Consider the following 72,089-nt stretch of genomic DNA (forward strand, 5'->3'; position numbering starts at 1 on the left):
AGTCAGCTCCAATGATGTTTTGTACCATTATAGTACAGTCCGACAACTCAGCCGGTGGGGGTCCTCCACCTGTTGGTCAGTTTTGTAATCGTTAGGTCTTAACACTGTACAGCAATAAAGCGCTCTCTTCACCAGGGTGCGGTGCTTACAATCTTAAAAGCGTAGCGCTAGTCTTGCTCAATCTTACCTGTTTTGTTGGCTTCTTTCTTATAAGCGCTCAACTCTTTTTTTGCGACCACAGTGATGTTTTCATATTTTTTAAGGACTTCCTGAACCGTCCTCTTCACATCAAGATTCCTTGCGTTGATTTTTTCCGTTATTTCTTCCCACTGTTTTTGTTTTTTTGCAGCAGTTACATGGGGATTTAGTTTGCTTTTCAAAATTGTTTTTCTTTTATCATATTCGTCAAGAAGAATGCATTTCTCCTCCTCTGTCCAATTAGGCTTTCTTTTTTTGTTTTCTTTATCCATTCCGATATCCTAGCCTACTTTATTAGCCTACTTTATTTGATGAAAACGCGTAATTGCTAGTGTTAGTGTTTTGCGTATCTATGGCAACAACAGAGATTAAGAGATTATATGCAACACCCTTAAGTTATTCTCTTAGGTAAGGGGAAATCGCCCCTTAAGTATCACACTTAAAGGAAAAACATAAGGTGCTTTATGCAACCGGGCACTGAACTCTTACTCATTTAAACTTATAAACTCTAAACTCATAAAATTTGACACTTATGAACTCATGAATTCATACACTTATGAACTCAGAGCTCATAAACTCGTACACTTATAAACTCATGAATTCATACACTTATGAACTCTTAAACTCATAAATTAATAAACTCTGAACTCTTACTCATTGAAACTTATAAACTCTAAACTCATAAACTTTGACACTTATGAACTCATGAAATCATACACTTATAAACTCATAAACTTATAAACTCATGAATACATACACTTATGAACTTTTAAACTCATAAATAGTTCACCATAGCAACCACCCAGAACACCCTAGCAACCACCCAAAAAACCTTGGAACACCCTAGCAACACCATAGCAACCACCCAGAACACCCTAGCAACTGCCTAACAACCCCGCAGAACACCCTATCAACCACTCAAAATACCTTAAAAAAGCCTAGCAACACCATAGCAACCATCCAAAATACCCTAGAATACCCTAGCAACATCATAGCAACCACCCAGAACACCCTAGCAACTGCCTAGCAACCACCCAAAATAACTTAAAACACCCTAGCAACAACATAGCAACCACCCAAAATACCCTAGCAACACCATAGCAACCACCCAGAACACCCTAGCAACTGCCTAGCAACCACCCATAACACCCTAGCAACCACCCATAACACCATAGCAACCACCCAAAATACCTTAAAACACCCTAGCAACACCATAGCAACCACCCAGAACACCCAAGCAACCGCCTAGCAACCACCCAGAACACCCTAGCAACCACCCAAAATACCTTTAAACACCCTAGCAACACCATAGCAACCACCCAAAATAGCCTAGAACAACCTAGCAACACCATAGCAACTACCCAGAACACCCTAGCAACTGCCTAGCAACCACCCAGAAAACCCTAACAACCACCCAGAATACCTTAAAACACCCTAGCAACACCTTAGCAACCAACCGAAATACCCTAGAACACCCTAGCAACTGCCTAGCAACCCCCAGAACAACCTAGCAACTGCCTAGCAACCACCCAGAACACCCTAGCAACCACCCAAAATACCTTAAATCACCCTAGCAACACCATAGCAACCACCCAAAATACCCTAGAACACCCTAGCAACACCCTAGCAAACTCTTACTCATTTAAACTTATAAACTCTAAACTCATACAATTATAAAATCATACTTATAAACTCATAAACTCGTAAACTTATAAACTCATGAATTCATAAACTTATTTTGTACACTTATAAACTCATGAATTCATACACTTATGAACTCTTAAACTCATAAAATCTGAGTGTGTGTGTGTAAACTCATCTACCTACTTCAAAATACTTTACACTTCAAACTAATTTAAAATTCAAACTACTTTAAAATTCAAACTAATTTAAACTTCAAACTACTTTAAAGTTGTTCAAACTTTCTGGTCCAAACTTTCACAAGCCAACTTAAAGTTTGTCTCGACGAACTTTTTCTAGTTAAGTTGGCTTGTGAAAGCCAACTTACTGAAATCCTATTTAAACTTATTATTAAGTTGGCTTGTGAAAGCCAACTTACTGAAATCCTATTTAAACTTATTATTAAGTTGGCTTGTGAAAGCCAACTTACTGAAATCCTATTTAAACTTATTATTAGTGGTGCTTGCCTATGGCAAAGCAACACTAGTGTTATTGTGCATACTTATTATTCTTATTAGTGGTGCTTGCCTATGGCAAAGCAACACTAGTGTTATTGTGGATACTTATTATTCTTATTCTTATTAGTGGTGCTTGCCTATGGCAAAGCAACACTAGTGTTATTGTGCATACTTATTATTCTTATTCTTCTTATTCTTCTTATTCTTCTTATTCTTCTTATTCTTCTGGCCACTTTTTGACGCGCTACTCCTCCCGCAGTTTTTGTCACAGACCCATGAATGAGGTGTCAAAACGTGCGGCCTGTTCGGGAATGGTGTGCTATGACTTTTATAAGCGATCGGGGGTACGATGTTTGCCCCAGGGGCGAAAAACCGGCCGAAAAATCCCATAGACTTAACATTGCGTCAAACTTTGACGAGTCGTAGCTCGGAACGAGGATGTCGCAGAAACGTGTAATTTACCACATTTGAAGAGGCTGACAGGCTCTGTAAGAACATACCACACAATGGGGTAAAAGTTGCACCCCTGGGGGGCAGGAGCTGCCCAAAATTTCCCCATTGACTTACTATGGTGTAGGACGGCCCATGAAATGGGCCGTCCTACACCATAGAAACCGCTTTTATATTGAACATAACTCTGGATCACAGTGTCGTAGAGACAAAGGGGCGGGCTCATTTTACTCAGACAACCAATCAGTCTCTCAGGATCATTGTGAAGCTATCAAGCCACGCCCTAGCAACCATTTAGAGCACCTTAGCAACAACTCCCATAGACTTCCATTGAAAGAGATCGAAGGGATATCTCTGGACTGAATTGTCATAGAAACATGAGGGTGGTCTCGTTTGACTCGGGGCAGCAAACAGCCAATCATGAATCACCTCAACACTTCCTAGCCACGCCCTAGCAACCATTGTCGAGCACCTTAGCAACCAAAATCCAAAGAGGAATATCGTCCATTCTGAATGTCACAGAGGCATGGGAGTTGGTTTATATCATTCATACTGACAAGCAGCCTTTGGAGTTTCATCATTGGCAGCTGCCAAGCCACTCCCTAGCAACCAAACAGAGTACTCTAGCAACCATTTTGCAAGACCTACATCTCTATATCAGAACATCGTATAGAGATGGGGGTTGGTTTATATAATTCATACTGACAAGCAGCCTTTGGAGTTTCTTCATTGGCAGCTGCCAAGCCACTCCCTAGCAACCAAACAGAGTACCCTAGCAACCATTTTGCAAGACCTACATCTCTGCATCAGAACATCGTATAGAGATGGGGTTTGGGTCTTTTGACTCATGCTAGCACACAGGACTTTCAACATGCTAAACATGCTAGCTGTGAATAGCTACATGCTAATATTGATTTGCTAAGTGCTAAATCATGCCATTAACATTATAAAAACTCTATAGTAACCAAATGTGAACACTACCAACCACCTAGTAACACCATAGCAACCATCCAGAATACCATAGCAACCACCTAAAACACCCTAGCAACCACCCAAAACACCCTAGCAACACCATAGCAACCACCCAGAATACCCTAGCAACCGCCTAGCAACACCCTAGCAACCACCCAGAACACCCTAGCAACCGCCTAGCAACCACCCAGAATACCCTAGCAACCACCTAGCAACACCCTAGCAACCACTCAGAACACCCTAGCAACCACCTAGCAACACCCTAGCAACCACCCAGAACACCCTAGCAACCGCCTAGCAACCACCCAAAACACCTTAGCAACCACCCAGAATACCCTAGCAACCGCATAGCAACACCATAGCAACCACCCAGAACACCCTAGCAACCGCCTAGCAACACCCTAGCAACCACCCAGAACACCCTAGCAACCGCCTAGCAACACCCTAGCAACCAACCAGAACACCCTAGCAACCCCCTAGCAACCACCCAGAACACCCTAGCAACCACCCAAAACACCTTAGCAACCACCCAGAATACCCTAGCAACCGCATAGCAACACCATAGCAACCACCCTGAATACCCTTGCAACCGCCTAACAACCAACCAGAACACCCTAGCAACCGCCTAGCAACACCATAGCAACCACCCATAACACCCTAGCAACACCCTAGCAACCACCCAGAATACCTTAGCAACCACTCAGAATACCCTAGCAACACCATAGCAACCACCAATAAACCCCCAGCAACGCCCTAACAACCACCCAGAATACCCTAGCAACCGCCTAGCAACCACCAAGAACACCCTAGCAACCACCTAGCATCACCCTAGCAACTGCCTAGCAACACCATAGCAACCACCCTGAATACCCGAGCAACTGCCTAGCAACACCATAGCAACCACCCAGAACACCCTAGCAACCACCTAGTAATGCCCTAACCACCCAGAATACCCTAGCAACCGCCTAGCAACCACCAAGAACACCCTAGCAACCACGTAGCAACCACCCATAACACCCTAGCAACGCCCGAGCAACCACCCACAACACCCTAGCAACCGCCTAGCAACACCATAGCAACCACCCTGAATACCCTAGCAACTGCCTAGCAACGCCCTAGCAACCAACCAGAATACCTTAGCAACCGCCTAGCAAAGCCCTAGCAACCACACAGAATACCCTAGCAACTGCCTAGCAATACCATAGCAACCACCCAGAACACCATAGCAAGTGCCTAGCAACACCCAGAACACCCTAGCAACCACCTAGCAACGCCCTAGCAACCACCCATAATACCCTAGCAACCACCTAGCAACACCATAGCAACCACCCAGAATAACCTAGCAACCGCCTAGCAACACCCTAGCAACCACCCATAATATCCTAGCAACCCCCTAGTAACGCCCTAGCAACCATCCAGAATACCCTAGCAACCGCCTAGCAACACCATAGCAACTACCAAGCACACCCTAGCAACTGCCTAGCAACCACCTGAACACATGAATAAGCCATATCTCAGCATCAGAACTTCGTACAGACATGTTTGTTGGCTCGTATGCAATCATGTACCACACCCTAACAACCGAGTGGTGCGTTTTGCCACTGCAAGCACCACTTTACATTTTCTTCTGGAAATGTACATTCTAGTTCTTCTTATTATTATTCTGGACAAAGTTTGGCGCGTAACTCGTCCCGCAAATTTTGTCACAGACCCCCGAGTGAGGCGTCAAATCATGCGGCTCATTGAGGAGAGGTGTGCTATGACTTTTATAAGCGATCGGGTGTACGATGTTCGCACAGCGGACGAAAAAGCGGCCAAAAAAATCCCATTGACTTAACATTGCGGAATGTTCAGAATTTCAAATCCCAACCGACTTTTTCACACACACAGACACAAAGGGCCTGACACCCCTGCATTTCTCTCCCTCTCTCTCTCCCTCAGAGGATTTATATTATCAAGCAGCCAATAAGTAATGGTCTAAAATCTTCATAGCCTCAATCTAGCAACCAATTACAGCACCCTAGCAACCGTAGGCCATAGGCACGAGGCATACCAAAGGCACTTTTTAATAAAGATTTTAAGAACTCTATAATAACTCTATAGTAACTATCTTTTACTATGTTATAAAAAATACATGCTGACATCACAGACCCCTGAGAAAGGCGTCAAATCGTGCGGCTTATTTTGTATTGAACATAGCTCTGGATCATAGTGTCATAGAGACAAGGGGGCGGGCTCATTTTACTCAGACGGCCAATAAATGTCTCAGGATCATTGTGAAGCTATTAAGCCACGCCCTAGCAACCATTTAGAGCACCTTAGCAACAAGTCCCATAGACTTCCATTGAAAGAGGTCAAAAGAATATCTCCGGATAGAAGTGTCATAGAAACACAAGGGTGGTCTCGTTTGACTCGGGGCAGCAAACAGCCAATCATGAATCACCTCAACACTATGTAGCCCCTCCCTAGCAACCATTGTCGAGCACCTTAGCAACCAAAATCCATAGAGGGATATCTTCCATTCTGAATGTCACAGAGGCATGGGAGTTGGTTTATATCATTCACACGGACAATCAGCCTTTTGAGATTCATGACTGGCAGCTGCCAAGCCACTCCCTAGCAGCCAAACAGAGTACCCTAGCAACCATTTTGCAATACCTATATCTCTGTATCAGAACATCATATCGAGATGGGGTTAACACAAGTTTGACTCTGGGTAGCAAACAACCAATCATGAATCATGTCAACACTTCCTAGCCCCTCCCTAGCAACCATTGTTGAGCACCTTAGCAACCAAAATCCATGAAGGGATATCTTCCATTCTAAATGTCACAGAGGCATGGGAGTTGGTTTATATCATTCATACTGACAAGCAGCCTTTGGACTTTCATGACTGGCAGCTGCAAACCTACTCCCTAGCAACCAAAAAGAGTACCCTAGCAACCATTTTGCAAGACCTATATCTCTGCATCAGAACATTGTATAGAGATGGGGGTTAACTCTTTTGACTCATGCTAGCAAACAGGACTTCTAACATGCTACATATGCTAGCTGTGAATAGCTACATGCTAATAATGATTAGGTTAGTGCTAAATAATGCCAAAGAAAATGTTTAGAACTCCAACAGTAACCATCTGTGACAACTACCAACTACCACCTAGTAACACCATAGCAACCACCCAGAATACCTTAGCAACCACCTAGCAACGCCCTAGCAACCACCCAGAATACCCTAGCAACTGCCTAGCAATGCCCTAGCAACCACCCAGAATACCCTAGCAACCGCCTAGCAACCACCTAGCAACGCCCTAGCAACCACCCAGAATACCCTAGCAATGCCCTAGCAACCATCAAGAATACCCCAGCAACCGCCTAGCAACCATCCAGAATATCCTAGCAACCACCTAGCAACATCATAACAACCACCCAGAACACCCTAGCAACCGCCTAGCAACCACCCAGATCACCCTAGCAACCACCAAGCAACCTCATCGCAACCACCTAGCAACCTCATAGTAACCACCCAGAACACCCTAGCAACCACCCAGAATACCCTAGCAACCGCTTAGCAACACCATAGCAACCACTCAAAACACCCTAGCAACCACCCAAAACACCTTACCAACCGCATAGCAACCACCTGAACAGATGAATAAGCCATATCTCAGCATGAGAACATCATATAGACATGTATTTTGGCTCATATGCAATCATGTACCACACCCTAGCAACCGAGTGGTGAGTTTTGCCACTGCAAGCACCACTTCACATTTTCTTCTGGAAATGTACGTTCTAGTTAATAATTATTATTATTATTATTATTTGTATTTATATAGTGTCTTTCCAAAACCCAAGGTCGCTTTACAAAGATATGTAAAGGCAGTAGTTCTCAAACTGTTGTACGTAACGTTACATATGTGAGGTGACAGAAGGGGGTAGAGCAACAAAATGCTGAATTTTGCCGTTCATTTAAGTCGACCTCATCTTAAAATAAGATTTAAACTTAGCATGTTTTTCTATCAGGTAAAATTCTGTAAATACACCCTCGTGCAGATTGCTGCCTTGGCAAATCGCACTATACTACCGTTCTAGACAATGTAACGTTACCTTTGTAAAATAAGAGATTTAGCACTTACTAGCATGCAGAACAAATGTAGACACAGGCTGTGCATGGAGATCGATATAAGATTCAAACTCTCTTCGATACAGACACATTCCCTGTGTGAGTTCCTGTGTTTAATGTTGATCACATTATATGAAGGTCCACACGATTGCAAATGTGACATTGATTTTATACAACAGTTCAACAAACGAAATATTAATATTAAGTGATGGTAATTTAGGCTACAACAGTTGTCAGTATTTTTTACAACAAAATAATCGCTCCAACGAAAGCCGCAGCTGAACTGCAGCACACAGCAGTGTATGTGAACAAATCTGCAGCTTTGAACGAATCATTAGAGTCAATGATTCAATTATTAATTCATAGATACATCCACTTGCTTCGTTACTGAATGAATGACTCGATGACTCACCACCTATTTGCAGTTTTAATTTAACATTTAAAAGCATCACTTTGTTTTTACCATCATTGCGCATTTCTCTATTGATTTTTTAATTTATTTAAATGGATTTAAGGGGGCAAATATTGTCCCTTACTGAAAAAGGTGTGACTGAAGAGTGGGGGTATGAAGTAAGATGTTAAAAGCCTCATGGGGTACAACTCTAAAAAGATTGAGAACCACTGGGACTGGGTTAAGGAATCGAACAATCAACATCAAAGCACAATACACATACCAAGGGCAGAACGTAGGCCTAATATACAGAGGTCACTTACAAAGTTAGGTTAAAGATACAAACATAGAGGGATTCAAACAAATAGCATATCAATAATAATGTTTAATTTACAGACTGTGAGCTGAAGAGTAATGTACAGAATCAGATAAAATATGTGTTTTTGAAGGAGAAAAGGATGGATGTTGGACGGATGTTGTGAGGAAGAGCATTCCACAACCTCGAAGCCACTACACTAAAAGACTCCCATGTTACCAGACTATTGAAACCGACAGAATATGACAGCCCCACCTCAGATATTTTTTACCAGCCGCCACTGACCGGAACAATTACAATAGGTGCCCGCACCTTTGGTGCTTGGCCCCTAATAATAATAAGAACCGGAACAGATACAATAGGTGCCTGCACCTTCGGTGCTTGGCCCCTAATAAGAACCGGAACAATTACAATAGGTGAAAAAATTACACTTCACATATTTTTTTTCCAAAGATAGTTTCTGTCATTTACTGTAGCTTTTATCACACTGATGTAATTTCAAGAGTTTGTTTTTAAAAGAAGTTAGTTATTTGATGCTATAAAAACTGCTGTGACGTCATGATTGACAGCAGTGATTGACAGGTTCTCTAAGCGAAGTAGTCACTGAAGCCCCAACGGACTTTTTTTCGGGATGTTCGGAGGACTCCGGAGATTGGAGCTTTAAATTTAATATCTAAATTTCAATAATTAATTATTTCACACCAACATAATGGGTTGTTCTGCAATAGAATGTGCTAACCGATCTGGCTTTTTGCTTTCTTTTTGAGACCGGCTTAAGCTTTGTACTAAAGAACATACACTTGCTGGCTAAAATAAGACATGTTATGTTACATTGTGATGTAATGGTGTTTTCTGGAAGGGACTAAAGAACAAAGTTTTTTTATCAGCTGAAAGGCAGAATACATATGTTTTTATTAAGTTAGATAAACATTATATAACAGTTTCAGGTTATAATTTAGTGTTGGTTACATGTCCCACGTTGTCCCACACAAACTTATGATCGTCCCACATTTGGTTTGTTTGATGGTGGTCACCCTACCGCCAGCCCGTGACAACATGGAGGACTCACCAAATGTGTAGTTGTCATCCATATTGTTTATGTGATTCTTTGCCTTAATATCAGAGCATCTGTTTGTAAATGAAAAACTGAAATAAATCAGATTCTAAAAGGCCACGCAATGTATTGTCATTTAAACCTGCAATAGGTGTCACGAACGGTAGAGAAGAGATTCCAAAAGGCTTAAAGCAGGTAATATAGTCTTTTAATGGAAATAAGGCAAAGCCGCCAAGACCGTTTAACAAAGGATAGTTCACAAAATATTCTTGGTAGGCAGAATGATGCTCAAGCGGAAGATCCGGAAGGCTCGTGTGAGAATAGAACAGGATTGCCGATGAGGCGTCGAGCCCTCTGCAACTCTCCATGGCACGACACTGGACACAGCACAAATCAGGTCACGTACTGCACAAAATAATTACCAGCACCGGACAGGACAAGACAAAACTGGACTAATCATCTGTAGATGAAACAGAGAACGGAGACAAGCGGGAACTCAGGAACATCCACAACGAACTGACAAAGACAAGATGAAAAAAGAGCAATTAGCAACTTCGGATTCCAGACTGGGAAAAATTGGTGGCTGGTACCCTAGACTACACTCAAACGGAGAGAGGCCCGTAGATGACACTGGTAACGAGTTGTGAGCATACTCAACCATAGACAGTTGTTGGCTCCAGGAAGAAGGATTCTTGGACACCAAACATCGCAACACTCTCTCCAGATCAGGGTTGACTCGCTCGGTTTGACCATTGCTCTGGGGATGATAACCCGAAGACAGACTGACCGTAGCGCCCAGTAATCTACAAAACTCCTGCCAAAATTTGGACACAAATTGGGGACCCCTGTCGGAAACCACGTCCATCGGGAGGCCATGTAAACGAAAGACGTGATCTACGACAGTCACCGCTGTCTCCTTGGCAGAGGGTAATTTGGGCAAGGGAATGAAATGTGTCGCCTTCGAGAATCGGTCCACTACAGTTAGAACAACTGTCATGCCATTAGAAGGCGGGAGGGCGCTGACAAAATCTAGCGCTATGTGGGACCAGGGTCTCGAAGCGACAGACAGCGGTTGGAGCAGCCCATCCGGAGGAGGGTTGGACATCTTACCAACGGCACAAACCGAACAAGCCAGCACCACCAGAATCATTCTGGCCACCAGAATCGTTGCTTGACTAAACAGCTGCTGCGGTTTACTCCTGGATGACAAGCCACATTGGAGCAATGACCCCATCGAATAACGTCGGACCGTAACCCCTCCGGCACAAATAAACGACTCGGTGGGCACCCGGGCAGAGGCGTTACCCCTTCTAAGGCCGTCTTGACCTTCGTTTCGATCTCCCATGTGAGCGTAGAGATAACTATCTTCTCGGGTAAAATAAACTCGGGAGTAGCTGGGCGTTCGGATAGATCAAAAATACGAGATAAGGAATCGGGCTTGATGTTCTTGGAGCCCGGGCGGTACGAGAGAGAAAAGTCAAAACGTCCGAAAAAAAGTGCCCATCGAGCCTGCCTGGAGTTGAGTCTTTTAGCAGATCTAATATATTCAAGGTTTTTGTGATCGGTCCAAACGATAAAAGGTACCCCCGAACCTGAACCTCTGGGAGAGGTCAAGGCAGTCAGCGGTGCGGCTAGTTGGCTGAAGTTGCGAATGAAACGCCGATAGAAGTTGGCGAACCCCAGAAACCTCTGTAGGGCCTTACGGGAATCTGGACTTGATCAATCCATCACAGCCTTAACCCTGTCAGGATCCATACGCACTCCCTCAGGTGAGACGATGTGCCCTAGGAAGGAAACAGACTGTGCATGAAACGCGCATTTCTCCGCCTTGACAAAAATCCCATTCTCTAGCAACCTCTGAAGCACTTGTCTGACGTGTTGAACATGTTCCTAGAGAGATGATGAAAAAAATCAATCTGTCATCCAGGTAAACATATATGAATTGGTCTACCATGCCTCTCAACACATCATTGACAAGTGCCTAGAAAACCGCTGGGGAGTTGGACAGCCCGAACGGCATAACCAAATATTCAAAGTGACCCCTGGGGGTGTTGAAAGCGGTTTTCCATTCATCCCCCTCCCTGATGCGAACCAAATGATATGCATTACGTTAATCCAGTTTTGTGAATATAGATGCTCCCTGCAACCGCTCGAAGGCTGAAGACATCAGCGGCAAAGGATAAGTATTCTTTACCGTGATGTTGTTCAACCCTCGGTAATCAATACCCGGTCGCAGAGAACCATCTTTCTTACCCACAAAAAAGAACCCCGCCCCCGCTGGAGAAGAGGAAGGGCGGATGAATTTGGAATCTAGAGAATCAGAAATATATTTCTCCATGGCCTCCCTTTCTGGGACAGAAAGTGAGTAGAGTCTGCCCTTAGGCGGAGACTTACCTGGAAGTAAATCTATGGCACAGTCATAGGGACGATGCGGAGGGAGAGAAGCAGCACAGGACTTACTAAACACCTCCTGCAGGTCGTGATAATCCGCGGGCACGTTCGACAAATTCGCCGCTTCCTCCTGAAAGACAGAACTAGACACAGACGAACAGGCAGACACAAGACAGGACTTATGACATGAAGTGCTCCAGGCTGAAATAGAGTTGTGTCCCCAGTCAACCCTCGGGCTATGCTGTATAAGCCAGGGGTGACCGAGGACAATGGGTGCCATGGGTGAGTCAAGAAGGAGAAATGAAATCTGTTCAGTGTGATTGCCGGATGTGATAAGTGTCAGGGGGTGGGTTCAGTGAGTTATGGCTGGTAGTTCTTGACCATTGAGTGCACTGACAATGATGGTGTTCTTGATAGTAGTGAAGGGTAATCCAAGTGTCCGATGGCGTAATCGGATACGGAGTGGTTCCCCTGGCGAAGATCGGTGAGCTGACGAGCTGCCTCCCGTCCGGTAGTAGCCCGATCAAAGACCCGTCTCATCTCTTCCGAAAGTGTCTGGAACGAGGAACAGCATTGATCTTGATTTTCCCACACCGCCGTTCCCCACCGTGCTGCACAGTGTCAGGACGAAAGCCACCCTCGCCTTCTCTGTACTAAAAGTCTGGGGCTGTAAGGAAAAAAACATAGAGCACTTAGTTAAAAATGCTCTACAAAAGTTTGGTTCCCCAGCATACATCTCGGGGGCAGGTAGCCGTGGTTCAGGCTGACGAATGGGTGCTGATGGAGGTGGGGGAATCGGCGGTGGGCTGGGCGCGGTGGGACCAGCCAGGTATTGGAGCTGTTGGGTGAGCTCGGACACCTGTGCTACCAAGGCTTGAACGGCACGTCCGGTGACCGCCAGATTCTCCTCCTGTTTATCCATTCTGGCAATGCTAAGAGACAGGAACTCGTTTAACTCGGGCGTGCTACTTGCTGAATCCATGTTGGTCAGTTCGTTCTGTTACGCGATAAAGATAAAGGATTCAAATACAATTAAAAAGGTTGTTTACTGAAAACACAGATGAATGATCAGAATGTCCAGGTTAAGGCACTCGGTAGCACAGGGACGCTAAGGGTAATTCCAGTCAAAACCGGCAGATTAGGTGAACGAGGAAATGGTCCGTAATCCTAATGAATGGAATCAGAGGGAATCACGAGACGAACCGAGGTTCCAGGACAAACGAGAACCAACAGAACAGGAGACAGGCGGGAGCACGGAGACAAGCGGGAACTCAGGAACATTCACAACGAACTGACAAAGACAAGATGAAAACAGAGGAATTAAATAGACCGCGCTGATCGACTGCAGCTGGCGTGCTGATGAGCCGCAGCTGGTAAAGATCAGAGGTGGTGATCAGCGCTGCCGCCCACACACATAATACACACACACAACATACACACGAGACAAGAAGGAAACAGCGATTTCATAAACCGTGACATTAGATGTCCACCAAATTGTGATAGTTGTTTAATTGTAGTAATATGAGTAGGCTACTCGTATTTTACAGAAAGTTATAGGATATATTAAAGTGTTAATTTTTAAATATGACTATGTGGTTAGTAGTTGTATTTACCTTATTTTAACGAGGCACTGCAATCAGCAGACATCAATATTGCAGCAGAACGGAGCAGACAGGCCACTTTAAAAAAAAGTGCAGGGGTGTGTGCTTGCGATTGATTCAGGGAGAGTGAGGGCGTGGTGTTGATTTGGCGGCTTTAATTCCTGCTCACTACTGCGCATGTCTGGTCCCGAAATCGCAACTGCGCAGTGTTAAGTCCCAAGATGTCAGCGCCATATCAGGACAATGGCGGCTTCACTTCTCGTCAATGGAAGAGAGCAAGGGGGAGTCGTCCATCTTTTTTTACAGTCTATGATTAAGACCAGTGTCATTACAATAGGCACAATTATTCAAAAGTTAATAGTTTTTTGTTGAAATTTAATTCCAACAGGTGGCACTGTCTCACTGTCTCAAAATCAATGAAGTTCAGGGGATGGTGCTGGTGGCAAATTCTGAGTTTCATAATGTTAAAGCAAAGCATTTGTTAAGTATAGCATTTTACATCACAAAACTTTATTGAAGTCAATGGGAATTTCATGTTTTGTTCTATTATAGCGCCACCAAGAGGCAAAATCCCACAATTTTTTCATTTGTCCTCATGATTGAGCCCATACATGTGTGTGACAAATTTGGTGAAAATATCTCAATTTGCTTCGGAGTTATAGACATTTATAAGAAAAAACACGTCAAAAATGACAATCAAATGACTTTGATTGGATTTCACTACCCCTTACTATCAATATTTTGACATTTGGACATTGGTGTATGGCCAGCGACCTTTGTTTCCAAACTTCTGACGGTGGTTTCGTCTCGATCGGACTAGCGGTTTCAAAGATATTAGCAAATGTTTTTTAAGCGCTAAATCTCAACGCTACACAAACCGTAAGGCGAAACCTAGCATGGGTGGTGACTCCTGTGAAAATAAGTCAACCACATCCAGAGTTATAAGCATTTGAAAAATAAATTTTACCACTGGGTGGCGCTGTTTCGAAACTTGTCAGGCTTCTTCAGGGCATCGTACTGATGAGCCATAAAGAGTTTCGTAACAATTCGTTCATGCGTTCTGAAAAGACAGCATTTTAGTAGATAATTCAAAATGGCCGACAGCCAAAATGGCCGATCTGGGAAAATTGGATATCGCTCGACTCGTCGTGACGCCCTGAATCTAACGAGACCACTTTTATGATTTTTGGACAAACCGTTCAGAAGTTATAAGCAAAATTAGCCATTTTCTGTATCTCCAGACCAGTAGGTGGCGCTGCGCCGAAACACAGCATGTAGCCTCAGGTCATGCTTGTGATGACATGGACCAAGTTAGTTTGGTCTGAATACGATAAAGCGTTGTGGAGATACAGCCTTATGTCTGTTTTTGCAAGCACTACGCAAAATTTATTTGTGCGGTATTCGAGAACAGTTTGACGAATCAACTTGAATTCCATAACTTTTTGTCAGCACTGCCTTGAGATGATCTGGTTCCATTTTGGTGCAAATCGGACAAACCGTCTAGGACGAGTTCGCAAAAGTAGGTTTGTTAGACAATTCAAAATGGCGGACATATTTGTATGACATAAAATGACGTAATGGAATGCAATCGAATCGGCAAGAGCTCAGGAATCAGAGGGAAAAGAATTTTGTTTCTACCCATTATGGTTCAAAAGTTATTAGACTTAATATGAGTGAAACTTTGGACAGGTGGTGGCGCTAGAGGGATTGATTTTGAGACGCCAAATTTGCTCTATTGACTTTTCAGACTGTCTTTTATCAGTGTGCCAAATTTCACAACTTTCCTGCAAGCAGTTCTATGGGCTGCCATAGACGCCCAGTCGGAAGAAGAAGAAGGAAGAATAATAATAATAAGAACCGGAACAGACACAATAGTGCCTCTATTCTCCAGAGGGAATCACGAGACGAACCGAGGTGCCAGGACAAACAAGAACCAACAGAACAGGAGACAGGCGGGAGCACGGAGAACGGAGACAAGCGGGAACCCAGGAACATCCACAACGAACTGACAAAGACAAGATGAAAACAGAGGAATTTAATAGACAAGTCCCTAATAACATTTCATTGGCGTTGTGTTCCGGCATGAAGCACTTTTTCTGAGCGCGTAGGCCTGAAGCCCGTGCGCGCACTTTCAAACCGCGCCAAACTGACTTTCGCGTTTGATTTCTGTTGGGTCAGACCCATCTGCTAGCGATGGGGTCCGAGACTGAGAGAGCTAAATTGATCTACATGGAAAAATATGCATCAAACAAGCCACTTTGAAATGTTGCTGTTTTCATGAATACAAAAGTTGGATGACCCTCCCCCAGACTAAAAAAAGTTGGATGACCCTCCCCTCAACAAAGAGTAAAAAGACATGACCCTCCCCTATTTTCCTCAGGTGGTCCATTCCATAAATACCGAACGGTCCCTAAGGAACATTCTTCTGTTTATAATATAGCATCCAGCCAGACCTATAACCACAAGACATTTCCAAGCAATAGCCTATTGACATCATATCCGTGAGATAAGTCAGTCAATTTGAGTAAAATCACAGGCTTCGCTTATCCTGTGCGAATGCACCACACGAAATTCAGATGTGCTGGGGTAATTTCTAAATCACACGAGGTTCCCAGATAATACTAATCCAGTGCGAATAGGGCTTTAGTCTCTTAGCATCGTTGGGGAAATTATTAAAAAATGATATTAAAATACACTGCAAAAAATAACTCTGAAATGCATGGCAGCACATGGCACCCAACAATGAATGAAATAATGGTCAATGACTGGCAGAAGTTAATTCTAATTTGATTCTAATTCTTATTAAAAGTAGCATTCTGTTGTTGGAGAATGTTGTTATATAAACTACAGCAGTGCTCAGTGCATTAACAAATTAAATCATACACAGCAAAATCCCCAGAGTTAAATGAAATATACTCAGAGTACATATGGTCACACTCTACAGAGTGTTAAAATAACTTTGTATAAAGATTTTCTGACCAAATCGTCTTTAAAAAACGGGCAAGTTTATTCTATTCACCAGACATCACAGCTTGGCATGTTTTAATTAAATTAGTAGATGCTTTAATCCAAACAATGTTTTACAAATGAGAAATGCTACAGGAGCAATTCATCTAAATGACACAATTACAAATGTCCAAATATAGCTAGGAGTAGGCTATGTTTAATTAATGCTATGTGTATTTTTCACCATGTTTACAGCATTCATTAAGAGCGTCTACAGAACATAGGATCTAACAGTCATTCTGTACTTTTTTCAGTTGTAGTGCTCCTACCTAAAAACAAGTTATAAAAAGGGGGATAGTGTACAGTCATCTGCTGAACAGTCAGCAGATTGGTATCTTCAGAGTGATACAAGACTCCACTGCAAAATGATTTTGATTTTGCAGCTACTTGACATATAAGTAAATAATAGAACACAATTCAATTATGCTGTCTGTTGTGTCCAGTATAGAAAGCCTTGCGTCCGGTGTAGAAACTTTGATTTTAAAGACAAGAAAATATGACAAGGCATATCTCACCATCAGATTACCAGTACAACAGAGGGTAATGAAGAGAGACCACAGTCTTATGTTTGCCTCAAAATATAAAGCTTCTGACGGTATGAAGCCAAATAAGTTTAGACGCTACTTATAAAAGAATTCACATCACAAACACAAAGAGAAGCCCATTGAAGTTGATTAGTTGTAGTACTGTATTAATTAAGTTTCAAATTAATTAACTTATTAAATTACGTTTCAAAGAAATCCTATAGGATTTTTGCAAGTAAGGTCATGTCTGAGAGTGTCTTCATGAAACCACTGTAATCCAGTAAAATTACACTGCGGTAATAAGAATTCCTATTTAGAATGATCTTGTTTTTTTTGTTTTGTCTTTTTTGTAATATTTTTTGGGGACAATGTCCTTAATTCTCATGAAAATTATGGTCCTAAAATAGGCTTTCCTTATTTTTCTTTTGATTTTGAGGTGAAACATGCTGTAATGAAATAAACTCTTATAGGGGTTTGATAGTGAGCGTCAGCTCTTTGCCCAGTGGAGGGACAATGTATTTCTCTTCTCTGAGTAAACGCAGTAACAGGTCTTTAGCATCTGCAGGCCAACGATACAGGCGAGTGCTCTGCAGCCACAGTGGAACATGACTCTGCAGAGAAAGCAACAGATTGTAAACTTACGGCCATCTTCATATATATTTCCTTTCAAACATGTATTTCGTCTCATACCCTTACCACATACATTTTGTTTTTGGAGACTTACTTGATTAGCATTGGGAAACAGCACTGGTACCAATCTGAAGTTCAAACATCTCTGCAGAATAAATTCATTTTGGATCTGAAAAAATGAAAACAATCAAAAACATGCACAGCTAACCCAGAGGGGAAGTGAATTTATTAGATACCAAAACTATAAGAGTATAAAATATCTTACATATACTGTTTGCGTCCAAAACGCAATAGCTAGAGTTCTTACTAGAACCAGGAAGTATGACCATATTAGCCTGGTTCTATCAACACTGCATTGGCTCCCTATTAAACATCGTATACATTTTTAAATATTGCTGATTACTTACAAAGCACTAAATGGTTTAGCTCCCCAGTACTTGAGCGAGCTCTTAATGCATTATAGTCCTTCACGTCTATTGCGATTTCAAAATTCTGGCCAGTTGATAATACCTAGAACAGGGATGGGCAACTCCGGTCCTTGAGGGCCACTCTCCTGCAGAGTTTGGAGCCAACCCTAATTAAACACACCTGAACAAGCCAATCAATGTTTTCAGGATTACTAAAAAATAATTTTTGTTAGGGTTGGAGCTAAACTCTGCAGGACAGTGGCCCTCGAGGACCGGAGTTGCCCATCCCTGACCTAGAATATCAAAATCGACTGCTGGCGGCAGATCCTTATACTATCATTGTCCGGGAAGCAGACACACTCTGTCAGTTTAAATCTAGACTAAAAACACATCTCTTTGACGTAGTATACACATTCACATGTACTCGTTACATCATAAGAATAATGGCATCTATGCTAATACTAGTCTCTCTGTTTATCCCGAGGTTTACAGCAGTCCGCTGGATCCATCCGGATCTGATGAAGGACCTGCACCTGGACACAACGACAATGCAGTCCTGAAGTGTCAACTAGTCTCTCCCCTGTGAAGGCCTTCTTCCCTTCCCTTTACCTCTGTACAGATAAAACGTTGTCAAAATAGTTCCAGTTCACATGGCTACTCGGAAGCGATAAATAATTCTGCGAATGAGCGGGCCGGAGCACGTTAAAGGTTTTCTGTTAGAACGGTGTCGTGTAAACGGCCCCTAAGTTAATAAATAAGGATCTTTGCAATGGAAGTGAATCAATCAAAACTAACTTTAGCTGGATAATAACTTTATTCTAGAGCTACTCTAAAGCCAAAACAATCTCTGTTACTTTAATATCCTATTATCACTGTAAAGCTGCTTTGAAACAGTCCATATTGTTAAAAGTGCTATATAAAAGAAGGTGACTTGACTGTAAGAATATAAATTATAATACAAAAATATTATTTTACACAGATAATAATGCAAACTTATCTTGGCTTAAAAGGATGTTCATCCAAAAAATAAAAATTATCTTATCATTTACTCATCTTCAAGTCGTTCCAAGCCTGTATGGCATTGGAATATAGCTGTGATCCGCACTCAAAATTCGAAATCCTTTTAGTCACTTTATTTCAATTTTTTTTCACAGGGTTGTAATACAACAGATGTTTTGGCTTGCAAGCCTTCTTTAGATGTGAATTTGAGAACTTGTACAATAAATATTCGTACTTGTACGCGAACATTTACACTCACAGCTCCAATGTGAAAACCTGTCAAATAAATATCTGAACTTGAACACTGAGATTTGCACTCGCAGACAATAGTCACAAACCTGTATTCCAAATTTGAAGCTGCAGACAAGCAGTCACAAATGTGTAAAATGCCATTCACAAAGATACAACAACAGACACAAACTTGTAATACAAATTTGCACTTCTTCTTACATTCAAATTCGCAGTACAACCTCAAATTGGCAATTGCAACTTCTCAGATCTGTCACTGCAAGTTCAAATTTCACTCCTTGACTTTTGCTACTCTTTTCACGATATATTAGGTGCAAAACTAACTTGTGCACTTGCAACTCAGTGGCTGCGAGAGAGGAAGGGGGCGGGAGCGGGGGTGTTCAAAGGAGCCATTTTATTGGTTGGCGCTTAGCCAATGAAATGGGACTCATGTTATACATGATGATGTCACGAAACCTGTGTGTGATGGACTGATATTAAAAGTAATAAATTATATTATAAAACTCAGTTAACACCATACTAATTAAGCATAGCCTGTACAGAAAAGCCGATGAGCCCAGAATATGATGAAAGAAAGCAAATGTGTGTTTAAATACTACACTAAAAGACTACCATGTTACCAGACTATTGAAACCGACAGAATATGACAGCCCCACCTCAGATATTTTTTACCAGCTGCCACTGACCAGAACAATTACAATAGGTGCCCGCACCTTTGGTGCTTGGCCCCTAATAATAATAAGAACCGGAACAGATACAATAGGTCCCCGCACCTTCGGTGCTTGGCCCCTAATAAGAACCAGAACAATTACAATAGGTGCCCGCACCTTCGGTGCTTGGCCCCTAAATATAGCTGCAAGCAGCAAGCAGCATACTCATCAGCTCATTAACCTATGTGATAATGAGCTGATGAGTTGAATCAGGTGTTTTTGATTAGGGAGACAAAGAAAACGTGCAGTGTTGGTGGTCCTCCAGGACAGGTTTGAGAACCACTGGTCTACACGACAACACTGCAACCGGCGTTTCTGAATATCCTCACCCTGGCAGGGGTTTTCAAAAATGTTCGGTTTCAGTGACCTGATACTGCGTTTCCGTGTGGACAAGGCCTGAACCCCACAGCAAAAACTCCTAGGAGTTTATTTGACTCCACACTCAAAAGTGTTAAATGAACACTGAAGCAGTGTTAAAGTTAATGAGATAATTAAGTGATTAATTGAGTGAAGATTGACCATTATTGAAGACACTTGATGTTAACAGGCAGAATCACTGAAGGAGAAAATCACTATTTTTAAGTCACCATTATGGAGATCAGTTTTGCTTTAGTTGGGCTTTGACCATTACATTCTTACCTTTAGATTTTGTTTGGTTGATGTAACTGAGTTATAACTGCCAGATGAACAAAGAGAAAAGGTGATCTGATGGTTTTGTTTATGTTTTGACAATCATCATTTGACCTGAATCGCAAAACTCATTTAGAGCCTAATCTCTGACTTAGATTTCTATTGTTGATTACAGCATCACATTGATTCTACAGCATTAGATCCAGAATTTTCAGTATATTCCAAAAGATTTCTTAAAAGTTCTGAAAAAAAAAAAGTGTTCCTTTAGGTACACACAGACATCAAGATTCAGTGTATGTATCTCAACAATGGTGACGAACAAAATATTCAGTTAGGACAGTTAAATCTGTTATAAAAAGGGAAAAGATGGCGCCGATGTGTGTGGCATGCCGTCTGCCCTCTGTGCCATCGACGATGTTTTTACTATCTCTGTTGTTTTTATGTTGTCACTCGTTGATCACTTATGATCGTCTACAACTCAAAGACATTTATCACTCCATGTCAAAGCCTTTTGGGATTCACCCCGATTTAAACAACTATGAGTTTTACTCACCACCCCTGCAGTCAAACCTACCAGATTATCTGCAACAGGGCGCTTTTGAAGTTCCACGCAGGGAACGCCGGAGGAGACGCGGGGCGGGGTGGCGTTGCCGTTCGGCTGAGGTTAGCCTGGGCAACGGGCTCACCTTCCACCTCGGCGTCGATCTCTGCCTCACTGAACTTGGCGTGCCACTCTTGGCTCTCTCGAGGGGCTGCGGAGCTAAATCGTCTCTGGATTCGTCCGATCGCCCCGTGTACATCATCCGGTCTCGCTCAACGGACCTCTCCACAGTTCCGATGGTCTGTTAATCATCATAATCTGCGATCACTACGTAGTGCTCCATATTTCCCACAGGATCCACCGCAGCTTAGGATGGCGCTTGCTAACGTTCGATCCTTATCTCTTCCAACAATTTGGATTATTTTTTTGTGTCTGAATCATGGATAAAAACAGGTGACCTCAGTGTTTTTTCCGAATTGGTTCCCCCGGAGTATGACTTCTTCAACACTCCTCGGTTAACCGGCTGGGGAGATGGACTTGTGACTGTTTTTAAAAACAGAGTACAGTGTCGCCAACTGTCAACTACTACCTTTACCAGCTTTGAACTCCAGGAAATTCATCTAAATTCTCCCTGTCCAGTTTTACTTCTACTTATTTACCGTCCACCTTCATCGAGTAACTTCATAAACGAGTTTGCAGATCTCTTGGGGAACACCCTACCACTACATATTAAATCAGCTTCCACACTAGCTGAATTCAAATCTTGGCTGAAAACACATTTTTTCTCTAGTGCGTTTAATGTACCATAACTTGTATGTTCTTTTTCTTGTATGTTTGCCTTGTTTAGTTTTTCTTACTCTACTGTACAGCACTTTGGACAACCAAGGGTGATTTTAAATGTGCTCTATAAATAAAAATGATTTGATTTGATTTGATTTAATTTGACAGTGTTTCTCAACCCTGCTCCTGAAGGACCCCCAACACTGCACGTTTTCTTTATCTCCCTAACAAAACGCACCTGATTCAACTCGTTAGCTCATTAGTCCTTCAGGAGCAGGGTTGAGAAACACTGAGTTAGGTAAAGGAAATTACTAAGACAATTCAGATCATAATATATTTATACCGCAATACATAATGGGAGAAATAAATGAGTTTGGATTGGTGGCACCCAGAATGCACTGCAACATGCTTTATTATTGTCACCACTGTTGAGATTCAGAGGCTGATTCTTGATGTCTGTGTGTCTAAAAAAAGTCTTCCGACTTTTTTTTAAAAATTTGGATTCTATAGAAAAAGCTAAAAATCATATGCTCTAGAGCAGTGGTTCCCAACCCTGCTCCTGGAGTACCCCCCACACTGCACGTTTTCTTCGTCTCCCTAATTAAGCACACCTGATTCAGCTCATTATCACATGGGTTAATGAGCTGATGAGTTGAATCTGGTGTGTTTGATTAGGGAGACAAAGGAAACGTGCAGTGTTGTTGGTCCTTCAGGACAGGTTTGGGAAACACTGCTCTAGAGTAGAGCAGTGGTTCCCAACCCTTTCCTGGCTCCCCCCAAACACTGCGCGTTTTCTTTGTCTCCCCAATCAAACACACCAGATTCAACTCATCAGCTCATAACCCATGTGATTATGAGCTAATGAGTTGAATCAGGTGTGTTTGATTAGGGAGACAAAGAAAACGTGCAGTGTTGGGCTGCTGTAATCAACAAAATAAACATAACTCTCCAAATGAGTTTAGTGATTCAGGAAAAAATCATGATTATTTCAAATCATAACCAACACCACCATATCTCTTTAGTCATCTGACAGTTATAACTCAATAACACCACAGCCACACAAAATCTAATGTTTAAGGGTCAAGAGCCCAACTAAAGCAAACACTGACCACCACAATGGTGTTTTTTTCTCTTTTGGTGATTCTGCTTGTTAACATCAGGTGTCTTCAATAATGGACAATCATCACTCAATTAATCACTTAATTAGCTCATTAATTTTAACACTGCTTCAGTGTTCATTTAACACTCGTCAGTGTTCATTTAACACTCCCAGCAGAGTTAATTTAACACTGGAGTTTTTGCTGTGTAATTAAAATAAATTTAAGAACCTTTCACACAGATCTATAAAGAAGGATCTGAAAAGACAGCTGTCAACCAACTCTCACCTGAGTGTGTATGTATTTGGTGTGTAGTCCATGCTGATCAGATCCATCTCCTTCAACATCCATCTTATACTTTGGACTGATCACTACAATGATTAGCACTGACTTCTGCATTAAAAAAATCAGACTCCAGCAGAAAGCAATGAATATAAACATACAAGCAAATTTGGTCTGAAATTGCTAAATATTAATCCCTTGTTTCTAGAATACGTACTGTGATCATTTTCATAACAGCACTCCTGCACAGGTGATATTGCTCAATTTAACTACAGTCCAAGATTGACTACAATAGTGTAAAATACTACATTCAGTGTTGTTCAAGAAATCAATTTCAAACTTTTTTTTTCGAACCTCTTTTACGAGAGTTTCTCTCGTACTGCGTAATATCTTACACTAGGGGAAAAACTATTTTCCACGAGATATTGAAGCCAAAAATTATCCTTAATTTTAAATTAATGTAAAACGCGTTGTAGCTGCATGCAGAGATAGGCAAGACGGCTTGCGTGCCTATTGGCTGACCTGCGGCAACAGCAGCAGCCTATCGAGAGAGGCCCTGCGTGACGCCATCGCTAGATCCAGAGTGAGAAGCCGCGCCGTCTGAGCGCGTAGAGTGAAAAAGTAGTTTTTTTGAACAATTCAAAATGGCGGCCATATTTTTATGACAGAAAATGACGTTATAGGGTGCAATCGAATCGTCATGAGCTCCGGAATCAGAGGAAAAAATTTTGTTGATAGGCCTTACGGTTCAAAAGTTATTAGTATAATAAAAGTTAAATTTTGGACAGGTGGTGGCGCTAGAGGGAATGAGTTAGAGACACCAAAATTGGTGTATTTAATGTTGGGACTGTGCTCTATCAGAATGTTCAGCCGTTACAACTTTCCCACAAACGGTTCTATGGGCTGCCATAGACGCCCAGTCGGAAGAAGAATAAGAATAAGAACCGGAACAATTACAATAGGTGCCCGCACCTTCGGTGCTTGGCCCCTAATAATAGTAATACATAAATTCTTACATTTTTTAAAAAACTGTCCATCCATTTGTTGATGTCCATTTCTCGAACTCTGTCTTCAAATATATCAATCTAAAAAAAAGATAATGTTATTTGTTGATTATAATACCTAGTATACACATGAGACAAACAATAAATGTTTAAATAATAGACACTGTAAAAAAGCAAAAAGTAGGCAATCTTACAGCCGGTCTGAATCCTTGATTATTTAAAAAACTCACGAAGGGCATCAACTCTGCTGCAGTGTCCACAGAGTATGTTATGAAAACATCTCCTGAAAATCATAAAAGTTATATAGGTTTTCAGAGTTCAAGGTGATATGAAAATCTGTCTTTGAAGCATGACTCACTGCAGTCATCAGGAAGACTGATGTTGCGCTTCAGTGTTTGAAGGTGGCCGACAGCAGCAGGTTGGGACGGCTGGACAGACACTTCTGACATGAGCTCTCTCACAGGAGCTGTGCTCTGATGGGATGTGATGTGAGGTGGCCTCACAACAGCCGTTTGTCTGAATATGGGCATCCAAAGGGAAGCAAAACGTTGAGATATGTACAGGGCAAGTCAGTTCAGTGTGTCATAACTTAAATTAAACGTGATTATTATTTCAAACTTTCAATTATTCCCTTTGAGTTTATAAAACGGACGCACAGAATTGTTTTACTGCTTTGAGATAAATAAACCTGTCCCTGTAAATTTATATTAACTTAAAGTTGTTGTTTTTTTGTGATTATGACGATCACAGGGCCAGTGATGTATTTGGGACATTTGAGGAAGCAGTCCATATTAATCTACAGCTGACAACCTGTAGTGCTTGACCAGTTACCCAGTGAAGCCAAGCATGGTCCGTACCTGAATGGGTGACCTTGTGGGAAAGTTAATAAACTCAAGTTTTAAATTAGTACAACTTTATATTCACAAATACTACACAGCAAAAACTCCAGTGTTAAATTAACTCTCCTAGGAGTTTATATGGCTCCAGACTCAAGGACTCAAGACTCACTTAACATATGAGTGTTAGGCTATGTTTACACATAGCCGTGTATTTAGAGAAACGAATACCCCCCCCCCCCCCCCCTCTCCGTTTTCAATAATAACATCGTGCACACAACCCGCATAAATACGCCGTAAACGCCATCATAACTATCCCAAACCTATGGGTGGCAGTGTAGGGAGAAGGATAAAGCCATGCAAGCCAATCAGAATCCTCAAAATCGGCAAGAGAGAACCTAAAACCCTGTTTCTCCCAGTTGACACGGTGTGTCATAACCCGCGTTTTCAGAAATCTCCACTTTGGCCGGAGTTTTTAATAATAGTTTTCTTTGATAAAAACTGGGTTTTCGTGTAAATGAGAGGCCAAACCGCAGGGAAATATTTGCGTTTTCCCTTCGTGTTAAGTTAATGAGCTAATTAAGTGATTCATTGAGTGATGATTGACCATTATTGAAGACACCTGATGTTAACAAGCAGAATCACCAAAGGAGAAAATCAAATTTTAACCAACCATTATGGTGATCAGTATTTGCTTTAGTTGGGCTCTTGACCCTTGAACTATTAACATTAGATTTAGTTTGGCTGTTGTATCTGAGTTTTAACTGCCAGCTTATGTTGGTTATGTTTTGACATAATCATAATTTGACCTGAATCACTAAACTCATTTAGAGAGTTAAGTTTACTTTGTTGATTACAGCAGCCATGTGATTCAATAGCAAACAGTGTTCCACATTTTCAATATAATCCAAAATATTTCTTAAAAGCTGTTCTGATCAAAAGACTTTTGAAATATTATTTTAGACACACTGACATTAATAATCAGCCTGTGGATCTCAACAGTGGTGACAATAATAAAGCATGTTGCAGAAAACTCATTCATGGCTCCCATCATGCATTGCGGTATGAATAAATTGTGATCTGAATCGTCTTAGTAATTTCCTTTTCCTAATTGAATATTCTGTTTGTCACCATTGTTGAGATTCATACACTGATTATTTATGTCTGTGTGTGCCTCAAAGAAAGTTTAACTTTATCAGAATAACTTTTAAGAAATCCTTTGGGTTATATTGGAATATAATTATATTCTGAATCTTATGCTGTAGAATCATTGTGATGCTGTAATAAAAAATATACATTTAAGTCAGAGATTAGGCTCTAAATGAGTTCAGTGATTCAGGTCAAATGATGATTATGTCAAAACTTAACCAAGACCACCTTTTCGCTCTGTTTTTCTGGTTGTTATAACTCAGTTACAGCAGCCAAACAAAGTCAAAAGTTAAAATTTTAAGGGGAAACCACACAACTAAAGCAAACACTGATAACCATAATGGTCACTAAAACTTCTATTTTCTCCTTCAGTGATTCTGCTTGTTAATATCAGGTGTCTTCAATAATGGCCAATTATCTGATTAACTTTAACACTGCTTCAGTGTTAATTTAACACTCTTGAGTGTGGAGTCAAATAAACTCCTAGGAGAGTTAATTTAACATTGGAGTTTTTGCTGTGTATGATGACATTTAACTTAAAATATTGACTCATACAATAAAACATTTTTTGGGGCAGGTCTTTAGCTTCCTCAATTAAATTGACAATGTTTTTTTTTATTTTATTTTACTGCCTTATTGCTATGTTATTGCAACACTGTAGATGTCTCTAAATTATAACATGTACATTTAGAAAGCATTTTTAACTGCTGTGTTGTTTCAACTCATATTCGGGTCAAACATAGACAAAACCATTCAAATTTGTATTTATGAACAAACCCAAACATTAATTTCAACTTTTATTTGACCCAAACATGGGTTAAGACAACCCAGCATTTTTTAGAGTGTGTGCAAACTTTGTAGCAAACTTAATTGCACTGGAACCACCATGACGGAAACAGTTGGTTACAAAGTTGTGAAATTAACATGCGTATGTAGTACAAAAACAAAATATGAAATTCTACTAACTTAATATTGGAGTTTATAAAAAAAGAAGAAAAAAACATGAAACTGATTACCTCCTTTTTAAAAAAAAAGTTTTTTTCTAACTTATTACGCCTGTTTCACAAGATGTAAAAGCAGACGGAGGCAGGACAGAAGCTAGCTGAACCGCGGCTTGTGTATTGCAAATACAGATGATTATTGACCAATGTGCCGCCTCTTTCAGGTGTTCTCCTCCGACCACTTTGTCACATGCTTTGATTTATGCTGGACAGCATACTGTGTTGCGATGCGACCTACTGTCCCACACATATCCATAACATGCACTGTTAAACCGTAACAGGTTTTTTTTTACAGTAAAATACTGGCAACACTGTTATATACCTCTTTTAGAACTTACAGTTTCTTACTGTTAAAATACATTTTGTGGGTCTGTCTTTTTATCTTACACTGTTAACCCTTTCAACCCCACAGGAAAATCAGCACTACAAAGAGTAAAAAGTAACATTGTTGCAGTGAGATAATCAAGTGAATATGTAAGTGATTGTTGAGCCTTCGTGATGAACACCTGCTGTAAACAAGCAGAATCACTGAAGGAAAGATGAACACAAGAACAGAAAATAGAGAAACACAAGAACAACAACTGATCTATAGAAGTTATGTTTAATTGAAAATGTTTGGTTTGAAGTTACCATTATAGAGATCAGTGTTTTTATTTTTTATTTTATTTTACTTGGGATGCTGACCCTTGACTTTTTAACATTAACTTTTCTCTTGCTTGAACTGTGGTTTTGCAAGTAACACTTTTTTTGGAGAAAGTAGTTGTTCAAATGATTATGATGACGTAGTATCATATAACCTGTTAATTGACTAATCACATTCACAGTTTAATCCTGTATCAAAAGTGTTACATTACCACCACTGTGAATACAATAAAGTTTTTTTTAACACATGCACAACCAAAGAAACAGAGCTACACTAACTTGTAGAAACACCGAGATATCAAAAATCAGCACATGAGTCTCAACAATGGTGGTAATATTTTTTAATTTTTTTAATTCATGCAGCAGTGCATACTGGGAGTTTTATACTATCCTGGAAAGGATACGTCACGTCCCACCGAAATAAGCGTGGCCTTGACCTATAAATATAGCTCGACAGGCTGAAACAAACTGGATTTTCGTCGCCGAAGCGAACCACAGCATGTTGTAAGCACGGCAAATTACGCAGTACTCGTTCCCTCTCCAGAGAGAACCGAGGTTACTTTAGTAACCGAGTACGTTCTCCTACGAGAGTTTCTCTCGTACTGCGTAATATCTTACGCAATGGGGAACACAGTGTAAAACGCCGTGCGTACTGGGATCCGACACCAAAGTCCCAAGGGCAGAAAACCGGGGCTCATATAGTGCATAATCATCCTAGACTAACAGAGAGTCTGAGAAGAGAGGCAGTACGCATCATTCTCCAAAAATAGCATCCTACAGGAGCTAATCATGTTAATAGTGTACCACGCAGTCAGGGTGAACAGCATTCAGCCTGAACGTCTTTCAACACCCATGGAGCTGTTCTATCGATCAGTGAACGATGCACAAGCAAAATTCAACCTTCTGAGCCGGAGCAACGGGGCAGACAGAGCTGATTACTAGACCGACAGAAGCTTAGCCTGTAAGGCGGGAACCTCTAGGTTATAAAACCTTATAAATGTAGACGGCGAGGCCCAGCCTGCCGCCGTACAGATATCTTGCATGGTAATCCATCTAGACCACGCCCACGACGAGGCCACGCCTCTCGTGGGGTGCGCTCTGACACCCAAAGGACACTGCAGGCCCTTAGAAGTGGCCTCGCCTATCCATCTGGATAGGCTCTGTTTGGACGCGGCTTGTCCCTTAGAACGCCCGCTAAACAAAACAAAGAGCTGCTCAGTCTGTCTGAAAGCAGACGAGCAGGACACATAAGTTCTCAGTGCCCTGACAGGCCATAGGAGACTCGTATCCTCCTCCTCATCATGAACCGGAAGGGCGGACAGGGAAATCACCTGGGCCCTGAACGGTGTGTTGAGGGATTTGGGCTTAGACCCGAATTCCATACATGTTGCGCTTACCGAGAGCGCTTGTAAATCCCCAATGCGCTTCACCGAAGCGAGAGCCACAAGAAACACTGTTTTGAAAGACAAAAGACAAAGGTCTGGGAGGGTTCAGCCTCCTAGCTCCTTTGAGGAATCGTACGACCAGCTCGTTCCTCCCCAGTGACTGGCCAGACGCCGGTTTAGTAAATGCTGCTATGGCCGCCACATAAACTTTGAGCGTGGATGGGGTTCTGCCCTTATCCAGTAGCTTTTGAAGGAAGGAGAGAACTTCCGTAACCCCGCAGTCTAGGGGTGAAAAGCCCTGAGCTTGACCACAGCCAGAGAACACAGACCATTTTGAGGAATAGAGCCGTCTAGTAGACGGGGCTCTAGCCTGTGTGATCGTGTTTAACACTCCCTCTGGGAGGTTAGCGAGTAGCTGTTAATGGCCCATGCATGCAGGGACCATAGCTCCGGGCGAGGATGCCAAATCGAGCTCTTGGCCTGAGATAGGAGGTCTTTCCTCATCTGTATTGGCCACGGGGCAGTGCTGGTCAGCTGCATCAGGACTGGGAACCAAGCCTGGTTTGTCCAGAGCGGAGCCACAAGCAGCACTGAGCATCCGTTTTCCCTGATTCGTTCCAACACCTGAGGCAGGAGCGAGACGGGGGGAAAAGCATAGAGACGGCAGCGGGGCCAGACATGGGCCAGCGTGCCCCTGCTCTTGGAGAAAAACTTCGAACAGTGAGCTTTTCCCTGGGACGCGAACAGGTCCACCTGCGCTCTGCCGAATGTCTCCCACAGCAGTCTGATCGTCAGCGGGTGCAGCGACCATTCTCCTGCTGGAACATTGTTTCTGGACAGTCTGTCTGGTCCCAGATTTAGGTGACCAGGCACGTGTGCTGCCTTCAACGAAAGCAGGTTGTGCTGAGCCCAGACCAAGAGGCGTTCCGTCAGCCTGTGAAGGTTTCAGGACCTGATGCCGCCCTGGTGATTTATATAGGCCACCACTGACATGTTGTCCGATCGGACCAGGACGTGGTAACCTTTTATTTTGGGACAAAAACGCCTGTCGCGTTGTCGACTGCCATCATTTCCAGACAGCTTATGTGTAGAAGCTTTTCCCGTTCTGACCACTGGCCAAAGAACGGTCTGCCCTCGAGCAGCGCTCCCCATCCCGAGGTGGAGGCGTCTGTGGACACCACCTTCACACTCGAGGAAGTCCACAGACTCACGCCTGACTGATACTAGTCGATCACCTTCCAAGGTTCCAGAGCTGAGACGCATTTCAGATTGACCTTGAGGCGAAACAGACCGGAGGCCCATGGCCGAGGTGGAACTCGCGCTTTCAGCAATGACTGCAGTGGGCACATGCGAAGCAGACCCAGCTGGAGTACTGAAGATGCTGAGGCCATGAGGCCCAGCATTTTCTGAAACCTTTTGAGCGGGACTATAGTGCCGCGGCGGAAGGATTTCGTGGAGCGCTGAACGTTCAGGCCCAGGTGTATTTTGCCTGGCCCTCGAAGGCGAATCTCAAGAAACGCCTGTGACGTGACGCTATTTGTATTTGGAAATAAGCGTCTTTCAGATCTATTGACATAAACCAGTACTCCTGGCGAACTTGCGTGAGAATTTTCCTGCTTGTAAGCATTCTGAACTGGCGCTTCACAAGCACTCTGATAAAGGTTCTATGGCCCCTTTGCTCAGTAGTTTCGCTATTTCGGCTGGAAGTAGATGAGCTACCTCGTTTTTTAACGTAGTTTCGACACGCGCCGTGTAACAGCGGGGGTGTCGAGCGAACTGCAGCGAATAGCCTCTCTCTATAGTATTCAGCACCCATTCTGATACCCCACTAGGGGTAAAATGAGATCTGGGCTCTGGCCGCAACTTAATGGCGGCCGGAGAGCTCCGGTGTACTGTAAACACTGTGCTTGCAGCATCTGAGGCGGGGGGCGCACTGATCACAGCGGGCGGTCTGGCCGCGCTCGATTTCTCTATGGCAGTTTGCGAAGAGAAAATGAGCGGGGTGAACCCCGTGGGTTTTAACATGTCTGTAAGTGAATGTGTGCGCGGGACAGCGGGCACATTTACTGCACTCAAAACACCGTCTTTTCTGAGCTGACTGAATGTGTGTTGGTTTCGTTTTACAGAAACCGCGGGACATGCATAGTGTAGTGTTTGTGGGCACTGGGTTGTGGGCACATTCACTACATGTAATGCACAATCGACATGAGTCGCTGGCCGCGCTCGATTTCTCTAAGGCAGTTTGCAGAGAGAGAGCAAGCAGGACAAAACCCTGTGGGGTTCAACATGTCTGTGAGAGAACGTGGGCGCGGGACAGCGGGCACATTTACTGCACTGAAAACACCGTCGGCCTGAGCTGACTGAATGTGTGTGTTGGTCTCGTTTTCACAGAAAACGTGGGACATGCATTATGTAGTGTTTGTGGGCACTGAGATGTGGGCACATACACTACATGTAATGCACAATCGACATGAGTCGCTGGTCGCGCTCGATTTGTCTATGGCAGTTTGCGTAGAGAGAGCGAGCAGGACAAAACCCTGTGGGGCTCAACTTGTCTGTGAGAGAACGTGGGTGCGGGACAGTGGGCACATTTACTGCACAGAAACACAGTCAGCCTGAGCTGACTAAATGTGTGTTGCTTTCGTTTTTACAGAAAACCGTGGGACATGCATTGTGTAGCGTTTGTGGGCACTGAGTTGTGGGCACATTCACTACATGTAATGCACAATTGACACCATCTGCCGTGGTCGGAATACAGAAAATACACATCATGCACTTTTGATGTGCTTTTGTGTGCAGGCAAGCAGGCCGTGGTACCGGCTTGTTTACTGCAGAATACACTGGAACAGTCGCATTTTCTGGAACTGAACGAGCAAACATTTTCGCGGCGAGACTTAAACACCGTTGCTTACCTAGGAGGGCTAGGAAGACTTTGAGGCCTCGGGCTTTATCTCAATCTTCAGCCGGGGCCCACGCGGAGGGGGGCGGCGTCCGGCAGAGCGAGAGTGCGAGAGAGCAGGCTGCACGGGCGCCTTCCACTCAAGGCTGAGGCTTGCTGCGGCCTGTGAGAGCAGATGTATCCGCTCGGATTCGATGCTGGCCTGTTTCCCTGACGACTCACGGGCAGAGGGGGGGAGGTCCACAGAGCTCACCCAATCCTCACTGTCCGACGCCAAGATAGAGCAGCTGTCCTCCTCCACAGAAGCAACTATCTCGTCGTCACCAATGGCGGAAGCGGCGGCGAACGGCGCCTGCTGTCCGTCGGTGAGCGACTCGAGTGAAGCTGGCGGGCGAACCGGCAAGCTTTCGCAGGCTGGAGAAGGCTCGGGGACCCATTGAGTACGCTGCTTTATATGGCGCGGCACTATAGCGGGTGGAAGTGCAGACTCGGAGAGAAAAATGCCAGGCGAGTCCTCAGATAAGCCATGGCAATAGCTTGCAATGATGGCAGCCGCCGTCAGCGAGCGCGAGAGCTGTATGATCCTCACCCATGCAGGAAATGCAGATGACATGGCGGTCCCCATCGCTGAGTGCGGCTCGGCACGAGCCACAGGAATGAGGCATCTTTAAAAAGACGCTTGCTCTTTTAGATAAGAGAGAGAGAGTGTGAGTCGCGGCGGCGAACAAACACACTCGGCAGAGTAAAAGGATATATACGCCGGAAAACGTAGTAGGTATGGCGACTGAAGGCAGCGAGATGAAGGCTAGCGGCTTCAGATGCAAAAGCTCGTCCCGTAGAACGCTTTTTCTCAGATGGCGCGGCTTCTCACTCTGGATCCAGCGATGCGTGAACTTCGCTGAAGAGATGAAAAATCAGTTTGTCAGAGCTATATTTATAGATCAAGGCCACGCCTATATGGCGTGAAGCGCCCCCATTGGATATGGCGTCACGCAGGGCCTCTCTCGATAGGCTGCTGCTGTTGCTGCAGGTCAGCCAATAGGCACGCAAGCCGCCTTGCCTATGTCTGCATGCTGTTTTTTTAAGTTTACAGGGTTATGTCAAGTTTAGGCTTATATAGGCATGAATATGTTGATCCAGGAACATGTCTTACTTGGCAAAATCATTGTGACCGTATCAATTTAAATAATAATGTAAATGTATTTGCTGGATAAAATCTGTGTATGTTTAAATTACATTTGGTAACACTTTCTATGAAGTCCATGTTTACAATAAATTATAGCTCCATTTATACTTATTTAATATATATTAATAAGTAATTATTACTTGTCAGGAAAACAGACTCAGCGGAAACGGTAAGTAATGCAATAGAGGGCAGTTTATTAAAACAGATGCAGTGAGATGGGAATGCAGATGATCATAAAACAACAACCAGAGTGAGAATGAATATATTATTCCAAATTGATGAGTTGCACCACACACACCTAGATCGCTGAGGAATGAAAGGATGATATTGTTCTCTTATCTTAAAGGTGTATTCAGGAGGAACCGGAGAATAACAGATATTGCAATAATAGATGGAGATCGCAGGAGTGGAAGATAAAAGGCAGACAGGGCGGTAAGTATCGGCGGTAGGCATCTTATGACGAAGTCCAGACAATGGAGGTGTGTTTGGTACAGGCTTTTATGCAGCGTGGTGAATGAGATGATGATTACACACCAGGTGGGAGATGAAGTGAAGATGGAGCTTGGCGATTCTGACATTATTATTCTATAAATATATGTATAAGGCTGCTGCAACGCGTTTTACATTAATTCAAAATCAAGGATAATTTTTGGCTTCAATATCTCGTGGAAAAGAGGTTTTTTGAACACGTTTTTTTGTTTTTTTGTTAATTCAGATGTATTTTGACCAAAAACAATGCATTGTGGCTTTAATTCAGAGTGAGCAGCGCAGCAATCGAAGTGATGCCATAATATATCAGCCATAGCAAGCTAAAGACAACAGTGGCATTTAAGTATCCATCTGTCTCCACAAGTTATTTTTGCATCAAGGTTTTTTTATGGTAAAAAAGCAAGGCAAATTAGTTTTGGCAAGGTATGACAACTTTAATTTTTGTTGTTTAAAGCTAGAATTGATTGGTAGTTGGCACATTATTGTAAAAAACAAACAAAACAAAAAAAAACAAGATTTAGGAAGTTACCTGTTCTGAGCATAATATCTTGCATGCTCAGGTAGGGGCTGATGCACCGGATAGTTGGGATGTGGATAATTTGCAGGCTGCTTATGCCAGTGATATAAAATCTCTGGTGGGTAATTATCTATAGAGACGAGACACAGAATTCAATTTCTATACAGTTAAGTTATGGTTAAATGATCTGCAGAGGCTACTCATTCTGGCCCACTTGGAATCTTTGTGCACAGAGCTCTGCAGATTTCCACAGAATTGGAACACCAGTCATTCTAAAAGTTCTACACCTCCCCTGCCCAATTTAGTCTTTGTTAAATATTTTTGCAAACCGAACAAAAGAATACAGGCTTTCAAAATGGTCTCTGTTGTGATCCACCAAAATGAAAATCTTGATGAATCCCACAAACACTTAAAAAAAATATCTACTGGACAATTTTCTTTATTTCACTCTTCATTGTTAGCTAACTATGGTTTCAGTATTTTCTAAATATTTGGCTTATCAGCCAAGCTAAATCTAAAGTATAAAAATCAGCATAAGTGTACATTCGGTAATAAAAATACTTTCTAGGGAGTCTAGGGACATAAAGTTGAGTCTTTTATCAGTAAACTTGTAATTATGAATGTAAAATTTGGCACTTTTCATCCTTTTTAAAATATTCAGTGAAGCAAAAAAAAAAAAAAGATTTTTCCCATAAAAGTGAGAGCTCTCGAACACTGAAATTTTCATTGATAAATTTCTCCATCTCTTCCCACAATATAAGTCAATATAGAGCGTGATTACACCAAGTAATACATGTTCCTGGAACAACATTCCAATCAACCAATCAGATTCAAGGGACAAGTTTACAGGGTTATGTCAAGTTTAGGCTTAAATAGGCATGAATATGTTGATCCAGGAACATGTCTTACTTGGCAAAATCATGGTGACCGTATCAATTTAAATAATAATGTAAATGTATTTGCTGGATAAAATCTGTGTATGTTTAAAGGACATTTGGTAACACTTTCTATGAAGTCCATGTTTATAATAAATTATAGCTCCATTTATACTTATTTAATATATATTAATAAGTAATTATTACTTGTCAGGAAAACAGACTCAGAGGAAACGGTAAGTAATGCAATAGAGGGCAGTTTATTAAAACAGATGCAGTGAGATGGGAATGCAGATGATCATAAAACAACAACCAGAGTGAGAATGAATATATTAGTCCAAATGGATGAGTTGCACCACACACACCTAGATTGCTGAGGAATGAAAGGATGATATTGTTCTCTTATCTTAAAGGTGTATTCAGGAGGAACCAGAGAATAACAGATATTGCAATAATAGATGGAGATCACAGGAGTGGAAGATAAAAGGTAGACACGGCGGTAAGTATCGGCGGTAGGCATCTTATGACGAAGTCCAGACAATGGAGGTGTGTGGTGCAGGCTTTTATGCAGCGTGTTGAATAGGATGATTGATTACACACCAGGTCGGAGATTAAGTGAAGATGGAGCTTGGCAATTCTGACATTACTATTCTATAAATATATTTGTAAAGACTCATTAAGACTTATACTGCATTAAGAAAATATATAGTTACATTTATATTATTTTTATAATTACTTATAAGTCATGCATTTGCTTTTTTGCTATGTGCATGCTGATAATTCATTATACACTGATTTGTAAGTATTAATTAGTCAGTCGTATGGTTCCATGAATTTATTTATGAAGACAACCTGCAATGCTATAATGTTTTAATATTATAGTTACATTGACTTTTTTAGTAATTCAGATTTATTTCTGTCAAATAAGTTAATATTTTGTTATTAATATACAGCAAAATCCCCAGATCAAATCAACTGAAGATAAAAGAAGACCCAAGATGTTTCTCAAGATCTCAGCAGAGGAGGATTAAACAACTCCACAAACAGCATTATACCCAGGGGGCAAAACACCTGTTTTTTAGGAAATCAGACATGGGCTGCTGTAAAAGGTTGTCATATAAAAATGAAATCTATGATGTCTGAGGATCACAACCTGGGTGGACAACCCGGTCAACAAGCTGCTGGAAACTTGTAAATTAGGGTCAAAACAATGCTACCTCAAATTCTGCTCCCCGGAATCACCCAATAGTCCAGTCATTTTATGAAAAAAGGTTGAACAAATTGCAACTGAAGCAAACTCAACTGATTTTGTATCCACAATATGTCCTGAGTAAGGGAAAAAAAGCCCCATAGAATCCCATTAGGGGAAAGTTTCGAAAAAGACCCAAATATAGTCTATTAATTCACCTATTCATTATTTTTCTCACGTGAATAAGGTAAAAAATTTAAAAATATCACCATGAAAATTACTGAGCTGATTACTTACATCAAGACAAACAAAAAATGTATTACAAGTTTTTTGAAATTGTTTGTTAACATGTACAAACGGTGCATAATCTAATTACATATGTGCCAATTTGCATAAATATCACAACAAATCTAAACATTGGGTATAGCAGGTGAAAATGTCTTGTTGAATCTTGTTGACATATAACAGTAAAAGACTTAATGTTAAGGTCTGAATGGAACACATTTAGGCTACCCATGAGCATTAATACATAGAGGCAGGAAGAATTTAGAAACCAGCCTTTATTAATTATTATTAGATGGGGTTTGGGGCTGGGTCAGTGGGACTGTTTCTGGGGGATAAATCTGAGGGAAGAACAGGAGACATGGATAAGGACTCGGAGAATGCAGAAGACAAAAGATAGGTAAAATAAAAAGTGTCTGGATCAAAAAATCTAGTTAAGTACACAATGCACTCAATGCCCAAACCCCATCTCTGCAATAATAATTAATTAAGGCTGGTTTCTAAAGTACTTCGTCCTACCTCTGTGTATTAATGTTCATGGGTAGCCTAAATGTGTTCCATTCAGACCTTAACAGTCTTTTACTGTTATATGTCAACAAGATTCAACAAGACATTTTCACCTGCTATACCCAATGTTTAGATTTGTTGTGGTATTTTATGCAAATTAGCACATATGTAAATATATTATGCACCGTTTGTCCATGTTAACAAACAATTTCAAAAAACTTGTAATACATTTTTTGTTTCTCTTGATGTAAGTAATCAACTCAGTAATTTTCATGGTGATACTTATAGGTTAAAAATTGTATCCTATTCACGTGAGAAAAAAATGAATAGGCGTATGAATAGGCTATATTTGGGTCTTTTTCTAAATTTTCCCCTAATGGGATTCTTCAGGGCTTTTTTCCCCTTACTCAGGACATATTGAGGATTCAAAATCAGTTGAGTTTGCTTCAGTTGCAATTTGTTCAACCTTTTTTCATAAAATGACTGGACTATTGGGTGATTCCGGGGAGCAGAATTTGAGGTAGCATTGTTTTGACCCTAATTACAAGTTTTTTATATTACAACCTTTTACAGCAGCCCATGTCTGCTAAACCCCCTTTGCCCCCTGGGTATTACCAGCTTCACTTATTACTAACCAGATTGTCTTTATTTCTGTCATAGAGCAAAATAAGTTTTAGTGAGAATTAACAGAGGTTTAGATGTTGATATTTTATTTAGTTTTGGTCACCATTATGGTGATCAGCATTTCCTTTAGTTGGGCAGTTTCACTCTTTGCTTTTTATGTGAATTTATGGGCTTTTTAACTTTGCAATTTGTTGCATTACAAATGTTCATGACCTAAAGTGGTTATTTGTTATTAATAGATTTATTGACCAACAATTTTTTCTTGCAACAAATCATTATGGGATTTTTTATTTCCTTTAAACACACATAGACATCAAGATTCAGCATATGAATCTCAACAATGGTGACATGCTTCATGTCGCAACGCATGCTGGGAGTTACCATAGTATAAAACTCATGGCTCCCAGTATGCATTGCAGCATGAAGCATGTCACCATTGTTGAGATTCATATGCTGATTTGTGATGTCTGTGGGTGTCTAAAGATTTTTTGTATTAATTATTGCAACAGGGTTTTTCAAAATTGCAATCTGTGTTGAGAAAGTATTGAATATAATCGGTTGGTAACCACTTTCAGTCAGGGATAAGATAAGTGACATTCTCCTTTATAATGCTAAAAACTATATCACCTGATCATCTCTGTTTCCAGTTTTCTTTGCAACAAATTTTGTGTTTTTGTAAACACAATTTCAAAGATGACATACTCAAGTCAAAAGCCAAGAGTCAAATTGCCCAACCAAAAGACACACTGATCACCATAATGGTCCCTAAACATTTTCAATAAAACATCAACACCTAAACCTTTTTTAATTCTCAATAAGAACTTATATAGCCATATGACTGAAATAAAGTCAATCTGGTTAGTAATAAGTGAAGCTGGTAATCCTCCTCTGCTGAGATCTTGAGAGATTTATTGTCTTCTTTTATCTTCGGTTGATTTCATCTAAGACTGTGGCTGGAAGTCAGTTGTAGTTCTTGTGTTTCTCTTTTCTTCAGTGATTCTGCTTGTTACCAGCAGGTGTTCATATCTAATGTTCAATCATGACTTAATTTATCACTTAATTATCTCATTAACTTTAACACGGATTCAGAATTACTATAACTCTCTGTAGAGTGGGACCAAATGTTCTCTGAGCAGAGTTAATTTAACCCTGGGGATTTTGCTGTGTAGCTGTTTTGTGTTCTTATAAATACTTACTGTGTGATAATACAGTTACTAAGCTCTATAAATGCATAATTGATGGTTTTCAGTAAAGTGAAAACATTGGATGCAATTTTCCTAAAGCAAATGTTAAGAAACGACGAAGATGTGCTCATTATACATTTTAAGTTGCTGCTATAAGCAATTTATTTTAAAACTGCAATAAGTAATATTATGCATATGGCTGAGGAGATTTTTATTATTATGTTTATCATTAAGGCCTTTTTATCTACCGCGTGAATTTGGAAACATCGTTATTTGTGGGGTGTACGTTCCACCAAGCGGGAATGCTGCTAACGCGGCCAGGTGTATAAGTGACTGTGTCAATGAACAATTAAGGAGCACTCCAGCGGCTTCAATTTTTATCCTTGGAGACTTCAACCAGTGTAGATTGGAGCTTATGCTCCCGGGGTACGAACAATATATTAAGTGCTTCACTAGAGGTAACAAGATTTTGGACAAATGTTACGGAAATGTTAAAGACGCATATGTTGCTAAGGTCAAACCTCCTCTATCTAACTGTGATCATAACACTGTCCTTTTGATCCCAACTTATAAAACTCTTTTAAAAAGAACTAAGCCTCACACAAAGACAATCTCGGTTTGGTCGGAGGACAGTATAGAGACCTTAAAAGGCTGTTTTGAATCCACAGACTGGGATCTTTTTCACGAGATGGACATTGAAACTGCCACAGAGTCCATAACAGACTATATAAATTTTTGTGTGGACTCAATTGTGGAGAAGAAAACTGTAATGGTATTTCCAAATAACAAAAGTTTTATAACAAAAGAAGTCAAGGAATGTTTGAATAGGAAGAAGTTGGCATTTATAAATCATGAACAAATTAAATTAAAAATAGTTCAAAAGGAACTGAATATATTACTGAAAGGGGCGAGGACAAAATATAGAGATACAATAGAAGTTAACTTTGCCACAGGGAATTCAAAAAAACTGTGGGATGCAATGAAAGTTGTAACAAATATGACACCATCTCACAAAACTTTTATAACTAATGATGATGAACACAGGGCAAATTATTTAAATGACTTTTTTCTTAGGTTTGAGTCATCAACTGATTATACGGGTGTTCTGGATAATGTAATATGTAACCGGGACAGAGGCTAGTGGTTGACCCATAGGTGTCCAAAAAATCTATGGGCCCGGATAGAATCTCAGCCTTTTTGTTAAAAACTTGTGCTATGGAGCTTTCCACGGCATTCTGCCCCATTTTTCAAAAATCTTTGGACTCACATACTATTCCATCTTTATGGAAGAAATCCATCATAATACCAGTTCCTAAGAAACTCAGTGGAGAATAGTGATTTTAGACCAGTAGCCCTTACATCCCATGTTGTGAAGTGTTTTGAACGATTTGTTTTAAGGGGTTTAAGGGATCAAGTCAAACCATTACTAGACCCATTTCAATTTGCACATAGAGAGAGGCGAAGTACTGAAGATGCCATTAACTGCATCTCTCATTTGGTTATTAGTCATTTAGAAGACACTGAATCATATGCCCGTTTACTTTTTATTGATTTTAGTTCAGCATTTAATACCCTGAATCCCATGTTGTTGACCACAAAGTTAAAAGATCTCAAGGTAAATCCATACTGTATAAGTGGCTCTATTCCTTTCTGAACAACCGCACACAACAGGTGAGAGTCAACAACTCATATTCTGAGGTTAAAATTACGAACACGGGAGCCCCGCAGGGATGCGTTTGCTCTCCAATTTTATTTACATTATATACCAATGATTGCGTAGCAAGCCAAGACATTACTTTTTTTTAATCAAATTTTCTGATGACACGGCAATTTTAACCTTATTAAATAGTAAAGATAATGCTTCACATTATTTCTCTGAGGTAAACAGATTTGTAAGCTGGTGTGATGATAACTCGCTAATACTTAACGGAACTAAGACGGTCGAGATGATTTTCGATCCTAGAAGTGTAGGGGATCATAGTCCAGTAATGATACATGGTAATATCATTGCACAGGTTCCTTCATATAAGTACTTGGGAGTCTATATAGATAATTCACTATGCTGGTCTTTTCATGTCGACAATCTGTGTTCCAGGTTACAGCAGAGATTATACTTTTTACGCAGGTTAAAGGCATTCGGAGTGAATCAGAGAATCATGTATTTGTTTTATCAGTCTATTTTTGGGAGCTTGATTAGATATGGCATCACTGCATGGTATGGTAAGTTGTCTGTCCAATTAAAATCGAGGTTAGGACGTTTGGTGCACACCGCCTATAGAATTATAGGGGGTGAGGAGAGATTATCATCAGGAAGGAGGTACAGGGTCCCGATGTGCAGGTCAAATCGACTGAAAAATTCCTTTGTTCCAACTGCAATCAAAGTGTTAAATAGAGATAAAATACTGTGAATTGCCAGGGTGCCTTACATGGATTAACTTCACTTATTCTTATTTTGGTTTAATGTAAGTGATATTGTATGTATCGACTGTTGTTTTTATTCGCTTTTAATGTATGTTGTTTGTATGTACGGACTTTGCACGGTGTCCAAAACAAATTTCCCAGTAATGGGACTAATAGAGTATAAAGTAAAGTAAACAAATCAAAATTACCATTCTAATGCAAAAATTAGCCATCAAAGACATAATTGATAACTAATTGGTACAACAAACATGCGTGTATGTGGTGCACCTTTTCTTTTCTGTTTCTTTAATTTACATTTAATAAAGTGTACGAGTCCCCGTTATGCCGACCCTTGTCTTCTTTCATCCCCACACACACTCATCCATTGTTACACTGATGAAAACAAAATGCTTATGATTTACACTGCACTGATAGACCTTACCAGGTTTTTTTACAGTAAAATACTGGCAACACTGTTGCCAGTAATTTACTGTTAATTGTACAGTTCTTTACTGTAAAGTACAGTATGTTACTGTAAAAATGCACTAAAACTCAAGTAAACTCATTTCAATTGCAGAAACCAACTGCCTTAAATTGACCAACTGTCCTTTAAATGTATTAACTAAAATTTATAACGCATTAATAACGTGAGCAAAGCATTAATGTAAACTTATTTAATTTGAAACCACAAAAAAACTTACAGAGATAAAGAGATTTCCACTCGACCAGCAACTACACAATCACTGTTTTTTAAATAAAGCAACATGCATTGTATCATCAATGATTCTAGATCTTCTCCTGGACTGAATCACAGGCTCTACTCTTCAGCACAATGGTGACCCAAAAAACAAGATTTTACAGTAAATTACTGGCAACAGTGTTGCCAGTATAAACCTGATTTATAACTTACAGTTTATTGCTGTTAAAATACATTTTGTTGGTGTGTCTTGTTATCTTACACTGTTAACCCTTTCAACCCCACAGGAAAATCCACACTACAAAGAGTAAAAAGTAGCATTGACTGTTGCAGTGAGAAAATTAAGGGAATATGTAAGTGATTGTTGAGCATTAGTGATGAACACCTGCTGTTAACAAGCAGAATCAAGGAAGGTAAGAGTAACAACAAAAACAGAAAATAGAGAAACACAAGAACTACAACTGACTTCCAGCCATTACACATTATTACACTTATTATTAACCAGTATGGTTTTATACTGTCATACATTTACAGAGGTTATTGAGATGTTTAATTGAAAATGTTTGGTTTGAAGTTACCATTATAGAGATCAGTGTTTGCTTTAGTTGGTAAAGCAACTAAAATGCTATAATGCTCTAATGTATGCTGATGCTATAACTTGATTTTTCTTTTGCTGCTTGAGCTGAGTTTTTGCAAGGCACATTTGTGTACACACACGGTTTATGAATGATTGCGGTTACAATTAGCCTGACATTGTCATACTCAGATTCTAGTCAGGATGTGAGTCTGAAACTGCTCTATTGGGCTGTGATTATGGGGCGTGTGTCAACCGAACCAGGAAATAAAAGGCCTCTGCACTCAATTGGATAGACCTAGAACCAGTCAGAGCAACGGAGTAAGTGACGTATGTTGAGAGATAGATTAAAGTTGATAGATTAAACTTTTTCCGAATCCCCCCAAAAACATCTTTCCCATCGACAAATGCCTTGATCGCGGTTCTCTGGTCCTCTGTTAAAATGAATGCGCTGTCTATATCTTCTATAACACACACGATAGCGGAATATACACAACTCAATTCTCCAGCGGCAGCCATGAATTCAACCCAAGCGCTCTGATGACGTGGATGGTTACGTTACAGTTGCTCTGCTCACATAGATATGATGTCTATGGTTGCTCATCTGTCCATCATCGTATAAAGCCCGCCCTGACAATTTGATTGGTCCGAACAATTTTTGTTCGGGTATAATAGCTCCTCAACGGATCGAGTCCAGACCGAACTTCCCGACCTAAACATTTTTTGGGCGGGGTTCGGGTTGGCATCCAGGCTAAGTTATAATGATAACAATTACAAAATCATCATATTGCCTGTTCGTTCACTAAGGAATTCATCCTCAACTAAAAGTGTTACCACCACCATGAAACCACAGCAATAAATTACAATGACTCTTTTTTTTTTAACACATCATGCATAAACCAAAAAAACAGAGCTACGCTGTCTTGTAGAAACACAGAGACAACACAATGTATCACATGAATCTCAACAATGGTGGCAATATTATTATTATTTTTTATTCATGCAGCAGTGCATGCTGGGAGTTTTATACTATCCTGGAACCAAGCAAGCAATGCGACATGAAACTTTTGATTGTCACCATTGTTGAGATTCATATGATGATTGTTGATATCTGTGTGTGTCTAAGTAAAGCAGGAGTTAAAAATGTTTTAATGCACTATATGATTACATTATTCTTAAAAAGACCTGGTTACAGAAATACCTATTTCATATTGTAGATTCACAGATATATGCTAAATATGAAATAAATTCAAAGAATATATATACAGGAAAGATCTGAAAATCGGACATGTTCAGGATGATTGTGACATCATCACAAAAACCAAAAACACCAGATCAACCTTTTCTTGACTTTATATTGCCACAACAAATGTGCTTTTTAAACTCACTGTTACAGCTGTCAGAGAGAGATGAATGGTAAGAAGTTCAGGGACAAGAGACCAACTAAAGCAAATACTGATCTCCATTATGGTGACAACAAACTTTATTATTAACTAAATCTGTTAATTCTCAACAAGAACTTTTGTACATGTATGAAAGAAATAATCGTAAACTGGTTTTGTAAACTGTTTTCACACTCAGTGTTGCTGGAAGTCAGTTGTAGTTTTTGTGTTTCTCTTTTTCAGTTCTTGTTTCTCTGTCCTCCTGTGATTCTGCTTATCAGGTGTTCATCAGTGTCTAAATTCACTCACTTCTTTTCATTCAAGTGGACCATATTAGAGAATTAATATAGGGAATAGTGAGTGTGGGTATAGGGTGTGATTGTGAAAACAGCCTCTGAGTGTCGACTTTGAGAGCTGTTAATTCCCAGTATAGTCCTGTAGGCTAGTTTTGTTTTCTACAGTATATTACTCTTTTAATGGAAAATGGTATGATATTGTCAGAATTAGGCCCTTTTTTACAGCAAGGGTTAACAGTGTGTTAGATCTTACCAGGTTTTTTTACAGTAAAATACTGGCAGCACTGTTGCCAGTAATTTACTGTTAATTGTACAGTTCTTTACTGTAATCTACAGTATGTTACTGTAAAAATACCATGCACTAATTTAAAACTCAATGGGCCCCACAACTAATCTCTCTTGCAGAAATCAACTGCCTTAAATTGACCAACTGTAGTGATGTGTCGTTCATGAACGATTCGTTCATTTTGAACGAATCTTTAATATGACTCGGGACTACCGAGTTGTCTCAGAGAGTGATTCGTTCATTTTGTGTCGACCGCGCATGCGCATTGCGCAACATATGGGTTCTGAATCTTTACTGGAAACAGAAATGATTAGTTCATCTCTCTGGAGTCTTCGGGTTCGGGACGGGTCCGAGTCTTTCGTTCTTCCTGTCAGTCCATAGAGACTATGCTGTCAGTACCGGAAAGAGAATTGATTAGTTCATCTTTCGAGTCTCGAGTTCGGGTTCGGCCGGGTCCGAGTCTTTCGTTCTTCCTGTCAGTCCAATAGAGGCTATGCTGTCAGTACCGGAAAGAGAAATGATTAGTTCATTTTTTCGAGTCTTCGGGTTTGAGTCCTTCGTTCTTTTGTCACGTGACTTGTCACCGTATTGAATAGCCTACTAATTTACAACCTTTTTACAAACAAGCACATAGTTAAGGTATTAAATATAATAGTACTTAATTAATGTATAATATATAATAAAACATACCACAGATGCACAAGAAACATTTAGAAAAGAGAAGGACAGGGACAATATAAGATGGAACTTTTATTTTACAGATAATGTTTTGCACATATTTTGTATTTTAATTCCTAAATATAAAACAATATACATTCAGACGCAGTCAATAATACGAATATAATGTTGTATTTGATGCGAGATAACAGCGGTCACGTGACAAAAGAACGAAGGATTTAAAACCCGAACTCGAGACTCGAAGAAAATGAACTAATCCTTTCTCTGTCCGGTACTGACAGCATAGCCTCTATGGACTGACAGGAAGAACGAAAGACTCGAACCCGAACTCGAGACTCGAGAGATGAACTAATCATTTCTCTTTCCGCTACTGACAGCATAGTCTCTATGGACTGACAGGAAGAACGAAAGACTCGAACCCGAACCCGAGACTCGAGAGATGAACTAGTCATTTCTCTTTCCGCTACTGACAGCATAGTCTCTATGGACTGACAGGAAGAACGAAAGACTCGGACCCGGTCGAACCCGAACTCGAGACTCGAAAGATGAACTAATCATTTCTCTTTCCGGCCCTGCTGTATCACACACGGCACGGTCGGCCCAGCAGACAGATCCGAGTCAGACACTGGCGAGTCGACAGCTAATGTCTCGAGACACGAGAGGAGAACTAACCTGATAAATATGAAGTTGCAAAGGAAAGAAGGTCTCGGATCAGGAGGTGAGGTGAACTAACAGAATCAGACTGCAATAGCCTGAACTTAAGACCCAACAACTAATCAATTAATAAAACATTTCGGTTTCTTATAATTTGGCTTTGGCTGCATTACCCTATAGTTTATTTTTATTCTTTTTACAAATGTAATCAATATTTTCGTAAGTACTAGATGTGTTGAGATATTTGACATGCCATTTTAATTATATTATGCTGAAATGAACGAAATGAACAAAATGACTCGAAAAAAGATTCGTTCTTTTTGCTGAACGAGACTCAAAGATTCGAGTCAGTAAAATGATCCGAACTTCCCACTACTAACCAACTGTTTTAAATGCACCAACTAAAATTTATAGCACACTAATAATGTGAGCAAAGTAAAAAAAAAATTGTAAGTAAAGAGATTTCCACTGGACCAACAATCACAAAAGTCACTGCATGTTAAATAAAGCAACATGCAGCATATCATCAACGCTTGTAGATCTTCTCCTGGACTGAAGGACAGGCTCTACTCTTCAGCACAATGGTGACCCAAAAAATCAAGTGAATATGTAAGTGATTGTTGAGCCTTAGTGATGAACACCTGCTGTTAACAAGCAGAATCACTGAAGGAAAGATGAACACAAGAACAGAAAATAGAGAAACACAAGAACTACAACTGACTACAAGGCATTACACATTATTACACGTATTATTAACTAGCATGACTTTATTTGTCATAAATCTACAGAAGTTATGTTTAATTGAAAATGTTTGGTTTGAAGTTACCATTATAGAGATCAGGGTTTGCTTTACTTGGGATGCTGACCCTTGACTTTTTAACATTAATTTTTCTCTTGCTTGAACTATGCTTTGGCAAGTAGTGATGGGTAGACTGGTTCTTTTTCACAAACTGTTTTTTTTTTAGGACAGTTCATTTCATTAAACCAGTTTAAAAAACTGGTTCACCAGTTCTTTTATGTAATGCCATCAATTCTATCATCCCGCCGGTTAAAACACATTCAAATAAAGACATGTGTAATCATAACTTCAGTTAAATAATGGTAGTCATCGTCATAATCATCTTGTATAAGTTTCTTACTTTTACTTTTTGAAAACAAACCCTGTAGCCTACAGGCGGTGCAAACGCGGAAGTTTTACATGTCTTAAAGATATAAAGTGCATAAATGGTCTTCATCATTTTATTTGTTATTAAATAAACTTACATTTCGCCGAATTCGGCGCATCATTTAAGTCCTCGGTTCGCTCGTGCTGCGTGCTCATGTATCAGCACATCATCAGTTGGTCGAAAGAAAGTTCTGTTTAGACTTTAGAGACGGTGCTATCATGCATGCCCAGTATCTCCAGCTCATCGGTTCTCCGTATCGAACGTGTCCAAAAGAAACAGTTCTCGGTTCTGTACTGGTGATTCAAGAACTGCAACAACCAGTTCTTGACTCGAGAACCGTAGCATAGGCCTGTGTGTGCTGAGCAGAGAACTGCTGAAACCTGAACATACAGTCGACAAAACAAAAAAATCGATGCATGTCTCCAGTATGTTTAATACGTTATGTTTAAACGCATTATAAACATTTACTAAGCAGTGCACAATTAAAACCTTGGCAAGAGTTATCCATCAAAGATTTATATCAACTTACAAATTAAATGAGCTGTTCCTGAAAATATTATTTTAGTATAATAATAAATGTTTAGTTTGACAGTTTTACAATCCATTCATTGTGTTTCCAAACTTTAAAATAATATAGTAATAATAAAGTAATTATGTGATCAACATGTTTCCAACATGTTTTATTTTGTTACACTTAGCCTAATTAAACTAAATACTTAAGAAACGTACATTTCGTCCCTCAGAAAAATTGCACGCATGCTCAGCTCAACTCATCAGTTCTCATTATGACGAACGTGTCGAAAGAAACAGTTCTCGGTTCTGTACTGGTGATCCGCTGCCTGTACCTGTGCGTTCAGTAGTATGCGCATGCGCAGTACTCGTGCTCATGCTCATCACCTCTCTCAGCACCAACATGTCTCAGTTCAGTGAACTGTTGGAGTTACTGGAGTAAAATGGAGTTTATTTCGATTCGGAGGGACTGTCAGGCATGTCTGAAAGTGAGTAACTTTAGTAACTTGTGGATCAGCACTGACGCAAGACACACTGTTTAGAACGATTCAGTCCGATTTAGTGTACTGGTTCGACCGGTTCACTAAAAAGAATCGGTTCAAATGAACGATTCGTTCACGAACCGGCCATCACTATTTGCAAGTAACACTTGTGCACATACACAGTTTGTGAAAGTAGTTTGCTCAATTGATTATGATGACATAATCATCATATAACCTGTTCATTCACTAATCTGATTCAGAGTTAATCCTGTATCAAAAGTGTTACATTACCACCACTGTAAATACAATGAAGATTTTTTTTTAACATATCATGCACAACCAAAGAAACAGAGCTACACTAGCCATGTTTCCATCCTCTTGTCAACCGAATTATCTGAAGTTCGGTAAAAAAAACTCATGCGAATAAAGCTGGTGAAAGTGTGTTTCCATCCAACGGCTTTAAAGCGAATAAAAACATCTACGTAATGACGTCACATGCTGTTTTGCGATCAAATTGGTATATCGAATTGATTTGAGACATTTTAAGGTGTTTCCATTCATTTTCGCACTGAATCGAACAACATTCAAGCCAATTTTTGCGAACAAAGTTTTGCTAGACAAAACGGAGCCTAATAAAAATAGGGAAAATGTATATTCCAGGCGGTTGTTAGCCTGAAGGGGTTGTATTCGCTAACAACCGCCTCGCTATACATTATCCTGCTTATTACATGGCTACCTACCAAATAAATCAATAATTTGACACAAAATATTAACTTAAAAAGGAGTTTATTGATTTAAAACGAGTAGTGCTTCTGCTAAAAAAATTGTCTGTTCCGTCTCTGAACTGCGTCCATGGCAACGGTGTGTTATACTTAGCAGCTCCGCAGTCTGTTAACAAGAAATAACACACCGCATTCTACATTAGAATTCAACCAAGCCACGTAATAACAAGCAAACCTAACATAAGAAAACAACGACTCTATAAACACATTGCTATGATGATGCAGATGCACGTAAATGCCCGACGACAACGGAGGCAGCCTGTGGTGTGGGAACGACAGCGCTCCATCAGTTCTGGGAGATCGTGGTTCAGAGACACTTCACGGAAACCCTTTGGTTGAAGCATTTTTTTGCTTTGTCCACTTACATCTGTCTTTGTTGACATCCGCCATGTGTGCGCAAACAGAGCGGGAATACTGGCCGGAAATGAACTCGTCTTCTTCTATGTTTTGTGGCGTGTTGCAACTATAAAAGGGCCTAAAACTTAATCGCAATTCATTATTTATTCGGCAAATAACGTTTCCATCAGCTTTTATCGCATTTGCCGTATATCGATCAAGATAAAATCCGATGAGACCGAACGTATTTCATTTGAGTCGATATTCATGAAATTTAATCGTATTTTACTGTTTCCATAAGGCATTTTTCATTCGATATCACTTAATTCGGATAAAAAGGTGTGGATGGAAACATGGCTAGTGTCTTGTAGGGCTGGGCGATATATCGCACGATATTGTTATGCGCATCTCGTCAGTAAAGCCGGTTCCTTGATTAGTAGTAAATAGCCATCACCTGCTTTCAGATGGAGCGGCATTTACTACAAAGAGCCGTAGTTCACTGACAAGCTGAGCCATATCGCATCAAAATCGCGGACGTATCGCCAGCGATAATTAATGCGATATGGCTCAGCTTGTCAGTTAACTACGGCTCTTTGTACACAGCAAAAACTCCAGTGTTAAATTAACCCTCCTGGGAGTGTATATAAGTCCACACTCAAGAGTGTTGAAGTTAAATGAGATAATTAAGTGATTAATTTAGTGATGATTGAGCATTATTGAAGACACCTGAAGAATCACTGAAGGAGAAAATCTCAAATTGTAAGCCACCGTTATAGCGATCATTGTTTGCTTTAGTTGGGCTCTTGACCCTTATATTATTAACTTTAAATTATGTTTGTCTACTTTAGCTGAATTATAACTGCCAGATGAACAAAGAAAAAAGTGATCTGACCGTGTTGGTTATATTATGACAGTCATCATTTGAACTTTATGTTTTTGATTTATGTTGTTTGTTACAGCACAACTGTGATTCTGCATAAATATCCAGAATTTCAGCTATAATATAAAGGATTTCTTAAAAGTTGTTTTCTAAAAAAAAAAAATCGCCTTCAATGATTCTGGTTGTTAACATCAGGTGTCTTCAATAATGCTCAAACATTACTAAATTAATCACTTAATTATCTCATTAACTTTAACACTCTTGAGTGTTAATTTAACACTGGAGTTTGTGCTGTAGAGTAAATGCCACTCCATCTGAAAGCTGGTGAAGGCGATTTACTACTAATCAAGGAACCGGCTTTACTGACGAGATGCGCATAACAATATCGTGCGATATATCGCCCAGCCCTACTGTCTTGTAGAAACACAGAGATTTGAAAAATCAGCACATGAATCTCAACAATGGTGGTAATATTTTTATTTATTCATGCTGCAGTGCATGCTGGGAGTTTTATACCATCCTGGAACTCAGCATGCATTCCGACATGGAACTTTTGATTGTCACCATTGTTGAGATTTATATGCTGATTGTTGATGTATGTGTTTGTCTCAAAATCTTTTAATGCACTATATGTTTTCAATATCCTTCAGAGTAACTGTTTACATAAATATTGCTGGATTTCATGTTGTAGAGTCACAGATAAATAATTAATAAATATGAAATATCCATAATGAAATCAGCGCATCAGACATGTCCAGGATGACTATGGCACCATCACAACAACAAAATCACCGAATAATTTTTCTATTGGCTGTTTCTTGTAATAACAAACTTTTTTTTAAACTCACAGTTACAACAACCAGAGAAAAACCAATGTCAAAAAGTCAAGAACCCAACTAAAGCAAATACTAATCTTCATCATGGTGACTACAAATTGTATTATTTTCAATAAAACAACAACTAAATATCTGTTGATTCTCAACAAGAACTTTTGTACATGCATGAAAGAAATAATGTTAAACTGGTTTGTAAACTGGAAGTCAGTTTAAGATCTTGTGTTTCTCTTTTTTCTTTTCTTGTTTCTCTGCCCTTCAGTGATTCTGCTTATCAGGTGTTCCTCAGTGTCTCAATTCACTCATTTCTTTTCATTCACTCTGTCAAGTGGACTATATTAGTGAACTAATGTAGGGAATAGTTAATGAGGGTATAGGGTGTGATTGGGAAAACAGCCTCTGAGTGTCGATTTTGAACACTGTTAATTTACAGTATATTCCTGTAGGCTATTATTGTTTTCTATGGTATATTACTCTTTTAATTGAAAATGGTATGATATTGTCAGAATTTGGCCTTTTTTTAAAGCAAGGGTTAACAGTGTACATGCAAACAGACGTGTGTTAAAGGGTTTATTTTAATATGTTCCGTTAAGTTCACATATAATGTTAGTCAAGTTTATTTGCTTATCTTTGCAAAACATAAATATTCCCCTCCTCATTCTGTCCCCAGTCTCATCAATAAATATATACGGTTTATAAATAATGTAATTGGCAAACATTGTATCCCTCTCCTTTTCACCTCACTTCTCACCACTGCTAGACGGGGTATAGAAGTAACAAGGTAAAGTAAGCATTGATGTGTTGTTGTGGAGGCGGCCAGATGCAAATGTCTACCACAGTGTGGAAAAATAACGTTGGGAAAGTTTAAAATAAGTTATTTTAGCAGCTTGGTTTCTCTTGCTCTTTTTGGAGTGAGGTCTGAAACCTACAGTATTTTTAAAGCAAAATGACCACTTGTATGTCAAAAAATTACAGAAAATTTGATTCCTCATATATTATGACCCCTTAAATCATACCAATAACAGACATACCGTAAAATCCTGGCTGTTTTGGTGGAGAATATCTGCAGGAATTCTCACCCAGGTCACATCGAAGAGGACTAGGCTTTTCTAGACTCTCCTCAACCTCACTCACAGGGTTTGGGGCATGTGAATATAAGACAGGAGAATTGCAGTGGTTTTGAATGTTGATGCCTGAGAAATCTTCACTCAGATCTCCTATGTGGTCTTTACAGTCTCTCTGAAGGTGTCTTCCTGAGTTTTGAGGCAAGTAGAGACTGGGCAGGCCTGCAGGACTCGCAGTGTGTTGTGAATCACTTATGGAGAGTTTGGTGATGGGAATAACCCTTAAAACTTTAGGAGTAAGCCCACAACAACCATCTAGGTAATCCAGCCTGCTTACATTGCAAACACACATCTCAGGGCCGAATCTCCCACTTTTGCCTGCTTCATTAGAGTTGTGTGACTGACACTGCTGGCATGTTGGCCACGCCAGATTGAGAGAAGACGAGGTCATAGACTCATCCGTCTCTACAGGCATACTAAGATGTGGACAGTGATCTGTGAAAACAAAACAATTGGACAAATGGAAAAGAGAGAGGTTTATGTATGTTGCATGAAAGGAGTAAGCAATAATGTTGTCTATACCTTTGGTTGATTCAGACAAATAACTTTTAGAGGCATTGACTTGTTTAATTATTTGAATTAATAAGTACTGTAATGCAGTGGTAAATACAATGCTAAATAATACGCAACCTGCCATATAATGATGCACTGGTAATAGCGTAATAAAATGGCTTATCAACATTAAAAAAGAAAATCATTGCCATACACTTTGTTGGTAACTTTAAAGGATGTGTATCCAATCAAACTGTATGATATAATATCAGAAATAGACTACATTACAGAAGCACACTGCACATTCTAGACATGTAGTCAAGGGGTGGCTACAGTCACACTACATTTTTCAATCCACTGACTTACATTCATACATATGCTAATACAGGAGACAGGAAATGCAAGCTCATGTGAACTTCACTTTCCAAAGTTTAAGTTTGGTGAACTTCATATCACATGAAGATGTTTGACCAATATAGATTGATACATCAATTCAACCCACCTCTATTTATATAGCGCTATAAAAACAAACATTCACAGAGAGATCATATAATAATGATGACAATCCTTCATTTCAACATATCTGAAAAGAGATCCTATGCAAGCAATTCAACAAAAACTCTGGTTTACTCCCCATTTAGTATTTCATGTTTCTACTCTTCAGAACAATGGTGTTACATGTATGTCCTGTGTTTCCCCCTTTCATTGTGTATTTGGTTCAGTCCTGTTCCCAGTTTTCCCACTCATCGTTAGTGTTCAGCTCTATCACCTGTCTATCAGTCATTATCAGTTCATTTGCCCCAGCTGTGTCTCGTTTCCCTAATCTGTTCCCTGTGTATTTAGGTCCTGTGTTTCAGTCTGTTTCTTGTCTGTCGTTATTTTGTCTCCCCTCTCCAAAAACTCAGACATACCAGAAAACCTTTTAAATTCCAAATAAATAGAACATTAAACACTAACAGATCTTCCCCTGTATTAATATTGAGCAAAACACATCAAATAACACTTAATTTTAACATTTGCTCTCCTTTAACAGTCAGAAGCAAAGCATGCTGGGAACTAAAAGTGTGTGTGTGTGTGTGTGTGTGTGTGTGTGTGTGTGTGTGTGTGTGTGTGTGTGTGTGTGTGTGTGTGTGTGTGTGTGTCTGTCTGTGTGTCTGTCTGTGTGTGTGTGTCTGTCTGTGTGTGTGTCTGTGTCTGTGTCTGTGTGTGTCTGTGTGTGTGTCTGTGTCTGTGTGTGTGTCTGTGTCTGTGTCTGTGTGTGAACTTACATGCACCTTTATATGGGAACATGTATGTGCAATATATGTACACAATAAAGGATACACATTTTTGAATATTACATGTGATGCTATTTTTGTCTTCATTTATAAATATTTTATATGTATTAATATATAGCCATACATGGTCAATGCATATATTGCAGTATATTGAAAAATATAAGCACTGGTTTCCCATATATGGAAATGATTTATGTAATATATTGCATAATATTTTGCAGTATATTCCCATATATTTTTGTTCTGTAAGGGTAGTTCTTTGGGCAAGTCTCTACCTTGCATCCAACACACACCCACTCAAAGATCTGGGGAGTTGTACAAAGGATTGGTGCTGGGGAAAACCACAAAAAAAGAGGGTTTTTTTTAGAAATTAAAATTGTATTGGCCTCAATGTGACAATGCAGTTTTTTTTTAGGGATGACGTCATTACATGCACCATTTTATCGGCCAATTATTTATCAGTCTTAATTTAACTTATAAATAAATATAAAAAACAAAGACAAAAAAAACAAAAAAACAATAAATTCCCAAAGGACAAAATCAAGTTTCGCCAGGTAAGAAAAGTCTATCGCAACTTCCATGTCGACTTTAAATGAGATTAAACATTGGCAATGTCTATATCTAAAAATCCCTTCCACTGGTAAATTTAACCCCACCATGAATAAACTGAGAAATAAAGCATGCTTGGCCTTTTATGGCATAAAGCGACAAAGTCCCATAGAGATCCCGATTACAATAAACCAGATTCTTCACAGAAACTTCTTCTGTGGCTTGTTGCACATAGCTGAGATTAGTTTGAGCAAACTCTCGTTTCTCGGGCTCAAGAAGGTGGATTGGTTTTTAGCGGTGTTCATCGCCATGGTAACTTACGCTGATGGACCCGATTTTTCCCTAAAATTGGACAGGAGGAGCTCTAGGACTGACTCACGGGGTAACCTCGGGTTCACTGCCCCATCAGTCCACACCCCAAAGATTTGTTCGGAAGCTCTAGGAATGGAATTGATCCTATCCGCACCCCACAAAACCTTGATTTTAATTAATTATAGAAATATATATATATATATATATATATATATATACATACATATATAATGCTTTTAAACAATGTGTATTCATTTGAGCTCTTTGTAAACCTATAATTATTAGGCCTATTACTTTGATTCACCTTATGCATTTATTTGGTCAGATATTTTCTTTCAGCTGCCTTCTCAAAGCAGTGTTTATTCCAACTTTTTAAACGCTTTAAATTTCATGATAATTTTCAAAATGATCTCTTAATCTTCAGAAGAGAAATGAACCGTGCCGTCTCTCTTGTTTGATTCACTTCTCGCAATGCTCACTGTTCCATGATTGGCTGTTTGCTGCACGTGTCACACTTTCAGGTGCACACGCTTCAGAGTTAATCGCTTAACTCTGAATCAAACCTGAGTTGACAGAGAACGTTTATATCAAGCTTTGTGAGACCGCTGAACCTGATCTAAACCAGGTTGGATTTATCTGGATTTGTCAATCTCTAAACCTACTCTGAAACTCAAGAGTTTGTTAAGCTAGCTTCGTGCAACAGGTCACTGATCCACATCACATTGATACTCTGGGCCAAAACAATACTGTTAAACTAATTCAATCCAAACAAATTATAGCACAAATGAAACAAAATTACATCACATACTGGGAAGCTCAAACACAACAATAGTAAATTGTAATGTTATTTGGCCCTAAAAAGACAGCAAACTATGGCAGATGATAGATAAAATCCAGAGAGCCACCTTTAACTTTCTGGCAGAATGAACAAAATATTCAAGGAAAATTTCTACCACTAAAATACACACAAAATTAGCAGTATTTTAGCAAAACTATAGGGGGCTCCAACATCCCAAAAATACACAAAACAGCATACAAGTTTGCTTGAAGTTTGCTTCAAGCAAAATTGCATAATTTACTTATTTTACAGATATGGATGACATATTTTCCTGTTTTTATTCATGTTTAATCCGTTTTTATTTTGTCATCTTCCCATGAACTGTATTATGATTGTTAAGAAATAGAAATGCATAAAAACAAACCTACAGATTACTCAATAAAATTGAGGTAACAATTTGCACTCAATTTGTTTGGGTAGATTTCATCCCATGTGTTGAATAAAAATTACCTAATCTAATTGTAACAGCTATAACACACTGAAATAAATTAAGGTTAAATTGTAATTATTTAGGCCTACGGGAAGTGAGTAATCCTTAATTTATATTCCTCTCCGCCCATACCTGTAATAAATCCTCAGGTCAGAATAACCTGAACCCCTAAAATTATACTTAAATTTGTTTTGGTCCAGAAAGCTTGTTTCTATTTTTTTTTTAATAATCTTTTTTGAAGATTTTATATATATATATATATATATATATATATATATATATATATATATATATATATATAGTACCTCTAAATTACAAGATTTTATCAGTATTTTTAAAATAAATAAGCACATTCTTTCAATCACATCCATAACCCACTTAAAACAGCTTAAAATATCTCACATTGGGTGTTATTAATGACCTCTTGTGGAAAGAAAATAATATAATATGATATTTCATGACTCTTGCACTAGATGGACCTTTAAGGGCTATATGTTTAAAAGTTTATTGTAATTTGCACAGGTATGTTACAGAACAGGTATACTGGAATTCTTGTGCGTTCCTCAGAGTCAGCTTGTGTAAAAAGGTAAAGACAAAATAAAAAGTAATTTAAAGGAGAAGTAAGAGTATATGAAGCAAATTAACTGTTCACCTGGATCATAAAGTCCCGTTTGAAGTTAATTCGATTTCGTATGCATTCAGGTATATATTTAGACACTACAAAATAATTTTGTGAAAATATTTGAGCATTTTTTTAGGTTTGTAATTATACTGAAGTGTCTGAAACATTTCTGAAATATTTCAAGTTGGACAGCAGGGGGGAAAGTAAAACAAGTAAAAATAAAAATAAAATAAATAAATAAATATATATATATATATATATATATATATATATATATATATATATATATATATATATATATATATATCATCACCATGATATATATGGTGTATTCAAGAATATTCTGTGACAAAATTCTCAGCAAATCAAAAACATTAATGTTTTTATGTTTTATTTTGAATGTTTAGCATTTGTTTGTAGTTCTTCCAATTATACTCAGTTTTGTTTCACAGAATTTGTAAAACAAACAAATTTTCCTGTAAAAGTTTCCTTCTTTTATCGGGAATATCTTATTGTTATTTTGGGGTGAAATATGAACTGGACATGTTCTGTAAGGCTTGGTGATATTCATACAGTATAGAATACAGGCTTGGTGATGTGATACAATATGCTTCTGCAATGAATAGTGTAAAACAAAGCTTTTTAAAACAGATTTACCTTGAAAAGATTCCATTGCTTTTCCCGTATTCGTGAATTCAGACTGTGATTTCTGATGGGGTAAATAACACAAAACCACACAACACCGTTCAGAAAATTAGAGATGAATCAATCGAAAGCATTTTAAGTAAAAAGGTACAACTTAGCCCAGTTCGTGAGGCCTCATGTGAATCCAGAGTTGAAAACTCTGTCCTCTCTTTATGAAACAATACCAATCGTCAAAGCACATACAATAGCCTACTCTAAAGTTCAATGCAACATTTTATTTTAAATAGATCAAAAGTTTTATGATCAAACATATGCACGAATAGACTAGTTTAATGATTACAGGTTTGTCGGTTTCTTACCTGTTCAGAGCCTATACGTGTCTCTTCCTGGACAGTCACACCTGCTTTCGGTTCGTTTAGGAAACGTGCACTTTTATGCAAATTAGGGAAATTCTACATTCTCTTTATGCAAATATTGCGCAGCGAAAAGTCTAAGCCATCCAATCAAGTTAGAGAACAATGGGACGATCTGAAATCCAACGCTAAAATTTCTCATTTCACCAGAGAAGCGTGTGCAATATAGAATGAGGGAACAACTCATAAAATATTGAACGATTGATGGTCATATGGCTGAGAGAGAGAGTGAGAGAGAAATTTAAATTGTAGCCTAGGTTGTAACATGACAGCTTAAAATTTTATATATCTGATCTATTTAATAGCCTACATATACAAGACAAACTAATAGGCTAGTCTGTCAATAAAAATAAACATATATATATAGTTCAGATAAAAATGGTATTTTTAATAATAAAAAAATACTTCCTTAAGTTTGACAATGAACAAAAACAAGATGACGAAACACTCAGAAATTCAGAAAAACGCATAACTGAACACAGCTAGCAAGAAGAGATGACATAGACGAGCCAGAACACATTTCTTGAAATAATAATTTATGAACATCGATTCTCAGTTTTTATTTACACCTTTCTCGTGGTTTCTCAATAAAATTCTCAAAAGTAATACATGTGAATTATTGTTGCTTACGTCATTTAATAGAATTTTAATAGGCTGTAGGCTAACGCAGTGTTAACATGCCCCACCTGTGCAACTGGGATTTATATCTGGCTAGTCTTCTGCTGGTTTGAAGCATTAAATAGGTATCTAAACTGCTAAATAACAGATTTAAGATTGAATCAACTATTTTCAAATAAATGTTCAGCGATATCTTTCAAAGTTTTTGAATTTTGGCTAATGTTTTTTTCTCTATATAGTGTCGATATGGCTAGTAAATACACAAATTGCTTCATGTCTGCATGGGTGGAAATGTTTTAACCTTCATTCTTCCCTCGGGTCATTTTGAAATTTAAAAAATGTAGGGGCGGTTTCCCGGACAGAGATTAAGCCTAGTCTTAGACTAAAATGGCCCTTTAAACCAGATTAACAGAAATCTGCTTTCTCTGTCATGGCTTTAAATAGTCCTAGATTTGGTTTAGTCCAGAGTTAGGCCTAACCCAAGACTAAATTGAGGCTTAAATTAAACCTACAAGGAGGCAGGTTTAACTTCAGATTAACATTGTGTTTCAAAGAAGACACATGTATTACTAGTATATATATATATATATATATATACATGTATATATATATATATATATATATATATATACATATATATATATATATACATATATATATATAGATACATATATATATATATATATATATATATATATATATATATATATATATATATATACAGTATATAATGTGTAAAGGCTTGAAGTCAGTAGTTTTTGTGTTTCTCTTTTTTTCCGTTCTTGTTGTTTCTCTTTCCTTCAATGATTCTGCTTATTAACATCAGGTGTCACCACTAATGGCCAATCATCACTAAATTAATCACTTAATTATCTCATTAACTTCAACACTGCTTCAGTGTTAATTTTTAACACCCAGTAGTTGGACCTATATGTACACCAGGAGTGTTAATTTAACACTGGGAATTTTGCTGTGATATATATATATATATATATATATATATATATATATATATATATATATATATATATATATATATATATATACAGGTCCTTCTAAAAAAATTAGCATATTGTGATAAAGTTCATTATTTTCCATAATGTAATGATAAAAATTAAACTTTCATATATTTTAGATTTATTGCACACCAACTGAAATATTTCAGGTCTTTTATTGTTTTTATACTGATGATTTTGGCATACAGCTCATGAAAACCCAAAATTCCCATCTCAAAAAATTAGCATATTTCATCCGACCTGTAAAATAAGTGTTTTTTTAATACAAAAAAAGTCAACCTTCAAATAATTATGTTCAGTTATGCACTCAATACTTGGTCGGGAATCCTTTTGCAGAAATGACTGCTTCAATGCGGCATGGCATGGAGGCAATCAGCCTGTGGCACTGCTGAGGTGTTATGGAGGCCCAGGATGCTTCGATAGCGGCCTTTAGCTCATCCAGAGTGTTGGGTCTTGCGTCTCTCAACTTTCTCTTCACAATATCCCACAGATTCTCTATGGGGTTCAAGGTCAGGAGAGTTGGCAGGCCAATTGAGCACAGTAATACCATGGTCAGTAAACCATTTACCAGTGGTTTTGGCACTGTGATAAAGCTTTTCAGCAGATGGAAGCATGAAGTGCTCCAAAATCTACTGATAGCTAGCTGCATTGACCCTGCCCTTGATAAAACACAGTGGACCAACACCAGCAGCGGACATGGCACCCCAGACCATCACTGACTGTTGGTACTTGACACTGGACTTCAGGCATTTTGGCATTTCCTTCTTCCAAGTCTTCCTCCAGACTCTGGCACCTTGATTTCCGAATGACATGAAAAAATTTGCTTTCATCCGAAAAAAGTACTTTGGACCACTGAGCAACAGTCCAGTGCTGCTTCTCTGTAGCCCAGGTCAGGCGCTTCTGCTGCGGTTTCTGGTTCAAAAGTGGCTTGACCTGGGGAATGCGGCACCTGTAGCCCATTTCCTGCACACGCCTGTGCACGGTGGCTCTGGATGTTTCTACTCCAGACTCAGTCCACTGCTTCCACAGGTCCCCCAAGGTCTGGAGTCGGTCCTTCTCCACAATCTTCCTCAGGGTCCGGTCACCTCTTCTCGTTGTGCAGCGTTTTTTGCCACACTTTTTCCTTCCCACAGACTTCCCACTGAGGTGCCTTGATACAGCACTCTGGGAACAGCCTATTTGTTCAGAAATTTCTTTCTGTGTCTTACCCTCTTGCTTGAGGGTATCAATGATGGCCTTCTGGACAGCAGTCAGGTCAGCAGTCTTACCCATGATTGCGGTTTTGAGTAATGAAACAGGCTGGGAGTTTTTAAAAGCCTCAGGAATCTTTTGCAGGTGTTTAGAGTTAATTAGTTGATTCAGATGATTAGGTTAATAGCTAGTTTAGAGACCCTTTTCATGATATGCTAATTTTTTGAGATAGGAATTTTGGGTTTTCATGAGCTGTATGCCAAAATCATCAGTATTAAAACAATAAAAGACCTGAAATATTTCAGTTGGTGTGCAATGAATCTAAAATATATAAAAGTTTAATTTTTATCATTACAGTATGGAAAATAATGAACTTTATCACAATATGCTAATTTTTTGAGAAGGACCTGTATATATATATATATATATATATATATATATATATATATATATATACTAGTAATACATGTGTCTTCTTTGAAACACAATGTTAATCTGAAGTTAAACCTGCCTCCTTGTAGGTTTAATTATATATATATTAGAGTTGTTGTCAAGAACGCCTAAACCGAGACCAAGACTATAGGGGTAGAATTGTTGCATTATTCCAAATAAATAGATTATGATCCACAAATAAATGTAAAGAGATTCACAAAAATATATCAAATTCACAAATGAATAGATTAAGATCCACAAATAAATGTAAAGAGTTTCATTTTATTATTCTTTATTATTAACTCAGGATTACACACAAATGATCATCACAGATCCCGAGCATCATAACACCCTTTCCACTCAAGTAGCCTACACCTGGCTGCAGCCTGCAGATCGGGGCGGGGCTGCACGTCTCATTGGTTAGTGGCAAAGTGATGACGTCGATCGAGGCGGGGCTGAAACAACGCTTCTCTGGTTCACATGCCAACTGTGCCACTGCACAGTAATGACGTCGACGCCATGGTAAACAGGAAATGTATTTGAAAACAATGCAGTCTTTATAACTCATGCGCTATATCGCGCTGATAGCACATGCATCGTATTTGCGTTAAGTGGTACAGTAATAACGTCGACACGTCTTCAAGACGCTTGTGCAAATTTGAAATACTTTTCAAGTAAAATATTAAAAGTATTAAGTATTATAAAGTATTAAAAAAACTCTAAAGTAATAATAAAAGCAGCAAAAAGGAGTAGAGCGCATATCCATAGTTTTAACTATGTCTGATCTAAGGTTAACTTATAAGGAATTACAGAGTATATATTGTGTAATATCTGTGTAGTATTTTAAAAGTTTTTCACATTCTGTTGCACTTCACTGTGTAAATTACAAAATTACTGTAAACATTAATGGCACCTTATATATATTTCTTATTTTAATCATTCCTCTGTAATAGTTCTTGTTTATTTTTGTGCTTTATATAGGTTATTATAAAACATTTATGCCAATAAAGTAGTTTGAAGTTAAACCAACTACATAAAGTACATTGTCAATCAGTTTATCCCATAGTATGCATGCCAACTCAAAAAACCAAACTCATACCAGTGATAACTTTTATTTCAAAACAAGAATAATTGTGTAAAGAGATATGCACACATACAGATAATCACGTACACACACACACGTACGTAGACACACACACACACACACACGTACACTCACACACACTCATACACACGTACACTCTCACACATTCACACACACACACACACGTACACTCACACACACGTACACTCACACACACGTACACTCACACACACACACACACACACACACACACACACACACACACACACACACACACACACACACACACGTACGTACACACACGTACGTACGTACACACGTACGTACGTACGTACACACGTACACACGTACACACACACACACACACACACACACACACACACACACACACACACACATACACGTACACTCACACACAATCTACTCAGCCTGAAATTCCCCTCCATCATTGAAAAAACAATCAACCGAGCAATAGCCCTCAACCTCCTTCTCGGGAAAAAAATCCACGCAGGACTCGTCTTCTGCCATCACACACTCACGCAGGACTCCTTTTCAGACATCACACACACACACACAGGACTCCTCTTCTGCCATCACCACAGACCCAGGTTGGCAGTCCTTGTGTATTGCAGTGCAGTGCAAGCACAGAGTTATCGAGTACGGCACCCGGAACTCTTGCCTATATTCTCTGGAAAATGCACTCCAGTTCACAACACCTAATTTAGATAAAATACAGAACAAACAATATTGAATCATTTTGAATAAAGGCATTAACATAGTACAGAGTCATACAAGGAATTTCTTTTTTATACATTTTAAACATATTATAGGAAAATGTTAAACAAGATATACTTGAGTGTTATTGGCTTTGTCTGTAAAGTACCTAAGAGACTTAATTTGTTTATGAACAACAAACTAGTTAAAAAAGTTTGTCTTGACAAACTTGGCTTGAGAATTTTTAATTTGGCTTGATAAAGCCTATCCTAAAAGTTTGAAATAGTTTTAAAAGCTTGGAGTTTGAAGATTTTCAGTTTGAATATCAAAGTAGTTTTGAAGCTGAAAGTTTTGAAGGCAATACAGTTTATCAGACACAGACAGACAGATAGACATAAAAGAGCCTTTGAGTTATAAAGTAAACAACAACAAAAAATAGGTGAGAGAGATGGAGGACTAGAGTAAGAGTTAGAGAATAATTACAGCAAAACAAAAATGGTAACACTTTACAATAAGGTTCATTAGTTAACTACCTTAGTTAACATGAACTAAGAATGAACAATACTTTTACAGCATTTATTATTCTTAGTTAATATTAACTTCAACATTTACTACAGTTTTTTACAATCACTTTGCTACTATTTTCAGAACCTTGATGTCATTTTTCAAAACTCTAGACACAAAACTCAAAACGGTTATCACTTGTAACACAGGTTGTCTAATGTTCAAAGCATTGCATTGTGCATTCACATCTTTAAAGAAATCTTGCACTTGCACAATCATTGGTTCAAAAAACAAATTTACTGTGAAATACCATTGAAACACAACTATAGATCACCCACACACAAGCAACCGATAGTTTCACTCTGTCATTGTTCGTACAATCATTAACTATTGTAGAACAAAATAGGTGATACAGGTTTCATTATGGTACTACATGTACAGTAAATACCTCTGTTACTGTAAAGTACTGCAGTAGTAGAGAGAATACAGACAAAGTGGAATCATTGAACAAAGTTTGTAATATATTGATGCAAAACACTACAGTACAATCACAACATTGGTTTATTTTAATCAAAGCAAAAATACAGTAATTAGCTATGAAATAGAAAAGAAAAGACAGTACTGTAAACCATCAAATGCAATGAAATAGAAAAGAAAAGACAGTACTGTAAACCATCAAATGCAATGAAATAGAAAAGAAAAGACAGTACTGTAAACCATCAAATGCAGTGTTCCTCAACTTGCTTGCACTGTAAGAAATAAAACAGCAGTGATTACTGTACTTCTACATTGTCATCAACTCTGTGTTGTGGATTTGGCCACAGGTTCTCATCTACATCACAATGGATGTTTTCATTAGCCAAACATCTTGGAAAAAACCTTCGGGCATGGCGAATCCAGGCCTGACACTGGTCTGCTGTGATGTCATTGCAGGCGTCATCCATGGCCTGGAGAAGAGTGACTTGTTCATGAGGGTGCCTATCATGAACCTTCCATCTCCATGCGGAGAAAAATTCCTCAATCGGGTTAAGGAAGGGGGAGTATGGGGGTAAATACAGGGTGGTAAATTGTGCATGGGCCTGAAACCATGCTTGCACCACATGAGCATGATGGAACCTGACATTGTCCCAGACAATGACATAGGTCACACCTTCAGCTCTACAAACCTGTTCGAGCTCATCAAGAAAGGTGACAAGGAGAGCTGCATTATATGGTCCAATATGAGGTCTGCGTCCCACCACACCATCTTCTGATATAGCCGCACACATGGTAATGTTGGCCCCACGTTGTCCAGGTACTTGGATGGTTGCCCGCTGGCCAATGAAATTCCGACCTCTCCTCCTTGTCTTGGCCAGATTAAAACCTGCCTCATCCAAATATATGAATTTGTGATGGTCGTCATCAGCATCCAGCTCCATCACCCTCTAAAAATACATTTTGGAAAGAGATTTAGAGATTACCGTACAATGTAGAATTTTTGGGAATGTTTTTACAACAGCCGTCTTGAAACTGAACTTACCTGAACATACTCATTCCTCATTTGTTTCACACTGTCTGCATTTCTTTCGAAAGGCACATGGTATAGTTGTTTTATAGATACCTGGTGCCTTTTCAGTATGCGTGCAATAGTCGGCAAACTTATGGATCCCACATTGTTGAACATGTCTTCATTGTCCAAGATATGCTGGCGAATTTCTGTAAGGCGAATATCATTTTCTGGCCCGAACCAAATCGACCACAGCCTGCTCTTGCTGGTCAGTTAGAATTTTGCCTCTGCCTCCACCATTTGGCCTAGTCACAATTCTACAGGGAACATTAGAGTAAGAAGACACTTGGTCACATCACCTATTCTGTGATACACATTGGTATGCAGTCATTTGACAATTGAGAGTAGCATAATGTTTAGTGCATGCTGATAACTTACCGGTTCTCATTGCGGAAAGTTCTGATTATTGAGGCCACGGTTGACCTTCTCAGGTTTGGTTGTATCATTGTAGCCGCCTCAGTCATTGTCATGCCATGATTTATGACATGGTCTACAACTATTACCCGAATTTCATTGGACACTCTATGCTGTTGCTGCCACTGTCTTGGTCCGTGGCCTTGTCCTCTACCACGTTCCCCCACACCTCTCAAACGAGGCCCACGACCACCTCTCAGAAGGGCTGCCTGTCCCCTACCATTCCTTGGACCAACACGTCTTCCTCGTCTTCCTCGTCTTCCTCGTCTTCCTCCCACCACTGCTTGACCTCCATTGTGACCTGGATCACCTGCTGGCTCCATGTTACGTATCACTATGCTCTTGCAATTGGATCCCAATCAACTCTTTATATACTCATTCCACAATGTGCCCTCAATCATCAGTACGAGTTGGCAGAATTGGACAAGCAATTCCAAGGGCCTGCATCTCTACAGTGCAGTACTGTCAATACTTTAAATAGTCTGAAAAGGTGGTACAGTATTTGGGACCATAGACACAGTGTCTGATGAAGCATTACAGTATGATATAAAATATTAGGCTACATCCATGGATATTGTAGTCTAATTGGTTCATGCTCCACGCTAATTGGTGACAATGAATCTCGTTATCTTGAAACTTTCATGATTTACTGTAAACATGGAAGATTGTTTGTCTGTTTCCATACAACTATGCATTAAGAGTAACGCAACAGTTACTTATCATTTTGAGCAGTTGTATCAATTGATAGTTAGATCAGTGTAAGGAAATGAATAGACATTCATTTGAAATGTAATGTGTGATTTGCCTTTTGAAATAGTAGTACTTTGATGTTAAGTTGTGTCATATTGAACAAGTTATTTTTGTTGAATGAACAAATGATCTAAGTTTTATGTGTATTGTATCCAAACAATTGAGAAAATGGTTAGAGTTTTGAAAAATGTGCATTTTGATAATTGGTTGTGAGTTTTGAGTCTAGAGTTGTGAAAAATGACATCAAGGTTCTGAAAATAGTAACAAAGTGATTGTAAAAAACTGTAATACATTATTAAAACCAAAGGTTGTATTTGTTAACATTAGTTAATGCACTGTGAACTAACATGAACAAACAATGAACAGCTGTATTTTTATTAACTAACATTAACAAAGATTAACTAATACTGTAACAAATGTATTCCTCATCGTTAGTTCATATTAGTTAATGCATTAAATAATGTTAACTAATGAACCTTATTGTAAAGTGTTACCACAAAAATAATATAAAGTAAAATAGCAAAAGTGGTACCCAGGGAATATAAATGGGGATCCCAATGCCAAGGATCTGCAAAGAGAAGGAAGTATAGAGCATCAGAATTAGCATAAAATGTTTTATTATTTTATTACTCTAGTGCAGGGGTGTCCAAAGTCGCTCCTGGAGGGCCACTGTCCTGCAGAGTTTAGCTCCAGCTTGCCTCCACACACACCTGCCTGGAAGCTTCTAGTATGTATAGTAAGACCTTGATTGGCTGGTTCAAGTGGGTTTAACTGGGGTTGGGGCTAAACTCTAAATGACAGTTGCCCTCCAGCAGAAGGATTGGACAGTGCATATACTGTATAGCAGCATAAGTATAAGTAACAGTATGCAATATATAAAACAAGCCCTACTTTCCAAGGAGTTTTGTTGAATTTGTATTACTATTGAATGTAGTTTCATGTTCAATTAAATAAATGTATACTTATTAATGACAATACTATCAAAATAGTTAACATTTAATCAATTTATTCATAGAAAAGAGCCCAACAATATAATTTTGTATATTGTTACTATTAACTCTTAAATCCTATTTTCCTGGTTCAGTTTTGCCACTGTATTTCTTTTTAAGGGCCTTATTTTAACACTATATCCTAATCTAAACACACACACACACACACACACACATACGATGCTTTTGGGAAACGCTGGCCTAGTTATTTGTGCGATATGGTGAGTAAAGTTACACAATCTTATGTTTACATCACTTCATTTTATCATCACACACATAGGCGTAGCCACTGGTATATAATTAAAATTATAATAATTAAAAAATTAAAATAAATTTTAAATGTACAAATATTGTAAGTAAACAACAATAGTCCAAGTTTAGAAAAAATATTTTTATTAAGACTTTACAAATAATTCTGCATCTATTATTATTAGTTATTATTATTATTATTATTATTATTACTATTAGGTGTGCCAGAGGCCACTGTAGGTGAAGTTTTACACCTAAAAATAGATGCAGAATTATTTTAAAAGTCTTAATAAAAATATTTTTCTAAACTTGGACTATTGTTGTTTACTTACAATATTTGTACATTTAAAATGTATTTTAATTTTTTAATTATTATTGTTAAAAAAATATCTGCTGACATTCCCGACTGCCAACCAATCCGCAAACAGCCGCTGACTCTCTGACGGTAACAAATTGTGCTGTTGAGGCTCGCGGCTCCTGAGGAGAAATGGAAACAATGAGCGCAGTTCACACAAAGAAACTTAATGAACATAGAGCGGTTATAAAATGCATGTTTTATATTTATAACATATGATATGATATCACACGACCACGAGTGTTGAATACCATCACGATTGAAAATGTGACACTGATTTCATATGACAGTTCAATAAACAAGTAATTAATATCAAGTCACTTAAATTTTAGACACAATATTGACTGCTTTTGTTCTTTTTGAGCAGCGAAAATAGTTCCAAAAAAAGATCACAGCAGAACCCCAGCGAATCTCACCCGAACACAGGAACACATATCGGCCGTTTCTCAATATGCGTTCTTGTCTGTACTTGTGTTCTTGTGGACTTGTGAAACGTCATCAGTCGCTGCCCAAGTACTGTCTCAATACACAAGTTTGCATTTTGGCAAGAACGGTTAAAAATCCCGGAAGTGTTCTTGACACGCCCATTTTACCGAGGATGCATCGGTTGGTAACTTGTGTGAACTTGACGCCAGAAATATCCCAGCATTCATTTCGGCATTCAAGGAAGGAGCGGGGAGCAGAAAGGCAGAACAACAGTACGTCGTTTTTCTACAATTTCGTATGCTATTTCATCACTAAATTCACTTCTGAGAGCATCTGTGTAGATTTCAAATATTGCCATTTTTACGAAAATTTATGGCGAATCGAAAATATGCTCAAACATTTTCGGTAGTGAAGAATCTCCATAAGCGCACGCGGGCTAGCGAGCCAACCGGCCAGTCATGCTAAAAACCTGGCTGTTATCATCAATAATTCTTGTTATGTTTAGGTCCTGAAGACGGCGCTGTGCGGGGGTATTGCCAAAGTCCTTTTAGGCAAGTCATGCCACTCGGCCGCCATCTTGGCAACGCCTCCGGGCAGCTATTTCGGACTAACAAGACCAGGCTCCTATCTAAATGAATGGGCAGAGAGTCAGAACTGCACATTCACTGGTCACCGGGACATAAAAACTGCATGTATAGAAACAGCAGTAAAATATGATAAAAATCGCTGAAAAAGTTTGATGACTTTGCCACAAAATAAGGTTTAAAACGCCTTTTTCCCCACAGGTTATACTTTACTACGCATGCGCAAGGGTTCTCTCCCTCTCTGACGTGCGCGCGCTGCACGGTTTTTGAAGCACAGTATGTGTGAGCTCTCGCTCGCTCGCTCTAGATTCTGGGAGATTTGAACTAATTTGCGGCCATCAGGGAGCCGGTATAAATATGCGGTAGACACTTGGGATGTCTGATATTTACACAACGCACACATACACTGCATATCAAATCTGCCGCCTTTTCAAACAGTAACGTATTTTCCACTGTCGCAAACCTCAACTGTGCGCATGCGTCAGTGGAACCAGACGATAGGCTTAAATGTTTCCCGGCTTGACTGTTAAAGGCAGACGATTGGCTTTCCAGTGGGAGGGGCGGGACATGTTCATACAACCGCCATCTTTGGCGTTACGGGTTTTCCCTATATAGTTGTATTGAGGATTGAGTAAATGGCATGTCTCTATAAATAGTCTCTGGTATTACGCAATACCAGCAAGAACACATCGCCTCAAACTGTCAGCAGCGTTCTGTGAGCTCGTCACCTTGTAAGTTAATTCTTCCAAGAACAACTAGCAAGAGCGTTCTTCCCAAGAACACAAGTCCGTTCTTTGCATTCTTGGTTTTGAGAAACGGCCAAGATTCAGCGCTTTGAACGAATCGGTTGAGTCAAAGATTCAAGGCTTGTTCGACTTGAACCGGCGCTGCACAGACCGATCGGTTGATGACATCAAAGTACCGCGAGAGCGATTAGAGAGCAGACGGCTCCTTATGCTTTTGAATCGCTCTCGCGGTACTTTGATGTCATCAACCGATCGGTCTGCGCAGCGCCGGTTCAAGTCGAACAAGCCTTCAATGACCCATGCCTCATTCCTGAACGATTCAGCCGTTTGAACGAATCATTTGAATAAAGACTCATTAAGACGGTCACCTGCCGCCCCCTACTGGTGGTTTAGTTTCGTGTTTAAAAGTAGGCTATCATTATTTCCAATATGTCATATTTGTATATTCAAAAAATATTTAAAACAATCTCTTAACATTATTTAATGCAGTTGTAATTTTTCAATGTAAATTTATTAATTTGAATGATTGTTAACAACCATATAATGTCTTATTATTTCAATTTAATTTATTGATTCAATTTAAGAATTTAAAATGAAAGATGAAGCATATATTAAAACGATTAGGGAAATGCTCTTTATAAAGGTTAAAATATCAAAAATATGCAGATTTAAATATGTAAAAGCTGACTGAACACTGATGAGAATATTGCTTCAGAATAAAGGGACATTCTAAAACGCTTAACGTGAAAAACGCTTAACGTGGCTTACTGCACTAAGACAGTGATATTAAAAGACCAAACTCAGTACACATTATACTAATAAACCATACTATGTATAAAAAAATAAGATGAGCCAGAATATGAACGCAGCGCGTTTAATTACACATTAAGCATTTTCTTCCCATAGAAAACCGTTATAAGAAAACGCTTAACGTGGCTTACTGTACTAAGACGATATTGAAAGACCAAACTCAGTACACATCATATACTTAGGTAAAGTTGGTTTTATATTCGCACATTCGCACATTCGCGTTAAAGAACTTTTTCAATTAAATAGTCAATAAAACAATTTTTTTCCAGATTCGAAGCAGCTACATGATATTGACAACAAAGATTGTGAACTACAACATTTTCTACAATCGATCAAAATGGGCAAGTATATTTTTAATGCATACATACTTAGGAGAATATTCAATGTAGTGTGGTAACCAAGATAGGGACCGTCTAAAAAGTGAATATTGTTTTTCATCGTGTGCAAACAAGTACATTTTAGCCAACTGCAGATGAAGCCTACTGGCAAATATCTCTCACATTATGTGTTCTGATGCTATAGAATGTCCTTTAGCAACAAAATCTGCATTATAATGATGCTGTTTAAAAGGGTGTTTATGAAATAATAATTAATGAACCTGTACATGAACTGTAATTTGGTAACAATCCAGACTGTAGAAAGTGGAAAATCATGTTTAATCTCCTGAACATAGTTAATCGCTTCATTTTACAACCGTTTATATTTATTTATTTATTTGAGAGAAAAAAATGAAAAAGAACTAAGTGTGGTGGTTTTAATAATGAAATATGATTTATTTCAAAAGGATTTGAAAAGCATCAAGATGACTGCTACAAAGCAAGTTGGATCATCTTGTCTGGACCCTACAGAACATACTACAGCCCATGTCTTGCTGTTTTATTCACCTCGGTTTTTCTGTTTTTATCTGTGATAAAGACTGTGTAACAGTGTTCTCCAGGTTTTGAATAAAAAGAATGGCTAAACTCTATTTTATGTTTTCCTGTTGTATCACATCTGTGTTTAACATGGAACTCTAACAATAACACAATTCATGTACATTGATTGATGTTTACAGTCCTGCAGAAATATTACTGTCCATACTGAATCCATCAGATTATTGACAAGTACTCAGAAAACATGACAGCAAACACGATGTTTATTTTGGGTGTGAAGGGTGTGGATTTTGGAATAAACTGCTGCTTCAATGTATATGTAATGAGTGATTATAATCAAGGTTTTCTTTCTAAATATTACATGAGTTAATACTTGTGAGATTTTACTTTGTTATAGAAGTTACCAGTGTGATTACTGAAATGTTCTTTTGATGTATTCTCTAATGTCTGTATTTGATATCTGAATGCAGTAACAGTGCTTGCTCATTTAGCCCGGCTTCCAGAAATGAAATATGGAAAGATGTTTTGTTTTATTAAGAAAGGCCTTCAACATGTGTCAATAGATAAATCTGGGAGTCACAGGGTTCATTGAAGTCTATCGTTTAAGGGAACTTTTCTCAGTTAAAGCCTTACTTTCCAGTTAGACTAAAGTGTAGCTCTTCTTGAGAGAAAGAACGCATAATCCTGATGTTTTGAGAATACTCTCCTGTTTATAGTTAAAGCCTGGCCAAATCCAACCTTGAAAAAGCTGTGTGTCAGTGTGTGTGTTAGTCTTCTTGGTTACAGGTTAATAAACCACTGGCATTATTGGAGATTGACTGAGTGTTGTTCGGGACATGCTGGCGCCCAGCAACCCAAATCTGAGACCTGGAA

General features: G+C 39.3%; 1 protein-coding gene across 4 annotated transcripts; it reads right to left on the reverse strand.

The window, feature by feature from the left end:
• Positions 1-16,622: 16,622 nt before the first annotated feature.
• traf3ip2a (TRAF3 interacting protein 2a) lies at positions 16,623-57,921 on the reverse strand. Of its 4 annotated transcripts, none has more exons than XM_077219807.1 (10): positions 57,863-57,921; positions 57,516-57,567; positions 52,246-52,773; positions 34,610-34,727; positions 24,852-25,009; positions 24,724-24,776; positions 24,506-24,574; positions 23,496-23,600; positions 17,889-17,963; positions 16,623-17,775 (listed from the first exon to the last, which is right to left on the reverse strand). In XM_077219807.1, exons 2-10 carry the CDS (start codon positions 57,529-57,531, stop codon positions 17,629-17,631), a joined length of 1,269 nt encoding a protein of 422 aa, XP_077075922.1. In that variant the 5' UTR covers positions 57,532-57,567; positions 57,863-57,921; the 3' UTR covers positions 16,623-17,628. The 4 variants fall into 4 exon arrangements, with proteins under 4 accessions (XP_077075922.1, XP_077075920.1, XP_077075921.1 ...); XM_077219805.1 differs by having other exon boundaries at positions 24,688-24,776; XM_077219806.1 differs by having other exon boundaries at positions 24,852-25,020; positions 34,609-34,727.
• Between the last annotated feature and the right edge of the window lie 14,168 nt (positions 57,922-72,089).

Source organism: Siphateles boraxobius, unplaced genomic scaffold (genome assembly GCF_051911475.1).
Source record: "Siphateles boraxobius isolate OS27281-9 unplaced genomic scaffold, OSU_SipBor_1 8, whole genome shotgun sequence".
Lineage (NCBI taxonomy): Eukaryota > Metazoa > Chordata > Actinopteri > Cypriniformes > Leuciscidae > Siphateles > Siphateles boraxobius.

Excerpts from the sequence above, each read along its gene's own strand:
- traf3ip2a (XM_077219804.1), bottom strand. Across the intron at positions 24,575-24,687 it reads ATCAAGGATTCAGACCGGCT|ATTGATATATTTGAAGACAG; the intron begins GTAAGATTGCCT and ends TCTTTTTTTTAG. Across the intron at positions 17,776-17,888 it reads TGTTTCCCAATGCTAATCAA|AGTCATGTTCCACTGTGGCT; the intron begins GTAAGTCTCCAA and ends CTTTCTCTGCAG.